Below are 72,089 nucleotides of genomic sequence, written 5' to 3'. Positions count from 1 at the left end.
AACCCTGAACAGGATTGGCCGAACCTCTGTCTATTCTTCAGCCTGTCCCATTCAGCCAGCCTGATGGAGTTGGGGACTTGAGCTACCTGCTTTCTCTGCATGAGAATGAGCAACAGTGAATCCTCTATTCATCCAGGTTGCAGTGTCTCCCTGGCCCCTTGGCCCCTGACGCCCACCCAATCGGCCCCAGTAGCGGAGCACCTATTTGCTGCCTCTCCACCTCTATTCTTGTGGTCTAAATTGGTCAGCGCTGGCTGGACAGACGTGTGACCCAGAGGGGGTGGACGGGGTGGTTGAAAGTGTGTAGTCCCATTTCTCTGCTGTTACCTCGTTTCTAACCCCACTCACACACACATTCTGACACTCACACTTGTTCTGTCTTCACACAGACACACACGCGCGTACACACGCACACACAGGCACACATACAAACACTGGTGACCCACCCCAAGGCTTTGTGAGAAGTGTTTGGGGCCTATCTGTGCTGCCTGTCTCCTTCTCTGGTTTACTATAGGACTAATCTGCTTACTGCAGGAAGCAAAGGGGCTGATAACACTCCACTGTGTGTGTGTGTGTGTGTGTGTGTGTGTGTGTGTGTGTGTGTGTGTGTGTACTTATTTTCACATTCAAACATCTCTGTGTGAAGGTATTGGTTTGAGAGACACCCGTGTGATCTGACTTTGATAATCAAGGACATCATATTCCAGAAGAAATATATCCCTTTTGGTTTGGCTCTAGATGCAATAGATTGTTATCTATAAAATCCATTCCTCTAAGAGTTGTAACTCCTTCCCCCTAGATGCTCCCTCACAGTGAGTCATATCACAGTAAGAGTTGTAACTCCTTCCCCCTAGATGTTTCCTCACAGTGAGTCATATCACAGTAAGAGTTGTAACTCCTTCCCCCTAGATGCTCCCTCACAGTGGGTCATATCACAGTAAGTGGCGTTAGGCCATGTCAACTACCCCAACCATGACCTCCATCCACACCCAGGAGCCCTACACCCTTACCCGGTACCCTCTTACTCCCCACACCCTTCTCCACCCATCACCCACCACCCACAAGACACCAGCTCGCTGCCTGACACTGCCTCAGCAATACTCATTACTCCTAATGATGTGTTTCCATCCCCTGTCTGTTATTAAAACTAACCCCACTAATGACTGGTGTGCTGTTTCACAGCGCTCTTGTTTCCCTGCAACTCGGATTTGTCAGTGTCAATGAAAGACAAAAGTTTCAACGACTAAATGGTGTATAGACTGTGAAGATATTCTGTTCTGGTGAGTGCTGCTCTGGTACTATGCTTTAATAGTGATCCCTTCGCGCCAATCCCGTTAACGGGATTGATTTGACAATACCCAGTGAAATAGCAGAGCGCCAAATTCAAAAACAGAAATACTCATGATAATAATTCATAAATCATACAAGTGTTACACACCAGTTTAAAGATGAACTTCTTGTTAATCCAGCCAAAGTGTGAGATTTCAAAAAGGCTTTACCGTGAAAGCAAACCATGCTATTATCTGAGGACAGCACCCAATCAAACATACACATGAAAATCATAATTCAACCCGCCAGGCACAACACAAAAGTCAGAAATAACATATAATTCATGCCTTACCTTTGAAGATCTTCTTCTGTTGGTACTCCAATATGTCCATTAAACCTGTTGGGGCTAGGGGGCAGTATTTGCACGGCCGGATAAAAAACGTACCCGATTTAATCTGGTTACTACTCCTGCCCAGAAACTAGAATATGCATATAATTAGTAGATTTGGATAGAAAACACTCAAAAGTTTCTAAAACTGTTTGAATGGTGTCTCTGAGTATAACAGAACTCATATGGCAGGCCAAAACCTGAGAAGATTCCATGCAGGAAGTGGGAATCTGATTTGTGGAATCACCTTCAACACTTTGCCTATGAAACACACCGTGAGTTAGGATTCATTTAGCACTTCCTAAGGCTTCCACTAGATGTCAACAGTCTTTACAAAGTGGTTTGAGTCTTCTCCGGTAAAAACTGACCGAACGAGAGGCCTGGAAAGTTGGTCATAGGCGGAGGGCCATTACTACTATGACGCGTGCGCCCGTGGGTACCCTCTCGTTCCGAAACGTTTAGTAAGACAATGCAATCGTCCGCCTTGAATATTATTGAAGCTCTGATTGAAAAAGGCCCTAAAGATTTATGTTATACAACATTTGACATGTTTGAACGAACGTAAATATATATTTTTTGCACATTCGTGATGACAAGTCCCGCGCGCCTCGTACATTATGAGTAGCCTTCGGAACGCGCTAACAAGAAGGAGCTATTGGGACAAAAATTTACTTTTTCGAACAAAACTACATTTGTTGTGGACCTGGGATGCCTGGAAGTGCCTTCTGATGAAGATAATCAAAGGTAAGGGAATATTTACAATAGTATATTTGATTTTAGATGGTTCCAAGATGGCGCTAACCTGTATCGCCTAGCCTATTTTTCTGAGCATAGCACCTTGTTTATTGCAAAGTGTGATTTCCCAGTAAAGTTATTTTTAAATCTGACAATGCGGTTGGTTCACGAGATGTTAATCTATAATTCTTTGAATGACAATATTACATTTTAACAATGTTTTCGAATAGTAATTTTGTAAATTGTAGCGTTGATTCACCGGAAGCATTTGAGGGAAAATATTTTATGAATGTCATGCGCCAATGTAAAATGCTGTTTTTATATATAAATATGAACTTTATCGAACAAAAAATCCATGTATTGTGTAACATGATGTCCTAGGAGTGTCATCTGATGAAGATTGTCAAAGGTTAGTGCTGCATTTAGCTGTGTTTTGGGTATTTGTGATGCATGCTAGTTGCTTTGAAAATGGCAGTGTGATTATTTTTGGCAGGGTACTCTCCTAACATAATCTAATTTTTTGTTTTTGCTGTAAAGCCTTTTTGAAATCGGACAACGTGGTTCGATTCAGGAGAGGTGTATCTATAAAATGGTGTAAAATAGTAATATGTTTGAGAAATTGAAGTTATAGCATTTATGAGGTATTTGTATTTCGCGCGACGCGATTCCACTGGCTGTTGACTAGGGTGGGACGCAAACGTCCCAGGTTCCCAGACAGGTTAAACATCACAAACGGTCCTTTTGTTCGATTAATTCTGTTGTTATATCCCCAAAATGTCCATTTATTTTGCGCGTTCGATTCTGAAAATACACCGGTTCCAACTCGCGCAACATGACTACAAAGTATCTAATAAGTTACCTGTAAACTTGATCCAGACATTTCAAACAACTTTCCTAATACAACTTTAGATATTTTTTTACGTAAATAATCGATACAATTTAAGACGGGATAAACTGTGTTCAATACAGGACGAAAACAAAGTGGAGCGTGCTTTCAGGTCACGTGCCTCTAACAAACAGTACACTTCACTCGACCCTCGTTCTGAACAGCAATACTTCTTCATTTCTCAAAGGAAAAACATCAACCAATGTCTATAGACTGTTGACATCCAGTTGAAGCGATAGGAACTGGATGGTTTGTCCTCGGGGTTTCGCCTGCCAAATATGTTATGTTATACTCACAGACATCATTCAAACAGTTTTAGAAACTTCAGAGTGTTTTCTATCCAAATCTACTAATAATATGCATATCCTAGCTTCTGGGCCTGAGTAGCAGGCAGTTTACTTTGGGCACACTTTTCATCCGGACGTGAAAATACCGCCCCCTAGCCCAAAGAAGTTTTAAGGTGCTCCAATTATGTCACACTTGTACAAGTTAACCTCTCTGGGCTAGGTGGGACGTTTGCGTCCCACCCTAGTCAACAGCCAGTGGAATCCCGTGGCGCGAAATACAAACGTTGACAAAAAACATAACAATTATTTTAAGAATTATAGATACAGAACTCCTGAATGCAATCGCGGTGTCCGATTTTAAAATAGCTTTTCGGTGCCTGGATCCTGTAGGTTCATGCTCTACAACATTCGCAGAGTACGACCCTGCCTCACACAGGAAGCGGCGCAGGTCCTAATCCAGGCACTTGTCATCTCCCGTCTAGATTACTGCAACTCGCTGTTGGCTGGGCTCCCTGCCTGTGCCATTAAACCCCTACAACTCATCCAGAACGCCGCAGCCCGTCTGGTATTCAACCTTCCCAAGTTCTCTCACGTCACCCCGCTCCTCCGCTCTCTCCACTGGCTTCCAGTTGAAGCTCGCATCCGCTACAAGACCATGGTGCTTGCCTACGGAGCCGTGAGGGGAACGGCACCTCCGTACCTTCAGGCTCTGATCAGTCCCTACACCCAAACGAGGGCACTGCGCTCATCCATCTGGCCTGCTGGCCCCCCTACCTCTGAGGAAGCACAGTTCCCGCTCAGCCCAGTCAAAACTGTTCGCTGCTCTGGCAACCCTATGGTGGAACAAGCTCCCTCACGACACCAGGACAGCGGAGTCAATCACCACCTTCCGGAGACACCTGAAACCCCACCTCTTTAAGGAATACCTGGGATAGGATAAAGTATTCCTTCTAACCCCCCCCCCCCCTAAAAAGATTTAGATGCGCTATTGTAAAGTGGTTGTTCCACTGGATATCATAAGGTGAATGCACCAATTTGTAAGTCGCTCTGGATAAGAGCGTCTGCTAAATGACTTAAATGTAAATGTTAAATGTAAATGTAGATAGCCCGGCCATCACAGGCTAGCTATTTTGACACCAACCAAGTTTGGTACTCACCAAACTCAGATTTACTATAAGAAAAATTGGATTACCTTTTCTGTTCTTCGTCAGAATGCACTCCCAGGACTTCTACTTCAACAACAAATGTTGGTTTGGTTCCAAATAATCCATAGTTATATCCAAATAGCGGCGTTTTGTTCGTGCGTTCAAGACACTATCCGAAGGGTGACGCGCCGGCGCATATCGTGACAATTTTTTTTCTTCATATTCCATTACCGTACTTCGAAGCATGTCAAACGCTGTTTAAAATCCATTTTTATGCGATTTTTCTCGGAAAATAGCGATAATATTCCGACCGGGAGTCGTTGTTTTCATTCAAAGACTCAAAATGTAAAATGGACTCTTCACGTGCACGCGCGCACCCGTCTCATTGTTCTCAGATCGACCACTTACCAAATGCGCTACTGTTTTTCAGCCAGTAACTGCAGTCATCATTCAACGTTCTGGCGCCTTCTGAGAGCCTATGGGAGCCTTAGAAAGTGTCCCGTTACAGCAGAGATCCTCTGTTTTGGATAGAGATGACAAAGAAGGCCAAGAAATGGTCAGAGAGGGCGCTTGCTGTTTGGAATCTTCTCAGGTTTTGGCATGCCATATGAGTTCTGTTATACTCAGACACCATTCAAACAGTTTTAGAAACTTTAGGGTGTTTTCTATCCAAATCAAACAATTATATGCATATTCTAGTTACTGGGCAGGAGTAGTAACCAGATTAAATTGGGTACGTTTTTTATCCGGCCGTGCAAATACTGCCCCTATCCCCAACAGGTTAAAGGTCAGGGGATATAGAGGTTATATATAGAAGTCTTGTAAAGTCATCAATCTGTTAGCTCCAGGGTAATGCTTCGAGGGGTAGTTGTCCCTTACAGTTTGAGAGGTTTTATTTTGTATTTATATCATCTTTATTTAACTAGGCAAGTCAGTTAAGGGGATAGGCGTCCCACTAGTGGGACACCAGCCGACAACATCCGGTGAAATTGGAGGGCGCGCAATTCAAGTAAATAATCATAATATTAAACATTCATGAACATACAAGTATTTTATATAATTTAACTGTGTTCACTGACCACAACCCACTTGTTTTCTGAAGTCCCTGCAAAATCCCACCCAGCGCCTGATGCGTTGGGCTTTGTTCCCGCAACCATTCAACCTCTGATATTAGACACATTAGCGGTAAGGATAATATCATTGCTGATGCTCTGTCCAATGCTCCTTTAGCCTAGTTTGTATTTTCTCTCTGCTGACGTCTGCGCCTCTTTTCTCTTAAATTGCTCCCCAGGTACCAGGGCTGCTGAGTTTGAGGGGGGACAGTCAGCTAGGGGACACGGGGCTACTACTAGGAGCCGGGACTGGTATCCGTTTTGTTTTTTGGGGGAATTTTGGATTGTTTTGAATATGGTGGATCGCAATTTGGGTTGAGGGTGGGACCCTCATTTGAAGGAGGGGGGTGTCACGGCTCCTCTGCAGTGCAGGGGCGGTTCCTCCTGTAGGTAGAGGAGGGTTGTTAGTGATTGGAGCTGGCGTGATTGGAGCCACCTGGGCTCAGGGTATAAACTGCTTCACTAACCACTCTTCTCTCTCTCTCTCTGCTCCTCCAGGTATGATCCTGTTTTGTTTGTTCCTTTGTAGTTTTATGTAGTTTCCACTCAGTCATGTTCACACACATATTCACGCATCCATGCACCTCACATACACCCTACATTATGACATGTCCACACCTCATTCCTTTTTCCTTTGTTTAAAGTTAATAGTTTTGTTTACAATAAAGAACCTTTTGAATTTGCCTATACTTGTTGATGTCCCCGCATCTGTACAGCCCCGCGACTTCCTCTGTACAGAGAGAAAGCAGATAGGAGGAGAGAAATAGGTAATCAAAGGAGGATGACAAGAAGAGCGGACCGGAGGTGAGTGCGTTTGGGAGGAGGTGGGGTTGGGGGGGACTATAATTGAAACAATGGACGATTGGCATCTCTATCTCCATGCCCCCCCTCCCCCTCCAACCCCCTCATTCACAATCCCCCTCTCCTCTTTCCCTGACCCCTACACCCTATTCCTCACAGAAACTGACAAGTTAAATAAAGTCCTGAGAAGAAAATAGGGAGAAATTAGACCCAATTAAATGTCAATTTATTGTTTCTGTTCCTTTCCTTTTTTGGTACTGTGAATATTTTAGAGTGAGAGACAGAGAGAAGGCTTGTCCGAGGATTTGGAGATGGCATGTGGCAACAGTCTTTTCCTGGCCTGAATTGCCGATGAACGTAGGTGACTGAAGTTGGAACATGTGCCTTTGCTGTGGGCCTTGGACACGATGTAAAGGGGATTCAGATAGTAGGCAGTATGCACTCTGAATGGCACGTGGATCAGAAGAGAAGGTTGCCTTTGTATGAAGCATATTATGATCAAATTTAGGAGTGCGAGTGTGTTTTTATGTCTAGGTTGGTGGTCTTGTCTTATGATGACATACCGTCCCTATTTGTTAGTGTTCTCTGAGGGAGGGGTGTGAGGTGTGAGTCAATCAGCATACAGAGATGTGTGTGTATATAGAGAGGCTTTCAGGGACATGGATGGATAGAGGAGGGGTGCTCTGAGGTTTTTGACACGTGGGTTGAAAGGTCCCTCTCCTGTTTGTTTTTAATACTCGCCCGCCTGGTGAGTAATTCCATTGCAGTGTGTTAGGAGGATGGAAAAAGGGAGTTCTGTGGAGACAATTGAGTGAAGAACTGAGTGAGGCAATTGCAACTGTATCAATAATGCTGCGGTTGCCTTTGTACTCGTGTTTTAAAGGAGGGTTTTTAAATTACATTATTCATGTGTATCAATATATTTTATTTGCATAATGTATGCGAGTCTGTCTTTTAAATAAATGTGGGTATTTATGAACATACACTACAAAAGTATGTGGACACCCCTTCAAATTAGTGGATTCACTATTTTAGCCACACCCGTTGCTGACTGGTGTATAAAATCGAGCACACAGCCATGCAATCTCCATAGACAAACATTGGCAGTCAAATTGCCTTACCGAAAAGCTCAGTGACTTTCAATGTGGCACCGTCATTGGATGCCACCTTTCTAACAAGTCAGTTCGTCAAATTTCTGCCCTGCTAGAGCTGCCTCAGTCAACATTAAGCTCTGTTATTGTGAAATGGAAATGTCTAGGAGCAACAACGGCTCAGCTACGAAGGGGTAGGCCACACAAGCTCACAGAACGTGATCACTGTGTGCTGAAGTGTGTAGCGCTTAAAAATTGTCTGTCCTCAGTTACAACACTCACTACTGAGTTCCAAACTGCCTTTGGAAGCAACGTCAGCACAATAACTGTTCGTTGGGAGCTTCATGAAATGGATTTCCATGGCAGGAGAACACTACCTGCCGCAATGCATAGTGCTAATTGTAAAGTTTGGTGAAGGAGGAATAATGGTCTTGGGCTGTTTTTCATGGTTCGGGCTAGGCCCGTTAGTTCCAGTGAAGGGAAATCTTAATGCTACAGCATACAATGACATTCTAGACGATGCTTTGCTTCCAACTTTGTGGCAACAATTTGGGGAAGGCCCTTTCCTGTTTCAGCATGACAATACCCCTGATGCACAAAGTGAGGTTCATACAGAAACGGTTTTTCGAGATCTGTGTGGAAGAAATTGACTGGCCTGTACATAGCCCTGACCTCAACCCCATCGAACACCTTTGGGACGACTTGGAACGCAGGCTGCGAGCCAGTCCTAATCACCCAACATCAGTGCCTAACCTCACTAATGCTCTTGTGGCTGGCTGAATGGAAGCAAGTCCCCGCAGAAATGTTTCAACATCTAGTGGAAAGCCTTGCCAGAAGAGTGGAGACTGTTATAGCAGCAAAGGGGGGACCAACTCCGTATTATTGCCCATGATTTTGGAATGATGTTTGACGAGCAGGTGTCCACATACTTTTGTCCAAGTGCATTTCTTCCCAAGTGTGTTGGTGTGAGCAGGTATGAACATTCCTAGTGTTTTCTTTCTCATTCTGACTCAAATTTGCAGAAATCTGTCAATTAATTCATGATTGCGTATGGAACTAAATCCCTTAGTGTGTGTGTATGTATATATATATATACGAATCCATGCTAATCTTTCTAAGTGTGTGCGTGTCTGTATGCGCACGCGTGTGTGTTTGTGTGGGATTAGCCACCCTGCTATTCTGTGCTCAGTGCTGATGCAGCCCCTTGTCTATCTTATCTTAATGCCTTTCGGAGTGTTACTGCGGCTGCAGCAGGATGGAACTGTCGCTCTGCTCTTTCCCGGCCCACTGCTGGCTTGTTGGCACAGTCTCAATTGTTGGTCAGATTAGGCCAAGAGGTTGTGTTCTCAAGATATATAATAATGTCGAATCAGGCCCTATTCTTATTCAGGGGAGGAGGACTAGGTTATACAAATGTCAGCAGTCTTTCTCCCTTGTCCGCTCTCTTTCCCTCGCCCTCTCTCTCTCTCCTCTCTCTTCCTCCTCTCTCTCGTTCTTTCTTTCTCATTGATGTGTCAGGTCTTTTGAGATGGACAGCTGAATGGCACACAATCCCTCCGGTTGCCATGGAGAGTGGGTGGCTACCCTGATAGCAGTGCATTAACATGGAAATAACACATTAACTGGGCCTGTGTTTGTATTTTATGGTGTGTGCCTGAAAATTCTGTGACTTGAGTGTTCATCTCAGCATGTGGATTGTTCAGTGTGTGTGTGTGTGTGTGTGTGTGTGTGTGTGTGTGTGTGTGTGTGTGTGTGTGTGGTGTGTGTGTGTGTGTGTGTGGCTATAGAGGTGGGTAGCTGTCTGTATCAGAGGACTAGTAGATAAGCTGAGGGCTGTCTGTCAGTCCCTCTCCTCCGATTGGTACTGTGAGCCCCTCTCCTCTGATTGGCTGTCTGTCACTTCCTCTCCTCTGATCGGTACTGTCAGTCCCTTTCTTCTGATTGGCTGTCTGTCACTCCTTGTCCTCTGATTGGTACTGTCAGTCCCTCTCCTCTGGACTGGATGTCTGTCAGTCCCTCTCCTCTGGACTGGATGTCTGTCAGTCCCTCTCCTCTGGACTGGATGTCTGTCAGTCCCTCTCCTCTGGACTGGCTGTCTGTCAGTCCCTCTCCTCTGGACTGGCTGTCTGTCAGTCCCACTCCTCTGGACTGGCTGGCTGTCAGTTCCACTCCTCTGGACTGGCTGGCTGTCAGTCCCTCTCCTCTGGACTGGATGTCTGTCAGTCCCTCTCCTCTGGACTGGCTGGCTGTCAGTCCCACTCTTCTTTATTGGCTGGCTGTCAGTCCCTCTCCTCTGGATTGGCAGTAATATCATTTTCACATGACTGACTTGATGCCCTCTGACTTTACAGAAGCACTCTGAGATGTCATATGACCCTCTGCAGTCAATCTCTAATATTGTAACAATGATGATAGATTATTTGCTTGTTTCCCATCCAATGATCCTAAAGAGTTTGATATGGTGAGGCACCTTAAAAGGAATACATTTTATTATTTAGCTACTAGGCTGTGATGATTATATGGCCTAGATTAGATTTATAGCTGAGGTGGAGTCAGTGTCCTCTATGGGTCTATTGATACCAGTCATTGATACCAGAAATACTAAGCAACAGTTATTACTTTATGAATGCCACAACACTCTGTCAGTACTCATTAGAGAGTAGTGACATGTGGATTAGTAAATGACCTGGCTAACAGAGATACAACTTCTATAGAGTGGAGTCTGGTCATAACTGCCCTACCTGTCTCTCCATCTCCGTCCTGCCTACTCAGTGTTGCTGCCCACAACTAGACCTCCTGGAGACCAGCCGCTATCCCAGCATCCTTTGCTCCAGCAGCCAGCCATTTAACATTAGCCCAAGGGTGTGTCCTGTCAGTTAGAGAGGGAGGGGATTTAATGAGGGGTGCAGAGGTGCGTTATCAGTTAGAGAGGGAGGGGGTTTAAAGAGGGGGTGCAGAGGTGCGTTGTCAGCTAGAGAGGGATGGGGTTTAAAGAGGGGGTGCAGAGGTGCGTTGTCAGCTAGAGAGGGATGGGGTTTAATGAGGGGGTGCAGAGGTGCGTTGTCAGTTAGAGAGGGAGGGGGTTTAATGAGGGGTGCAGAGGTGCGTTGTCAGCTAGAGAGGGATGGGTTTAAAGAGGGGGTGCAGAGGTGCGTTGTCAGGAAGCGATGGGGTTGATAATTGGACACGTTCCTGCTCTATAAAAATGTAAATGAGAACGGCCGGCAGTCTGCGCTGACAACGCAATTCACTGGGAGAATGGGAGAGCATTTAGCCATCTTTAGAAGATCGCCACAGATCTTGGGAAGAGAGAAGTTGAAGGTACTCTGCTTTGGTGTTAGGGGTTTGGAGTGGCCAGAGCCCTAAGTTAGTTACATTTTTCCATTTCCATTTTTTCCATTTAGCAGACGCTCTTATCCAGAGTGACTTACAGTTAGTGCATTCATCTTAAGATGGCTAGGTGGGACAACCACATATCACAGGCATAGTGAGTACATTTTTCCTCTATAAAGTAGATATCTGCAGTCAGAGCTGGTAAGTGCAGGTGTTACTTCTCCCCAAACCTCTGTCTCCCCCAATACTTCCAGCATATTTCTCTATAACACCAGTGATCTCTCTCCATAACCATGTACAATCTCTTCAATACCCCTTGGTTTACTGGCCTTTATTATCCCTCTCTCATCTATTCATCTATACATCAATCCATCAATCCATCATCCAGGCTGTTTCTTTCACTCACACACTGGGGCTTTCTCCAAACCCAAAGCATAATAGCATGTAATAAAAGGCTGTTGTAAACACTAGCAGTGATATGCCAATGTGTTGACGCCGGCAGAGAAAAGGCCTCAATCAGTATCCATAGAGCACCTCCAATTGTGTCATCGGGAGGGCGACAGAAAAGGTCATTTGAGCAAAAGAAAATGACACCAAAAGAAAAAAAAATATGGTGATTTACGCAAAGTCAAATCATCCGATTCGACAGACACATGACTGTGTTATTATCTCTCGAGCAGGGACAGCCAAGTTCCTCCAGGAGCAGAGACAGCCGACTTCCTCCTGGAGCGATAGCAAGGGAGGAGAAAATAATGAATGAAGATCTACCGACACAAACAGAAAAGTAACCAGAAAGCCTTTCTTTACCGCAGACCTGTCTATCAATGCTACCACCTCCGGTTTTAAAATTGATGTCTCGCAGGCTCAATTGTTTGCGTTTTTTGTTCTGGGCAGGCCAGGCGTAGTCAGGGAAGAGGGTATCAGAAGAAAAGGACCAATTTTCTTCGATGTTTGTTGATATGTAGACCACTATAGCTTGATTGCCTAACATTAAACCACCAATAACAGCCCCAATCATCGGACTTACACCTCCAGATGTGAAACAACTGAATTGGATCAAACTGACTCTCTCCCCCTCTGCCAATATATCTATGTATCTATCTCTTTTTCTCTGTCAATCTCTCTGTATCTCTCGCTCCCTCCCTCTCTTTCACTGTCGCTATTTTCTTCTCCTTCATGACATGCTAATTAGCTGGCATTGATCTGGCCTGGTTAATTGTCAGCTGTTCTCATTCGCAGAGTATTGATAGAATTATCAGTGACGGCAGACAGATGAAATGTGCTATCGGTGGGTAAATGATTGGCTGCTGCCTTGTTGACCCAGGGTGGACAACTCACATATCCCGGATAAACAAACACACACACACACACACACACACACACACACTCACAGATGAACACACAAATGCACACACTCTCCAATGATTTTTCTATTCCTGCCCCCAGCCTTGAGGTTCTCCATTGAGATTACTGACAAGCTGCACATCATTCCATTCACAGTCTGATAAAGGAAGCAAAACAATTAACAAGATCTGACTAAGAATCAGACAGAGAAATTGTTTTCTTCCATAGATCTTCTGGAAATACTCTTCCATCTCCATCAACTCATTTCAGTGAATGATAGATTCTCTATCTAAATAATAATATTAGATTTTGTTCACTGAGATGCGTCAATGGAGATGGAGTATTTCCAGGAAGGTGGCTTTGAAGAAAATTGGTCCTTTTCTTCTGATACCTTTTTCGCTGACTCAAACTGAAATTAAACAACAGAGGCTGCAAGACATCACTTTTAAAACCGGAGGTGGCAGAATTGATAGCCAGGGCCATGGTAAAGAGGGAGAGGAGGAGGGGGAGGAGGCAGCGAGGGAGGCAGAGGATAACTGAATGCGTTAGTCAGAATGAGGCTTTCTTCTCAACCAGCTCAATACAAGTGTTCAATGGTATATCACCACAAGGACATTTGGCCTTGGTCATTTCTAATTAAATATAGTTATACTGTATATGTTAAATACACTTTTCTGATGAATTATTGTAGAATCTTCATTTTTTTCTCTTAGATTTGAGTTGGTCTGAATTGCGCTGTACACAGAACACACAGGCCTCCTGCTGAGGACTGTTATGGAGGGGGAAGTGGCACATCACTAGTGACATGGCTTGTCTTTGCTATACAGGAGGCCCCTGTTCCCTGCTGCAGTGCCCAGCTCCAGGGGACTCTCAGTGGGGAGAGGAGCATCTGGCAGGGCCCTCCTCTTGCTGGAGGCTGGTGCCCACCTCGCCCTTCATGCCTCTTCAGCTGATTAACTTTTAATCAGGCACTTAGCTGGGCATCTGTTTCAGTCACATTCGCTCTGCACACAGATGACCTGTCGCCAAGGGAACCGTGCCAAACGGTTCCGGTGGTGATACATGGTGAGCTGTCCCACTTGGAGTCAGTTTGAGGCTGTGTCCCAAATGGCACCTTATTGGAAAAGGGCACTATATGGAACAGGGTGCCATTTAAGATTTTCCCAGTCTAAAGAGGTTAACAGGACCATAAGATAGGCCAGGAGTACAAGTCCAAGGTCAAAGGAAGGAGAACAGTTTGAGAAGTATAGAACATGTATAAAGGTGGAAACAGTATGTTCCCAGCGGGTGGCAATATGAAAACATGAATATAACCTAAACATTTGTTTTGTTTACTGAAGAGTAAAGTGGTAGAGAGGAAAGATGGAGGAGAGGGTGCTGATATAGCAGTGGGCCAGATTGGAGGAGAGGGAGCTGATATAGCAGTGGGCCAGATTGGAGGAGAGGGAGCTGATATAGCAGTGGGCCAGATTGGAGGAGAGGGTGCTGAAATAGCAGTGGGCCAGATTGGAGGAGAAGGTGCTGAAATAGCAGTGGGCCAGATTGGAGGAGAGGGAGCTGAAATAGCAGTGGGCCAGATTGGAGGAGAGGGTGCTGAAATAGCAGTGGGCCAGATTGGAGGAGAGGGTGCTGAAATAGCAGTGGGCCAGATTGGAGGAGAAGGTGCTGAAATAGCAGTGGGCCAGATTGGAGAAGAGGGAGCTGAAATAGCAGTGGGCCAGATTGGAGGAAAGGGTGTTGAAATAGCAGTGGGCCAGATTGGAGGAGAGGTTACTGAAATAGCTGTGGGCCAGATTGGAAGCCATTCTGCAGCTGTATACAGTAGGCATTCTGGAAGCAGCGGCCCAGACTTCGTCAATATAGCTTAATTTAACCAGGTTTGCCTGATAAGATCTTGAGAGGAAGCATTCCCTCCCAGCCACTCAGGTCCATCACTGTGAGGTGGAAAAGACCTTGAGAGGAAGCATTCCCTCCCAGCCACTCAGGTCCATCACTGTGAGGTGGAAAAGACCTTGAGAGGAAGCATTCCCTCCCAGCCACTCAGGTCCATCACTGTGTGGTGGAAAAGACCTTGAGAGGAAGCATTCCCTCCCAGCCACTCAGGTCCATCACTGTGAGGTGGAAAAGACCTTGAGAGGAATCATTCCCTCCCAGCCACTCAGGTCCATCAGTGTTTGGTGAGCTTTTAAGTGAAGCTCAATGCATACAGAAAAGTGTGTGTGTCTGTGTGTCTGTGTGTCTGTGTGTCTGTGTGTGTGTGTGTGTGTGTGTGTGTGTGTGTGTGTGTGTGTGTGTGTGTGTGTGTGTGTATTCATCCTCTCTGTTTCCACCTCCCACGGAGCCTCTGCTCTGTCCCCATACATTCACACACACTACAGTTCTTCAATAATCCCTCTCCTATCAGATCTCTTCCCTAGGAAAATAATGCTGCTGCTTCATCCACTAAGTTCTGTTGTGTCTATGTGAAATATGCAGGTATAAAGCCACACCTTTGAAATTTACCAATATAGCAAGCAAATGGCACTCCTGATTCAAGGTTACCAACTCCGAGAAGTAAAGTGAGCTTACATGGAGATCTGATTTAGTGTGTATTCGGTGTAAATGCAGAGTGCATTAGGCCTCTGTGCTATATCTGTGTCTTCTCATAGGCTCCTTCCATTTGCTGTGAGTGAGTGAGACTGAGACAGATAGAGAGAAAGAAAGAGAGAATGAGAGAACGAGAGATGGTGCTTTAAGGAGACGGTGCATGTCCTAATCACAACAGTGGTCAGGTCACCGTCACTGTGCTCCATCCACCAAAGTTAACAAGCATCTCCTCTGATCCTCTGGTGTGTACACACACACTCATCCTATTGAGTGAGAAACTATTGGAATTGACAGGTGGACGTTGGCGAGCAGAGCGTTTGGGATAGTGTGTGTGTGTGTGTCTGTGCATTTGGGGTCCTCTGGTATAAGGTAGATGGGCAGTAACCATCTCTTCTCTCCTTCCCCTCACACACACACACCCTCCCTCCCCTCTTCCCCAGCCTGCCTACCTGCCCTCTCCACCCTGGCAGTGAAGTGACGGTGACACGTTGCTCATCGGCTCTTTTTTAAAGACAAGTTAAATTAGCAGTCTGGCAGCGATTCCCACTGTCTGCAGACTTCCCTCTGTTGCCACAGCGCACCGCTCCTGTCAGCAGCCTGCCTGACGACTTAATAGTCCCTCCTGAGTGGATTTGAGCACTTTGCCTGCTTCTGTTTACATGCGTTTGTCATGCATAAAATATTCATATGGAGATGTGAAATGTTCATTTCCCGGGCTCTGTCAGTGGGCGCCGGAGAGGAGAGACCGCCCCACTCCCTCCCAGTGTCTCTGCCCCGAACTGTCACTCAGGAACCTCTTGTACCCTGCTGTGCTCTGGGGCCCAACCAGGCCAGAACCAGGGACAGAACCAGACTGAAACCAGGCTAGATCCAAGTCAAGCCCAGTCTAGAGTCAGGGACAAAACAGAACAAAACCCAACAGACAGAGAAGTATACAGGGGTGAGGGAGGGTTCAGGTCTGTACTGTAGAGACACTGGTGAGGACAATAAGCATCTCAACAATGTCTGCACTGTGCATTTCTCAACTCTCTAGCTAGCACAGATATACAGATATACCCCACCCATATTGTAGTTGTTAGTTTTCCACTCCCATACTGTAGTTGTTAGTTTTCCACTCCCATACTGTAGTTGTTAGTTTTTCACTCCCATATTGTAGTCGTTAGTTTTCCACTCCCATACTGTAGTTGTTAGTTTTCCACTCCCATACTGTAGTTGTTAGTTTTCCACTCCCATACTGTAGTTGTTAGTTTTCCACTCCCATACTGTAGTTGTTAGTTTTCCACTCCCATACTGTAGTTGTTAGTTTTCCACTCCCATACTGTAGTTGTTAGTTTTCCACTCCCATACCGTAGTTGTTAGTTAACCCCACCCATACCGTAGTTGTTAGTTAACCCCACCCATACCGTAGTTGTTAGTTAACCCCACCCATACCGTAGTTGTTAGTTAACCCCACCCATACCGTAGTTGTTAGTTAACCACACCCATACCGTAGTTGTTAGTTAACCCCACCCATACCGTAGTTGTTAGTTAACCCCACCCATACCGTAGTTGTTAGTTAACCCCACCCATACCGTAGTTGTTAGTTAACCCCACCCATACCGTAGTTGTTAGTTAACCACACCCATAGTGTAGTTATTAGTTAACCCCACCCATGCCGTAGTTGTTAGTTATAACCCCTCCCATACCGTAGTTGTATGGGTGGTGAAAACCCCACCTGCCTTGTGTCCAGACTTATCTTGGGGGAAAGATTGATCAGTATTTATTTTGTGTCAGTGGTGTGGTCAGGGATGGAATACCTAGGAAAAAGACTGAGCAGTATTTATGGGTGTGGTCAGGGAAGGAATACAAACAGAGGTATGGTTTGGGAAGCGAGGGTCGTCTCCCCTCGCAGGCTTCACCTCTTTCAATCATCCTGTTTGAAATGACTATGTGATATCATGACCTTCACTCACTCTGCCCCACAGTTATCTCCCTTTGGTTGATATGAAAGCAGCAACCGCATTGCCCTTATTATTTCTGTCTTATATATCCTTCAAGTGTTTTTTGTATATCAGTGCATTATCAAAACGTGGGTGAGCTCGTTATGCATGTGGCAGTGTGTGTGTGTGTCAGTGTGTGTGTGTGTCAGTGTGTGTGTGTGTATCAGTGTGTGTGTATCAGTGTGTGTGTGTATCAGTGTGTGTGTATGGAGAGTACTGTATGGAGGGTACAGTGGAGGGTACAGTGGAGGGTACAGTATGGAGATTACAGTATGAGTACCGTATGGAGGGTACAGTATGGAGAGTACAGTATGGAGTACAGTATGTGTACCGTATGGAGAGTACAGTATGGTGAGTACAGTATGGAGTACCATATGGAGTGAACAGTATGTAGAGAACAGTATGGAGAACAGTATGGAGAACAGTATGGAGTACCGTATGGAGTACAGTATGGAGTACAGTATGGTGAGTACAGTATGGAGCACAGTATTGAGTACAGTATGGCCAGTACAGTATGGAGAATAGTACGGTCAGTACAGTATGGAGAGAGCAGTATGGAGATCTGTATGGCGAGTACAGTATGTGTTCAGTATGGAGAGTACAGTATGGAGAGTACAGTATGGAGTACAGTGTGGAGTACAGTATGAATACCATATGGAGGGTACAGTATGGAGGGTACAGTATGGAGGGTACAGTATGGAGAGCACAAAATGGAGTACAGTATGGAGAACAGTATGAATTACAGTATGGTGAGTACAGTACTGAGTAAAGTATGGGGAGTACAGTATGGAGAGTACAGTATGGAGTACAGCATGGAGTACAGTATGAATTACAGTATGGTGACTACAGTATGAAGTACAGTATGGGGAGTACAGTATGGGGTACAGTATGGAGTACAGTATGGTGAATACATATGAATTACAGTATGGATACAGTATGAAATACAATATGGAATACTGTGTTGAGTACCCATACTGTAGTTGTCAGTTAACCCAACCCATACCGTAGATGTTCATTTTCTACTTCAACACTGTAGTTGTTAGTTTTCCACTCCCATACTGTAGTTGTTAATTCACCCCACCCATACTTTTGTTGTCAGTTAACCCCACCAATAATGTAGTTGTTAGTTTTCCCCATCCATACTGTAGTTGTTATTAAATCCTACCCATACTGTAGTTGTTAGTTTACCCCAACCATACTGGGGTTGTTAGTATTCCACACCCATACTGTAGTTGTTAGTTAACCCCACCTATACCGTAGTTGTTAGTTAACCCTTCACATGCTGTAGATGTTAGTTTTCCACTCCCATACTGTAGTTATTAATTAACTCCACCCATACTGTAGTTGTTCGTTAACTCCACCCATAATGTAGTTGTTCGTTAACTCCACCCATACTGTAGTTGTTCGTTAACCCCACCCATACTGTAGTTGTTCGTTAACTCCACCCATACTGTAGTTGTTCGTTAACTCCACCCATACTGTAGTTGTTCGTTAACTCCACCCATACCGTAGTTGTTAGTTAACCCCACCCATACTGTAGTTGTTCGTTAACTCCACCCATACTGTAGTTGTTCGTTAACTCCACCCATACCGTAGTTGTTCGTTAACCCCACCCATACTGTAGTTGTTCGTTAACTCCACCCATACCGTAGTTGTTAGTTAACCCCACCCATACTGTAGTTGTTAGTTAACCCCATCCATACTGTAGTTGTTAGTTAACCCCACCCATACTGTAGTTGTTAGTTAACCCACCCATACTGTAGTTGTTAGTTAACCCCACCCATACTGTAGTTGTTTGTTAACCCCACCCATACTGTAGCTGTTAGTTAACCACACCCATAGTGTAGTTGTTAGTTAACCCCACACATGCTGTAGTTGTTAGTTAACCACACCCATAGCGTAGTTGTTAGTTAACCACACCCATAGTGTAGTTTGTAGTTTTCCACTCCCATACTGTAGTTGTTAGTTAACCCAACACATGCTGTATTTGTTAGTTACCCCCACCCATACTGTAGTTGTTAGTTTTCCACTCCCATAGTGTAGTTTTTACTTTTCCCATCCATACTGTATTTGCACCCATGGTGTACTTTGTAGTTTTCCACTCCCATACTGTAGTTGTTAGTTAACCCAACCAATACTGTAGTTGTTAGTTTACCTCAACCATACTAGACTTGTTAGTTAACCACACCCATACTGTAGTTGTTAGTTAACCCGTTCCATAATGTAGTTGTTAGTTAACCCCTCCCATACTGTAGTTGTTAGTTAACCCCTCCCATACTGTAGTTGTTAGTTAACCCCTCCCATACTGTAGTTGTTAGTTAACCCCTCCCATACTGTAGTTAACCCCTCCCATACTGTAGTTAACCCCTCCCATACTGTAGTTAACCCCTCCCATACTGTAGTTGTTAGTTTTCCACTCACATACTGTAGCTTGTGAATACAAATGTGTGACGACAAATAGTAGTCAGCTGCGTCCAGGTTCCACTAGGTCAGGTACCACTAGGTCTGGTTCCACTAGGTCAGGCTCCAGTAGGTCAGGTTCCACTAGGCCAGGTACCACTAGGTCAGGTTCCGGTAGGTCAGTTCTTGATTGAGTTTGTAGTGTGTGTTTCTAGTTTGTGAGTTTTTTGTGTGTGCATATGTGCGCACACACACATTCACACTTGTGTCTGTCTATGTGTGTGTGTGCCAGTGTGTGGTGTTCCCTGAAAGTGCTGATGGCTGAGCAGACCCTTCTAAATGGCGTGCTAGCTAGCTAGTTTATAAGTGACGTTAATGATAGAGCCCAGCAGACAATGGCAAGCTGTCAGGGTCAGTAATTGAGTGGGAGGGATGAGCTCTCTTCATTTCAGTCCTTCTGTGTCACCGCGACAAGAGCACCTAGGCAACTCGTCGCCCAGAGATACGGGCTGGCCTGAACAATGGTGGCTGTCCGTCAGAGCAGCGCAGCGGTCTCGTAGCTCTCTCACCCGGGCCCAGCGTTACTGTGATTAGTGAGACGATGTCCTGCCCTCACAAACTACTGAGACATCATTAGCGTTCACAACGCTTTATGCACCAAATCAAATCAAATCAAAGTTTATTTGTGCGCCGAAAACAACAGGTGTAGACCTTACAGTGAAATGCTTACTTACAGGCTCTAACCAATAGTGCAAAAAAGGTATTAGGTGAACAATAGGTAAATAAAAACAACAGTAAAAAGACAGTGAAAAACAGTAGCGAGGCTATATACAGTAGCGAGATTTTACAAGTAGCGAGGCTACATACAGACACCGGTTAGTCAGGCTGATTGAGGGAGTATGTACATGTAGATATGGTTAAAGTGACTATGCATATATGATGAACAGAGAGTAGCAGTAGCGTAAAGAGGGGTTGGCGGGTGGCGGGACACAATGCAGATAGCCCGGTTAGCCAATGTGCGGGAGCACTGGTTGGTCTAGCCAATTGAGGTAGTATGTACATATGTACATGAATGTATAGTTAGTGACTGTGCCTATATGAAAACAGAGAGTACTTGCTCTGTGGAAAAAAACACACAGATTGTATATACTGTACACTGAACAAAAATATAAAAACAATATGTAAAGCGTTGTTCCCATGTTTCATTAGCTGAATAAAATAATTGCAGAAATTTGTTTACATCCCTGTTAGTGAGCATTTCTCCTTTGCCAAGATAATCCATCCACCTAACAGGTGTGGCATTTTAAGAAGCTTATTAAACAGCATGCTCATTACATCCTTGTGCTCGGGACAATAAAAGGCCACTCTAAAATGTGCCACACATCACAACACAATGCCACAATGCCAACACAATGCCACAAGAAGCGTGCAATTGGCATGCTGACTGCAGGAATGTCCACCAGAGCTGTTGCCACCTCCAACGTTGTTTTGGAGAATTTGGCAGTACGTCCAACCGGCCTCACAACCGCAGACCACGTGTATGGCGTTCTGTAGGCGAGCGGTTTGCTGATGTCAATGTTTTGAACAGCGTGCCCCATGGAGGCGGTGGGGTTATGGTATGGGTAGGCATAAGCTACGGACAACAAACACAATTGCATTTTATCGTTGGCAATTTGAAGTCATAGAGATACCGAGACAAGATCTTGAGGCCCATTGTGGCATCATCACCTCATGTTTTAGCATGCTAATGCATGGCCACATGTCGCAAGATCTGTACACAATTCCTGGAATCTGAAAATGTCCCAGCTCTTCCATTGCCTGCATACTCACCAGACATGTTACCCATTGAGCATGTTATGGATGTTCTGGCTCGATGTGTATGACAGCGTGTTCCAGTTCCCATCAATATCCAGCAACTTCGCACAGACATTGAAGAGGAGTGGAACAATATTCCACAGGCCAAAATCAACAGCCTGATCAGCACTATGCAAAGGACATGTTTCGGGCTGCATAGTGGTCACACTGACTGGTTATCTGATCCACGCCCTTACATATATTTAAATGTGTCTTCAGAAAGTATTCAGACTCTTTAACTTTTTTGATATTTTGTTAAGTTACAGCCTTATTCTAAAATTGATTAAATCGTTTTTTTCTCCCTCATCAATCTACACACAATACCCCATAATGACAAAGCAAATATGTTTTTAGTCATTTTTGCAGATTTACAATATAAAAAAAAACGAAAGTTTCACATTTACATAAGTATTCAGACCCTTTACTCAGTACTTTGTTGAAACACTTTTGGCAGCGATTACAGCCTGGAGTCTTCTTGGGTATGACGCTACAAGCTTGGAACGCATGTTTTGGGGGATTTCGCTCATTCTTCTCTGCAGATCCTCTTAAGCTCTGTCAGGTTGGATGGTGAGCGTTTCTGCACAGCTATTTTCAGGTCTCTCCAGATATGTTTGATCGGATTCAAGTCCGGGCTCTGGTTGGGTCACTCAAGGACATTCAGTGACTTGTTCCCCGAAGCCACTCATGTGTTGTCTTGGCTGTGTGCTTAGAGTTGTTGTCCTGTTGGAAGGGGAACCTTTGCCCCAGTCTGAGGACCTGAGTGCTCTGGAGCAGGTTTTCATCAATTTTAGAATAAGGCTGTAATGTAACAAAATGTGGAAAAAGTCAAGGGCTCTGAATACGTTCCAATATGTTGTCTCACAGAGGGGAGCTGGACAAATATTGATATCAATGCAAACAAATGCTATTGGTCTATGTTGGCTATACTGTATGTTAAGTAGACAGCAGTGGATTTTGAATGTTGTTTGGGCAGGGGGGAGGATATCGGGGGAACATAGGCTACAGTATGTGCACCTTAGCTGTGGCCTTCACTGTAAGGTGATGATATATGAGCAGACACAGCTTTGAGAGTTAGCCGTGTCTACACTCTACAGCTTAGCATTTATCACTTGACTTAGCCTTGTCTCTCTAGTCTCTACACCTTGCCTGCTATTGTGTGTGGAAGTTAGCCATGTTAGCATTTAGCGGATTTTAGCCTGGTGTCAGAGACAGCTGTGTGTGTGTGTGAGAGAGAGAGAGAGAGTGGCATCTCCAGAAGGCTGCCACATCTACAGGGAACTAACACAATACTGAGAGTCCCCCGGGAGCCATTTTGAAAAATGGCTTCTTCTAGCAGATGAAATATTTAGAAAAGTCTTATATTCCCAATTTGGGCTCATGTTATCTGTACGCTGTGTTTACTGTGACAGCAACAGTAAGCCTGGTGCTGGCTTGTTGTGAAAGGGGTGCGTGTTGGAGTGCAGCGCTCCATAGCCTAATCCACAGGAGGGGAAACATGATGTGGGTGTCACAGAGCTCCCCTGGCATTTTACAATTTTCTCTTTTTTTATCGTTGCACTAGGTTTTGACTTTGTCTCTTTTTTTTCTATTTTATTTTTGTAGTCTTTTGATCTGTTTCCTTTTCTTGCAGCATTTAGCATGTTGGTTTAAAGGTAGATGTTGCCACAAGCAGCACTGCAGATTTTGATGCAAGATGCAAGAATTCGCTCTCACACGGTAACACACAGTATCTGTGCACAAGTTCGCTTCAAACTGCTACAGCGTGGTAGCCAGGGCACCAAAACAGCGGAGAAGTTGAGCCTCACACTTGGCTCTTAGTTGTTACGAATATTGACCTGCTATACTTTCTTCATCTAAGTCATATCGCTGAGTCTACCTTTAAATGAGGTGAATGTGTGTAGGTTTAAACATGAGGTAAACGTTTGTGGGTTTAAACATGAGATGAATGTGTGTGGGTTTAAACATGAGGTGAATGTGTGAGGGTTTAAACATAAGGTAAAGGTGTGTCGGTTTAAACATGAGGTAAATATTTGGATAAAAAAATGTTTGGACATTTTTATTTAACCTTTATTTAATCAGGTAGGCCAGTTGAGAACAAGTTCTCATTTACAACTGCGGCCTTGCCAAGACAAAGCAAAGCAGTGCGACAAAAACAGCAACACAGTTACACATAAACAAACGGATAGTCAATAACACAATAGATATGTACAGCATGTGCAAATGTAGAAGATTAGGGAGGTAAGGCAATAAATAGGCCATTGAGGCTAAATAATTATAATTTAGCATTAACACTGGAATGAGATGTGCAGATGATGATGTGCAAGTAGAGACACTGGGGTGCAAAAGAGCAAAAAGATAAATAACAATATGGGGATGAGGTAGTTGGGTGGGCTATTTACAGATGGGTTGTGTACAGGTACAGTGATAGGTAAGCTGCTCTGATAGCTGATGCTTAAAGTTAGAGAGGGAGATATAAGTCTACAGCTTCAGTTATTTTTGCAATTCGTTCCAGTCATTGGCAGCAGAGAACTGGAAGTAAAGGCAGCCAAAGAATGTTTTGGCTTTGGGGATGACCAGTGAAATATACCTGCTGGAGCGCGTGCTATGGGTGGGTGTTGCTATGGTGACCAGTGAGCTGAGAAAAGGTGGGGCTTTACCTAGCAAAGACATATAGATGACCTGCAGCCAGTGGATTTGGCGACGAATATGTAGCGAGGGCCAGCCAACGAGAGCATACAGGTCGCAGTGGTGGGTAGTATATGGGGCTTTGGTGACAAAACAAATGGCACTGTGATAGACTATATCCAGTTTGCTGAGTAGAGTGTTGGAGGATATTTTGTAATTGACATCACCAAAGTCAAGGATTGGTAGGATAGTCAGTTTCACAAGGGTATGTTTGGCAGTATGAGTGAAAGAGGCTTTGTTGTGAAATAGGAAGCCGATTCTAGATTTAATTTTGGATTGGAGAGGCTTAACGTGAGTCTGGAAGGAGAGTTTACAGTCTAACCAGACACCGAGGTATTTGTAGTTTTCCGAATATTCTGAGTCAGAACCGTCCAGAGCCGTGATGCTATTCGGGCGGATGCGGGCAGCAATCGATTCAGGAGCCTGCATTTAGGTTTAATAACAATTAAAAGTTGCTGGAGGCTACGGAAGGATGGTTGTCTGGCATTGAAACTTGTTTGGAAGATTGTTAACACAGTGTCTAAAGAAGGGCCAGATGTACACAGAATGTTGTCGACATCATTAATATATACAGAGAAAAGAGTCGGTCCGAGAATTGAACCCTGGGGCATCCCCATAGACTGCCAGAGGTCCGGACAACAGGCCCTCCGATTTGACACACTGAACTCTGTCTGCGAAGTAGTTGGTGAAACAGGCGAGGCAGTCATTTGAGAAACCAAGGCTATTGAGTCTGCAGATGAGAATGTGGTGATTAACAGAGTCAAAAGCCTTGGCCAGGTTGATGAAGATGGCTGCACAGTATTGTCTTTTAACGATTGCAGTTATGATATTGTTTAGGACCTTGAGCGTGGCTGAGGTGCACCCATGACCAGCTCGGAAACCAGATTGCATAGTGGAGAAGGTACGGTGGAATTCCGAATGGTCGATGATCTGTTTGTTAACCTCTCTTTGGTAGGGGGCAGTATTTTCACGTCCGGATGAAAAGTGTGCCCAAAGTAAACTGTCTGTTCCTCAGGCTCAGAAACTACGATATGCATATAATTGGTAGATTCGGATAGTGAAAATTAAAACTTTTAAAATTATGTCTGTGAGTATGACGGAACTGATATGGCAGGCGAAACCCCGAGGACAAACCATCCCCCAAAAAATAAAAAATTCAGCCTACCACTGTTTTCAATGACTGTCACTTTTATTAGAAGTCAAAATCCTCACAGATTGCAGTTCCTAGGGCTTCCACTAGATGTCAACAGTCTTTAGAAAGAGTTTCATGCTTGTTTTTAGAAAAATTTGCCAGAAATTATAGTTTTTCTAGGTGGCTCCCATTTTGGCTGTAGTGTTTCCAAGTGCGTGGAAGAGAACGCGTTCTTTGGTATTTTTCTCCGGTAAAGACAATAATGATTCTCCGTCTTAAATTGTATCATTTATTTACGTATTGGCAAAGTTGCTGTGGGGGGTGCAGAGCTGTTGGCCGGGGTAGGGGTGGCCAGATGGAAAGCATGTCCAGCCGTAGAAAAATGCTGAAATTATCGATTATCGTAGATTTATTGGTGGTGACAGTGTTTCCTAGCCTCAGTGCAGTGGGCAGCTGGGAGGAGGTGCTCTTATTCTTCATGGACTTTACAGTGTCCCAAAACTTTTGGGAATTAGCTCTACAGGATCCAAATTTCAGTTTGAAAAAGCTAGCCTTAGCTTTCTTAACTGACTATATATATTGGTTCCTGACTTCCCTGAAAAGTTGAATATCGTGGGGATATCTGTTCTTAGTTCTACATTTTTTAAATGGGGCATGCTTATTTAAGATGGTGATGAAAGCACTTTTAAAGAGAAACCAGGCACCTCTACTGATGGGATGAGGTCAAAATCCTTCCAGGATACCCGGGCCAGGTTGATTAGAAAGGCCTGCTTGCTGTAGTGATTTTGGGAGCGTTTGACAGTGATGAGGGGTGGTCGTTTGACAGTGGACCCATTACGGACGTAGGCAGTGATCGCTGAGATCCTGGTTGAAGACAGCAGAGGTGTATTTAGAGGGCAAGTTGGTCAGGATGTTATCTAAGAGGGTGCCCATGGTTACGGATTTATGGTTGTACCTGGTAGGTTCCTTAATAATTTGTGTGAGATTTAGGGCATCTAGTTTAGATTGTAGGACGGCTGGCGTGTTTAAGCATATCCTAGTTTAGGTCACCTAACAGTATGAACTCTGACGATAGATGGGGGGCAATCAATTCACATATGGTGTCCAGGGCACAGCTGGGGGCTGAGGGGGATCTATAACAATGGTGAGAGACATGTTTCTGGAAAGGTGGATTTTTAAAAGTAGAAGCTCGAATTGTTTTGGCACAGACCTGGATCGTATGACAGAACTCTGCAGGCTATCTATGCGGTAGATTGCAACTCCGCCTCCTTTGGCAGTTCTATCTTGTTGAAAAATGTTTTGGTGGCCTTCCTAAGCCAGGATTCAGACACGGCTTGGACGTCAGGGTTGGCGGAGTGTGCTAAAGCATTGAGTAAAACAAGCTTAGGGAGGAGGCTTCTGATGTTAACATGCATGAAACCAAGGCTTTGCAGTTACAGAAGTCAACAAATGAGAGCGCCTGGGGAATAGTAGTGGTCCTGGGGGCTGCAGGGCCTGGGTTAACCTCTACATCACCAGAGAAACAGAGGAGGAGTAGGATAAGGGTACGGCTAAAGGCTATAAGAACTGGTCGTCTAATGTGTTCGGAACAGAGAGTATAAGGAGCAGATTTCTGGGCGTGGAAGAATAGATTCAAGGCATAATGTACCGACAAGTGTATGGTAGGACGTGTGTACAGTGGAGGGGAATGTGTGTGGGTTTAAACACAAGGTGAATGTGTGAGGGTTTAAACATGAGGTAAAGGTGTGTGGGTTTAAACATGAGGTAATTGTGTAATGGTTTAAACATGGGGTAAATGTGTAATGGTTTAAACACGAGGTAAACGTTTGTGGGCTTAAACATGAGGTAAAGGTGTGTGGGTTTATGTTTGTGGGTTTAAACATGAGCTAAATGTTTGTGGGTTTAAACACCAGGTAAATGTTTCTGTGTCTAACCCGGCTGTGCATGATTTCTCTCCAGGAGACCAGTCGGGTAACAACCTCACAATATCTTCAGCCACTGTGTTATCAGGTTAACGAGGCTCCCCAGGCAGGCTATGTGTGTGGTCACTCGGACTCCACTGCCTCCCCAGGCTAACGGCCATGTCTCTGGCCACCGGTCGATCTGGACCTGCTCATTTCTCCTGTGGCTCCAGTCGATCAGCCCTTGGCCTTGGGCAGCACTCACAATGGGCAGCCCCACACACATTCTCAGTCACACTGTCTCCTCTTAAATTAGTGTAATTACCATAATAAAGCAACTTCAACACCTTCACAAAGACTCTGTCGACCCCTCATCCCAACATGCAGAGGAAGACCCATGGACACACACAGAGCTTACTACACAACACATAGTTATTCATACATTTTGAAGCTGCTTGCAGCACCAGAGTTGTGCGTTCGATTCCAGGATGGACCACATATACTATACAGTGCCTTCAGAAAGTATTCACACCCCTTGACTTTTACCACATTGTGTTGTGTTACAGCCTGATTTTTCAAATGGACTGAATTAGCCTACACACAATACCCCATAATGTTAAAGTGGAATTATGTTTATTGAGATTTTTTGCAGATGAACAGAAAATGCTGAAATGTCTTGAGTCAGTAAGTATTCAAGCCCTTTGTTATGAGCCTAAATAAGTTCAGGAGCAAAAATTTGCTTAAAAATAATTCTTAACCTCTCTTGCGTCCCACCTACTCAACAGCCAGTGTAATCCCGTGGCGCGATATTCAAATACCTTAGAAATGCTATTACTTCAATTTCTCAAACATATGACTATTTTACACCATTTTAAAGATAAGACTCTCGTTAATCTAACCACACTGTCCGATTTCAAAAAGGCTTTACAACGAAAGCAAAACATTAGATTATGTCAGCAGAGTACCCAGCCAGAAATAATCAGACACCCATTTTTCAAGCTAGCATATAATGTCACATAAACCCAAACCACAGCTAAATGCAGCACTAACCTTTGATGATCTTCATCAAATGACAATCCTAGGACATTATGTTATACAATACATGCATGTTTTGTTCAATCAAGTTCATATTTATATCAAAAACCAGCTTTTTACATTAGCATGTGACTAGCATGTGACTAGCATTCCCACCGAACACTTCCGGTGAATTTACTAAATTACTCACGATAAACGTTCACAAAAAACATAACAATTATTTTAAGAATTATAGATACAGAACTCCTTTATGCACTCGCTATGTCCGATTTTAAAATAGCTTTTCGGTGAAAGCACATTTTGCAATATTCTGAGTAGATAACCCAGCCATCACGGGCTAGCTATTTAGACACCCACCAAGTTTAGCCCTCACCAAAGTCAGATTTACTATAAGAAAAATGTTTTTACCTTTGCTGGTCTTCGTCAGAATGCACTCCCAGGACTTCTACTTCAATAACAAATGTTGGTTTGGTTCAAAATAATCCATAGTTATGTTCAAATATCCTCTGTTTTGTTTGTGCGTTCAAGACACTATCCGAAGGGTAAATAAGGGTGACGCACACGACGCGTTTCGTGACAAAGAATTTCTAAATATTCCATTACCGTACTTCGAAGCATGTCAACCGCTGTTTAAAATCCATTTTTATGCCATTTTTCTCGTAAAAAAGCGCTAATATTCCGACCGGGAGTCGTTGTTTTAGTTCAAAGACAGAGAAAATAAAAACATGGGGTCGCCTCGTACACGCGCCTCAGTCTCATTGTACTCTGATCAACCACCATCCAAATGCGCTAATGTTTTTCAGCCAGGGGCTGCAAAGACATCATTCAGCTTTTTCCCGGGTTCTGAGAGCCTATGGGAGCCGTAGGAAGTGTCACGTTACAGCAAAGATCCTCAGTTTTCAATAAAGAGAGTGTAGAAGCCCAAGAAATGGTCAGAGAGGGCACTTCCTGTAAGGAATCTTCTCAGGTTTTTGCCTGCCATATGAGTTCTGTTATACTCACAGACACCATTCAAACAGTTTTAGAAACTTTAGGGTGTTTTCTATCCAAAGCCAATAATTATGTGCATATTCTAGTTTCTGGGCAGTAGTAATAACCAGATTAAATCGGGTACGTTTTTTATCCGGCCGTGTAAATACTGCCCCCTATCCCTAACAGGATAAGGTAGTTGTTGTGAAATTGTTAGGTTAGATTTGTTTGTATTAGGTAGTTGTTGGTGAATTGTTAGATTACTTGTTAGATATTACTGCATGGTCGGAACTAGAAGCACAAGCATTTCGCTAGACTCGCATTAACATCTGCTAACCATGTGTATGTGACAATTACAATTTGATTTGATTTGTACTGACATCACCTTCTGGATGGTAACGGGGTGAACAGGCCGTGGCTCGCGTAGTTGATCTTTTTGGCCTTCCTGTGACATTGGGTGCAGTAGGTGTCCTGGAGGACAGGCAGTGGGTCGCTGGTGATGCGTTGGGCAGACCTCACCACTTCTGGAGAGCCCTGCGGTTGCGGGTGGTGGAGTTGCCAAACCAGGAGGTGATACAGCACGTCAGGATGCTCTCGATTATACATCTGTAATAGTTTGTGAGAGTCTTAGGGGCCAAGCCACATTTTTTTACCCTCGAGGTTGAAGAGGCGCTGTTGCGCCTTCTTCACCACACTGTCTGTGTGGGGGAACTTGCAGCTTTTCACTTTCTCCACTGTGATCCTGTCAATGTGGATAGGGAAGTGCTCCCTCTGCTGTTTCCAGAATTCCATGTTCAGCTCCTTTGTTTCAATGAAATTTAGGGAGCGGTTATTTTCCCGGACACTACACTGCCAGCGCTCTCACCTCCTCTGCCAGGGCTCTCTTGTCATTGTTGCTAATCAGTTCTACTACTGTTGCGTCCCTCTGCAAACTTGATGATTGAGTTGGAGGCGTGCGTGGCCAAGCTGTCATGGGTGACCAGAGAGTACAGGCGGGGGTTGAGCACGCCCCCTTGTGGGGCCCCTGTGTTGAAGATCAGCGACCACCTGGGGGCGGCCTATCAGGAAGTCCAGCACCCAGTTGCACAGGGCGAGTTCAAGGTTAATGATGAGCTTGGAGGGTACTATGGTGTTGAAGGCTGAGCTATAGTCAATGAACAGCATTCTTACATAGGTATTCCTCTTGTCCAGATGGGATAGGGCAGTGCGATGGCGATTGCATCGTCTGTGGATCTATTGGTGCGGTATTGAAATTTAAGTGGGACTGGGATGTCAGCTAAAGTAGAGGGGAAATAATCTAGCCTCTCAATGCACTTCATGAAGACAGAATTGAATGCTACGGGGTGAAAGTCATTGAGTTCACTTACCTTTGCTTTCTTGGATACAGGAACAAAGGTGGACATCTTGAAGCAAGTGGGGACAGCAGACTGGGATAGGGAGAGATTCAATATGTCTGTAACCACTCCAGCTAGCTGGTCTGCGCATGCTCTGAGGACACAACTAGGGATGCCATCTGGGACAGCAGCCTTGCAAGGGTAAACACGCTTAAATGTCTTACTCACATCTGCCATGGAGAAGGAGAGCACACAGTCCATGGGAGGCTAGCTACAGTTTTGACTTAAATCTGCTTGAAATTCTTTGGCAAGACTTCAAAATAGCTGTCTAGCAACGATCAACAACCAACTTCACAGAGCATTGAATAATTTTTTTAAAAGAATAATGTGCAAATATTGTGCAATCTGGGTGTGTAAAGCTCTTAAAAACTTACCCAGAAAGACTCACAGCTGTAGTCACAGCCAAAGGCGATCTCTAACATATATTGACTCAGGGGTGTGAATACCTATTTATATTAGACATTTCTATATTTCATTGTCAATACATTTGCAAAAACATCTTTTCACTTTGTCATTATGGGGTATTGTGTTTTTTTTAATTTAAATAAATGTTTCATTCAGGCTATAACACAACAAAATGCGATTAAGTCAAAGGGTATGAATACTTTCTAAAGGCACACATAACACTGTCCTCTCCTAGATATAACAGGGTCCTCTCCTGGATATAGCACAGTACTTTCCTGGATGTAGAAGGGTCATCTACTGGATATAACAGGGTCCTCTCCTGGATATAGCATGGTCCTGGGTGGGGCTGTCTTGTTCGACTTCATTGCAGCTTTTGACATTTTTGATCATAGTCTACTGCTGGAAAAACGTATGTGTTATGGCTTTAAACCTCCTGCTATAATGTGGATAAACAGTTGCTTGTCTAACATAGGGTGTTCTTTAATGGAAGCCTATCAAATATAATCCAGTTAGAATCAGGAATTCTCCAGGGTAGCTGTTTAGGCCCCTTGCTTTTTTAACTTTTAGTAACGACATAGAGTTTCTATGTATGCGGATGACTCAACACTATATATGTCAGCTACTACAGCGACTGAAATGACTGCAACACTCAACAAAGAGCTGCAGTTAGTTTCAGAGTGGGTGGCCAGGAATAAGTTAGCCCTAAATATTTCTAAAACTAAAAGCATTGTATTTGGAACAAAACACTCACTAAACCCTAAATCTCAACTAAGTCTTGTAATAAATAATGTGGAAATTGAGCAAGTTGAGATGACTAAACTGCTTGGAGTAACACTAGATTGTAAATTGTCATGGTCAATACATATTGATGCAATAGTAGTTAAGATGGGAAGAAGTCTGTCTATAATAAGGCTGCTCTGCCGCCTTAACAACATTATCAACAAGGCAGGTCCTACAGGCCTAGTTTTGTTGCACCTTGAATACTGTTCAGTCGTGTGGTCAGGTGCCACAGAAAAGGACTTAGGAAAATTGCAATTGGCTCAGAACAGAGCAGCACGGCTGGCCCTTGGAGGTACACAGAGAGACAATATTAACAATATGTATGTCAATCTCTCCTGGCTGAAAGTGGAGGAGAGATTTACCTTATCACTATTTTTATTTGTGAGAGGTATTGACATGTTGAATGCACCGAGCTGTCTGTCTAAACTACTGGCACACAGCTCGAACACCCATGCACACCCCATAAGACATGCCAAAAGAGGTATCTTCACAGTCCCCAAGTCCAGAACAGACTATGGGAGGCACACAGTACTACTGTTAGGTTCGTTGTTGGAAGGATTGGACCAAGGTGCGGCGTGGTAGGAGTACATCTTTCTTTTATTGATGACACCGAAAAAAAACAAATACAAAAACAAAATGCACAGTTCTGTAGGGCTAGAAAGCAACAGTACAAAAACAAGATCCCACACTCTAAGGTGGGAAAAAGGCTGCCTGAGTATGATCCCCAATCAGAGACAACGATAGATAGCTGCCTCTGATTGGGAACCATACCCGGCAAACAAAGAAATAGAAAAACTAGAATGCCCACCCAAATCACACCCTGACCTAACCAGATAGAGAAATAAAAAGGTTCTCTAAGGTCAGGGCGTGACAGTACCCCCCCAAAGGTGCGGACTCCGGCCGCAAAACCTGACTCTATAGGGGGGGGTCCGGGTGGGCATCTAGCCTCGGTGGCGGCTCCGGTGTGGGACGTAGACCCCGCTCCGCTCGCGGATCCGCCATCTTCGGTGGTGACTCTGATGCGGGACGTAGACCCCGCTCCGCTTGCGGATCCCATCTTCGGTGGCAACTCTGGTGTGGTGATCATCGCCGGAAGCTCTGGGCCGGGGATCGTCGCCGGAAGCTCTGGACCGGGGATCGTCGCCGGAAGCTCTGGACCGGGATCGTCGCCGGAAGCTCTGGACCGGGGATCGTCGCCGGAAGCTCTGGACCGGGAATCCGTCGCCGAGGCCGCGGCTCGGAGCCTCCGTCACTGGAGGCTCCGGGCCATGGATCGTCAATGGGTATGATCCCCAATCAGAGACAACAATAGACAGCTGCCTCTGATTGGGAACCATACCCGGCAAACAAAGAAATAGAAAAACTAGAATGCCCACCCAAATCACACCCTGACCTAACCAAATAGAGAAGTAAAAAGGCTCTCTAAGGTCAGGGCGTGACAACTACATAGAGCCATGACAACATGGAAATCTATTCCACATCAAGTAACTAACTTAAGCAGTAATATTACATTTAAAAAACAGATAAAAAACACCTTATGGAACAGCCGGGACTGTGAAGCAACACAAACATTGGTACAGACAGATGCATACACACACACACACATACGATAACATGCACACTATACATACATGGATTTAGTAATGTAGATACGTGGTAGAGGCGGAGTAGGGGCCTGAGGGCACACAGTGTGTTGTGAAATCTGTGAATGTATTGTAATGTTTTAAAATTGAATAAACTGCCATCATTTTGCTGGACCCCAGGAAGAGTAGCTGTTGCTGCTTTGGCAAATATAGCAGGGTCCTCTCCTGACAGTACCACGGTCCTCTTTTAGATATAGCACAGTCCTCTACTGGATATAGCAGGGTCATCTCCTGACTGTAGCATGGTCCTCTCCTGGAAATAGCAGGGTCCTCTCCTGGATTTATCAGAGTCCACTCCTGGATATAGCAGGGTCCTCGCTTGAAAAAAGCAGGGTCATCTCCTGGATATAGCAGGGTCCTCTCTTGAAAAAAAGCAGGGTGCTTTCCTGGATATAGCAGGGTTCTCTCCCAGATTATGACGTGTCCTCTCCTGGATATAGCAGCATCCTCTCCTTGATATAGCAGTACCGTAGCATTAAATGTGAAGTGTTCATTTATCAAATTTACCAAATTTCCTGCCTGGTTTGCCCTTTTCGGGGGTATTGTCAGACGGGGCCACATCGTCTCCTGACCCCTCCTATCTCAGCCTCCAGTATTTTTGCTGCAATAGTTTGTGTCGGGGGCTAGGATCAGTCTGTTATATCTGGAGTGTTTCTCCTTTCTTATCCATGGTCCTGTGTGAATTTAAGTATGCTCCCTCTAACTCTCTATCTCTTTTCTCTCTTCTCTCGGAATACCTGAGCCCTAGGACCATGCCTGGCCTGATGACTCCTTGCTGTCCCCAGTCCACATGGTCGTGCTGCTGCTCCAGTTTCAGCTGTTCTCCCTGTGGCTATGGAACCCTGACCTGTTCACCGGACGTGCTACCTGACCCGGACCTGCTGTTTCGAATCCATCTCTCTACCGTACATGCTGTCTCTAATTCTGAATGAACGGCTATGAAAAGCCAACTGACATTTACTCCTGAGGTGCTGACCTGTTGCACCCTCTACAACCACTATGATTATTATTATTTGACCTTGCTGGTCATCTATGAATGTTCGAACATCTTGGCCATGTACTGTTATAATCTCCACCCAGCACAGCCAGAAGAGGACTGACCACCCCTCAGAGCCTGGTTCCTCTCTAGGTTTCTTCCTAGGTTAAGGCCTTTCTAGGGAGTTTTTCCTAGCCACCATGCTTCTACATCTGCATTGCTTGCTGTTTGGGGTTTTAGTTTGGGTTTCGGTGTAGCACTTTGTGACATTGGCTGATGTAAAAAGGGCGTCATAAATACATTTGATTGATTGATTGATCAACTCAATTCTCTATCTGTAATTTAATTATGCGATTTAACAAATCATGTAACTTTAACTAGGAAGTCGGGCACCACGGGAAAATGTTTAAGGAGTTTCCATTTCCAGAATACCTGAAGAGTTACAAATATTCTTCAGATATTTTTATATCTGTGATCACCCGGCTACCCAGCCGATGCCTCCCGGACACGGCTAGAATCCACAACTCCACCGGATACTTGCCGTAAGCTCTGGACTGTTGCAGCGGATCATCGCTGCTAGCTAGCTGCTATCGAGTGGCTATAGTGGCTAATGCCCCTGCCCCGAAGCTAGCACCAGTTAGCCGCGAGCCAGTCGCATCTCCCGGCTAGCAAACAAAATTACTACAACCACAATACCTCTTCGCCATCTGGCCCGGACCCTTTGTCGACACGACGCCCCGCTGTACCACCATGACTGGTCCGCAGACGTAATTCCATCCGCTGTGCCCTCAACCGGCAGTTGCCGGACGTCGGAGCAGATGCTTCTCCTTACCCCGGCCTGCTAACTTTAAATGCTGTGTCTCCCGCGTGCTACGCAGTAACAACTACCCTGTGGCTTCCCTGTTCCATCTGTTGCTGTTCACTGGACCCTATGATCACTTGGCTACATAGCTGATGCCTGCTGGACTGTTCCTGTATCACGGAACTACTTTTTGTTAATTTTTTTTCTTTATCTGTCGGCCCTAGCCCCGAACTCAGGCCCTGTGTGTAGTTAACCGACCCTCTCTGCCCATTCATCGCCATTTTACCTGTTGTTGTTGTCTTAGTTGATTAGCTGTTGTTGTCTTACCCATTGTTGTCTTAGCTAGCTCTCCCAATCAACACCTGTGATTGCTTTATGCCTCGCTTTGTCTTTCTCAAATGTCAATATGCCTTGTATACTGTTGTTTAGGATAGTTATCATTCCTTTAGTTTACAGTAGAGCCCCTAGTCCCACTCTACATGCCTCAAATTCCTCCTTTGTCCCACCCCACACACATACGGTGACCTCACCCAGTATAACCTGCACATCCAGAGATGCAACCTCCCTTATCACTCAGTGCCTGGGCTTACCTCCACTGTACCCGCACCACACCATACCCCTGTCTGCACATTATGCCCTGAATCTATTCTACCACGCCCAGAAATCTGCTCCTTTTATTCTCTGTCCCCAACGCACTAGACAACCAGTTTTGATATCCTTTAGCCATACCCTCAACTTACTCTTCCTCTGTTCCTCAGGTGATGTAGAGGTTAACCCAGGCCTTGCGTGTCCCCAGGTGCTGTCATTTGTTGACTTCTGTAATTGAAAAAGCCTTGGTTTCATGCATGTCAACATCAGAAGCCTCCTACCTAAGTTGTTTTTACTCAATGCTTTAGCACACTCTGCAAACCCTGATTTCCTTGCCGTGTCTGAATCCTGGATTAGGAAGGCCACCAAATATTCGGAGATTTCCATACCCAACTAAAACATTTTCCGTCAAGACAGAACTGCAAAAGGGGGAGAAGTTACAATCTACTGCAGAGATAGCTTGCAAAGTTCTGTCATACTCTCCAGGTCTATGCCCAAACAGTTCGAGCTTCTAATTTTAATAATTAATCTCTCCAGAAACAAGTCTCTCACTGTTGCCGCCTGTTATAGACCCCCCTCAGCTCCCAGCTGTGCCCTGGACACCATTTGTGAATTGATTGCCACTCATCTATCTTCAGAGTTCGTTCTAATAGGTAACCTAAACTGGGATATGCTTAACACCCCGGCAGTCCTACAATCTAAGATAGATGCCCTCAATCTCACACAAATCATCAAGGAACCCACCAGGTACAACCCTAAATCCGTAAACATGGTCACCCTCATAGATACTATCCTGACCAAGTTGCCCTCCAAATACACCTCTGCTGTTTTCAATCAGGATCTCAGCGATCACTGCCTCATTGCCTGCATCCGCTATGGGTCCGTGGTCAAACGACCACCCCTCATCACTGTCAAACGCTCCCTAAAACACTTCTGCGAGCAGGCCTTTCTAATCAACCTGGCCCGGGTATCCTGGAAGGATATTGATCTCATCCCGTCAGTCGAGGATGCCTGGTCATTCTTTAAAAGTAATTTCCTCACCATCTTAAATGAGCATGCCCCTTTCAAAAAATGTAGAACTAATAACAGATATAGCCCTTGGTTCACTCCAGATCTGACTGCACTTGACCACCACAAAAACATCCTGTGGCGGACTGCAATAACATCAAATAGTCCCCGCGATATGCAACTGTTCAGGGAAGTCAGGAACCAATACACAGAGTCAGTCAGGGAAGCAAAGGCTAGCTTTTTCAAACAGAAATTTGCATCCTGTAGCTCTAACTTCAAAATGTTTTGGGACACTGTAAAGTCCATGGAGAACAAGAGCACCTCCTCCCAGCTGCCCACTGCACTGAGGCTAGGTAACACGGTCACCACCGATAAATCCATGATAATCAAACATTTCAAAAAGCATTTCTCTACGGCTGGCCATGCTTTCCTCCTGGCTACCAACAGCTCCCGCAGCTACTTGCCCAAGCCTCTCCAGCTTCTCCTTCACCCAAATCCAGAAAGCAGATGTTCTGAAAGAGCTGCAAAACCTGGAGCCGTACAAATCAGCTGGGCTAGACTATCTGGACCCTCTCTTTCTAAAACTATCCGCCGCCATTGTTGCAACCCCTATTACCAGTCTGTTCAACCTCTCTTTTGTATCATCCGAGATCCCTAAAGATTGGAAAGCTGCCACGGTCATCCCCCTCTTCAAAGAGGGTGACACTCTGGACCCAAATTGTTATAGAACTATATCCATCCTGCCCTGCCTCTCCAAAGTCAAGTTAACAAATAGATCACTGACCATTTAGAATCCCACCTTCTCCGCTGTGCAATCCGGTTTCTGAGCTGGTCACGGTTGCACCTCAGCCACGCTCAAGGTACTAAACGACATCATAACCGCCATCGATAAAAGACAGTACTGTGCCGCCGTCTTCATCGACCTGGCCAAGGCTTTCGACTCTGTCAATCACCACATTCTTATTGGCAGACTCAATAGCCTTGGTTTCTCAATTGACTGCCTCGCCTGGTTCACCAACTACTTCGCAGACAGTGTTCAGTGTGTCAAATCGGATGGCCTGTTGTCCGTACCTCTGGCAGTCTCTATGGGGGTACCACAGGGTTCAATTCTCGGGCCGACTCTTTTCTCTGTATATATCAATGATGTCGCTCTTGCTGCGGGTGATTCCCTGATCCACCTCTACGCAGGCGACAACATTCTGTATACATCTGGCCCTTCTTTGGACACTGTGTTAACTAACCTCAAAACGAGCTTCAATGCCATTCAACACTCCTTCCATGGCCTCCAACTGCTTATAAACGCTAGTAAAACCAAATGCATGCTTTTCAACCGTTCGCTGCCCGCACCTGCCCGCCCGACTAGCATCACTACCCTGGATGGTTCTAACCTAGAATATGTGGACAACTACAAATACCTAGTTGTCTGGCTAGACTGTAAACTCTCCTTCCAGACTCGTATTAAACATCTCCAAACCAAAATCAAATCTAGAATCGGCTTCCTACTTCGCAACAAAGCCTCCTTCACTCACGCCGCCAAACTTACCCTCGTAAAACTGATTATCCTACCGATCCTCGACTTCGGCAATGTCATCTACAAAATAGCTTCCAATACTCTACTCAGCAAACTGGATGCATTCTATCACAGTGCCATCCGTTTTGTCACCAAAGCCCCATATACTACCAACCACTGCGACTTGTATGCTCTAGTCGACTGGCCCTCACTACATATTCGTCGCCAGACCCACTGGCTCCAGGTCATCTATTTGTCTATGCTAGGTAATGCTCCGCCTTATCTCAGCTCAATGGTCACGATAACAACACCCACCCATAGCACGCGCTCCAGCAGGTGTATCTCACTGGTCATCCCCAAAGCCAACACCTACTTTGGCTGCCTTTCCTTCCAGTTCTCTGCTGCCAGTGACTGGAACGAATTGCAAAAATTGCTGAAACTGGAGACTTATATTTCCCTCACTAACTTTAAACATCAGCTATCTGAGCAGCTAACCGATCGCTGCAGCTGTACATAGTCCATCTGTAAATAGCCCACCCAATCTACCTACCTCATCCCCATATTGTTTTTATTTACTTTTCTGCTCTTTTGCACACCAGGACAAAAAGGCTTCTCAACAGCTTTTACCCCCAAGCCATAAGACTCCTAAACAGGTAATCAAATGGCTACCCGGACTATTTGCATTTGTGTGCATCTCCAAACCCTCTTTTTACGCTGCTGCTACTCTCTGTTTATCATATATGCATAGTCACTTTAACTATACATTCATGTACATACTAACTCAATTGGGCCGACCAACCAGTGCTCCCGCACATTGCCTAACCGGGCTATCTGCATTGTGTCCCGCCACCCACCACCTGCCAACCCCTCTTCTACACTACTGCTACTCTCTGTTCATCATATATGCATAGTCCCTTTAACCATATCTACATGTACATACTTCCTCAATCACCCTGACTAACTGGTGTCTGTATGTAGCCTCGCTACTGTATATCAAATCAAATGTATTTATATAGCCCTTCGTATATCAGCTGAAATCTCAAAGTGCTGTACAGAAACCCAGCCTAAAACCCCAAACAGCAAGCAATGCATGTGAAAGAGGCACAGTGGCTAGGAAAAACTCCCTAGGAAAAACTCCCTAGAAAGGCCAAAAACCTAGGAAGAAACCTAGAGAGGAACCAGGCTATGAGGGGTGGCCAGTCCTCTTCTGGCTGTGCCGGGTGGATATTATAACAGAACATGGTCAAGATGTTAAAATGTTCATAAATGACCAGCATGGTCAAATAATAATAATCATTGTAGTTGTCGAGGGTGCAACAAGCACCCTATTTAGCACCTCTACTATATAGCCTGTCTTTTTTACTGTTGTTTTATTTCTTTACTTACCTATTGTTCACCTAACACCTTTTTTGCACTATTGGTTAGAGCCTGCAAGTAAGCATTTCACTGTAAGGTCTACACCTGTTGTATTCGGCGCACGTAACAAATAAACTTTGATTTGAGTTTCTCTACTTGCACATCATCATCTGCTTATTTATCACCCCAGTGTTAATCTGCTAAATTGTAATTACATCGCTACTATGGCCTATTTATTGCCTACCTCCTCACGTCGTTTGCACACACTGTATACAGACTTTCTTTTTTTTTTCTTCTATTGTGTTATTGAATGTATGCTTGTTTATTCCATGTGTAACTCTGTGTTGTTGTTTGTATCGCATTGCTTTGCTTTATCTTGGGCAGGTCGCAGTTGGAAATGAGAACTTGTTCTCAACTAGCCTACCTGGTTAAATAAATGTGAAATAAATAAAAAATCTTATCGATTACAGTCACTTATTAATGTATTATTACCTCATCAGTCATATTCTGAATGTCACAAACCATTGGATATCTGCACAAACCCTAACATAGATCATGAATCAGTGATATACAAATTGGCAAAAACATTTTTTTACTAACTAACTTAATCAATCACAGAATTACATAAACACACACACACAAAATAGGTTGTACATTGGTTACTGACTTGATAGAAAGGCTAATGGCTAAGCCAATATGACAGCCTGGTAGACAAAGGAAATGGGTGGGGACAGTTCAAAAGCGGGAAACTCAGAGAGGATTCACTGTAATACAGTTGATAACTACATTCATGAAATGCTAATACTTTTAACATGAACGGTCACTCGTTCGAAAATAAATAGCAATTTACACATTATAGCAGGGTCCTCTCCTGGATATAGCTAGCAGGGTCCTCTCCAGGATGTAGCAAAGTCCTCCACTGGTCATACAAACACAATTAAACTTGTTTCTGCAGGTACATTGTTTCTTAAACACTAGTATATGACAGCAGATTGTTGGGTGGTTTGTTGGGTGGGTGACTGTGTGTGTCTGTGTTCCATCTGCCTTGGTTGCATGTATTTGTGTGTGTACATGTGAATATCTCTGCATTCATGTATTTTGTGCCGAAATAGTAGCAGAAATGACAGTTTGTGTGTAGTGCTGTCACCTCGTAGTGAATAGTCCACTACTGGGCCTCTCGCTGGCCCTTCCTAACACTCTGAAAGGAGACGCGGGGGGAAATTACCCTACTTAGGTAGGCAACACGACAGTGGCGCTCACACAATCAGCATATCAGAGTGGGCCGTTTAGTGACCAAACACCTCTTTGTTCTGAATAGAGCCGTTATGGTCACTCTGCTCCGGGGAGCACTGAGGTGCAGTGGGCTTTGTGGAAACTGGGGCCCCTGGGGTGCTCCAGAGGTAATGAAGGAAACAGACTCAACTCTCCTGCTGCCCTGCCCAATTCTCACCTGATCCCCCATCCAGGCGCTGTCCATCTCTCTTTCTCTCTCCCTTCCACTTTTCTTCCCCCTCTATCCTTCCATGCTCTTTGCTGCCTATCTGTCTCTCCTTCATTTTCTCTCCTTCAGTCTGTCTCTCCAGCATTCTGTCTCTCCTGCATTCTGTCTCCCCTGCATTCTGTTTCTCCTTCATTCTGTCTCTCCTGCATTCCCCTCCTGGCTCCTGCTAGTGCTGTCCTTACTGTGGATACATAAAGTACATGAAGTCGAAGGTTTTTGTCTCAAGCAATGTGATTGATTCTGTCTTAGACCTCTGCTTCTTCACTGCAAAGTAGTCTTAAAGAAAATGTAGGCACAGCTCTAAAGTGTAAGACACTAGCTAGTGTCTCTAAGTGTCTAACAGCGTGCGCCGCAGGGCCCAGCCATGATGATCACTTGTTTCATTAGAAGCCTTATGGTAAGCCTTTAGAGAGGTAGGCAGACAAGCTAGAAAATGGGAATCAGGTTCCAAGCTCTTTCCTGGTTCCTCCCCATGTTAGCACAACAAAAATTATATAAGTCGGATGTCTCGAGCCCAGAGCCTGGTGCCTGGACCTGGCTAGGAGAGAGTTGACTGTGCTGTCCCTGAACAGGAGAAGGCTAGTAGAGAGAGGTGACTGGGCTGTCCCTGAACAAGAGCTGGCTAGTAGAGAGAGGTAACTGGGCAGTCCCTGAACAGGAGCTGGCTAGTAGAGAGAGAGGTGACTGGGCTGTCCCTGAACAGGAGCTGGCTAGTAGAGAGAGGAGACTGGGTTGTCCCTGAACAGGAGCTGGCTAGTAGAGAGAGGTAACTGGGCAGTCCCTGAACAGGAGCTGGCTAGTAGAGAGAGAGGTGATTGGGCTGTCCCTGAACAGGAGCTGGCTAGTAGAGAGAGGTGACTGGGATGTCCCTGAACAGGAGCTGGCTAGTAGAGAGAGGAGACTGGGTTGTCCCTGAACAGGAGCTGGCTAGTAGAGAGAGGTGACTGGGCTGTCCCTGAACAGGAGCTGGCTAGTAGAGAGAGAGGTGATTGGGCTGTCCCTCAACAGGAGCTAGCTAGTAGAGAGAGAAGACTGGGTTGTCCCTGAACAGGAGCTGGCTAGTAGAGAGAGGTGACTGGGCTGTCCCTGAACAGGAGCTGGCTAGTAGAGAGAGGTGATTGGGCTGTCCCTGAACAGGAGCTGGCTAGTAGAGAGAGGTGACTGGGCTGTCCCTGAACAGGAGCTGGCTAGTAGAGAGAGATGATTGGGCTGTCCCTGAACAGGAGCTGGCTAAGTAGAGAGAGAGGTGATTGGGCTGTCCCTGAACAGGAGCTGGCTAGTAGAGAGAGTGGACTGGGCAGTCCCTGAACAGGAGCTGGCTAGTAGAGAGAGGTGACTGGGCTGTCCTTGAACAGGAGCTGGCTAGTAGAGAGAGGTGACTGGGCTGTCCCTGAACAGGAGCTGGCTAGTAAAGAGAGGTGACTGGGCTGTCCCTGAACAGGAGCTGGCTAGTAGAGAGAGAGATGACTGGGCTGTCCCTGAACAGGAGCTGGCTAGTAGAGAGAGGTGACTGGGCTGTCCCTGAACAGGAGCTGGCCAGTAGAGAGAGGTGATTGGGCTGTCCCTGAACAGGAGCTGGCAAGTAGAGAGAGAGGTGATTGGGCTGTCCCTGAACAGGAGCTGGCTAGTAGAGAGAGGTGACTGGGCAGTCCCTGAAAAGGAGCTGGCTAGTAGAGAGAGAGGTGATTGGGCTGTCCCTGAACAGGAGCTGGCTAGTAGAGAGAGGTGACTGGGCTGTCCCTGAACAGGAGCTGGCTAGTAGCGAGAGGTGACTGGGCTGTCCCTGAACAGGAGCTGGCTAGTAGAGAGAGTGGTGATTGGGCTGTCCCTGAACAGGAGCTGGCTAGTAGAGAGAGGTGACTGGGCAGTCCCTGAACAGGAGCTGGCTAGTAGAGAGAGATGACTGGGCTGTCCCTGAACAGGAGCTGGCTAGTAAAGAGAGGTGACTGGGCTGTCCCTGAACAGGAGCTGGCTAGTAGAGAGAGAGGTGATTGGGCTGTCCCTGAACAGGAGCTGGCTAGTAGAGAGATGACTGGGCTTTCCCTGAACAGGAGCTGGCTAGTAGAGAGAGAGGTGATTGGGCTGTCCCTGAACAGGAGCTGGCTAGTAGAGAGAGGTGACTGGGCAGTCCCTGAACAGGAGCTTGCTAGTAGAGAGAGATGACTGGGCTGTCCCTGAACAGGAGCTGGCTAGTAAAGAGAGGTGACTGGGCTGTCCCTGAACAGGAGCTGGCTAGTAGAGAGAGAGGTGACTGGGCTGTCCCTGAACAGGAGCTGGCTAGTAGAGAGAGGTGACTGGGACGTCCCTGAACAGGAGCTGGCTAGTAGAGAGAGGTGACTGGGCTTTCCCTGACCAGGAGCTGGCTAGTAAAGAGAGGTGACTGGGCTGTCCCTGAACAGGAGCTGGCTAGTAGAGAGAGGTGACTGGGCTGTCCCTGAACAGGAGCTGGCTAGTAGAGGGAGGAGACTGGGCTGTCGCTGAACAGGAGCTGGCTAGTAGAGAGAGTGGTGATTGGGCTGTCCCTGAACAGGAGCTGGCTAGTAGAGAAAGGTGACTGGGCAGTCCCTGAACAGGAGCTGGCTAGTAGAGAGAGGTGACTGGGCTGTCCCTGAACAGGAGCTGGCTAGTAAAGAGAGGTGACTGGGCTGTCCCTGAACAGGAGCTGGCTAGTAGAGAGAGAGGTGATTGGGCTGTCCCTGAACAGGAGCTGGCTAGTAGAGATAGGTGACTGGGCTTTCCCTGAACAGGAGCTGGCTAGTAGAGAGAGAGATGATTGGGCTGTCCCTGAACAGGAGCTGGCTAGTAGAGAGAGGTGACTGGGCAGTCCCTGAACAGGAGCTTGCTAGTAGAGAGAGGTGACTGGGCTGTCCCTGAACAGGAGCTGGCTAGTAAAGAGAGGTGACTGGGCTGTCCCTGAACAGGAGCTGGTTAGTAGAGAGAGGTGACTGGGCTGTCCCTGAACACTAGCTGGCTAGTAGAGAGAGAGGTGATTGGGCTGTCCCTGAACAGGAGCTGGCTAGTAGAGAGAGGTGACTGGGCAGTCCCTGAACAGGAGCTGGCTAGTAGAGAGAGAGGTGATTGGGCTGTCCCTGAACAGGAGCTGGCTAGTAGAGAGAGGTGACTGGGCTGTCCCTGAACAGGAGCTGGCTAGTAGAGAGAGGTGACTGGGCTGTCCCTGAACAGGAGCTGGCTAGTAGAGAGAGTGGTGATTGGGCTGTCCCTGAACAGGAGCTGGCTAGTAGAGAGAGGTGACTGGGCAGTCCCTGAACAGGAGCTGGCTAGTAGAGAGAGGTGACTGGGCTGTCCCTGAACAGGAGCTGGCTAGTAAAGAGAGGTGACTGGGCTGTCCCTGAACAGGAGCTGGCTAGTAGAGAGAGAGGTGACTGGGCTGTCCCTGAACAGGAGCTGGCTAGTAGAGAGAGGTGACTGGGCTTTCCCTGAACAGGAGCTGGCTAGTAGAGAGAGAGGTGACTGGGCTGTCCCTGAACAGGAGCTGGCTAGTAGAGAGAGTGGTGATTGGGCTGTCCCTGAACAGGAGCTGGCTAGTAGAGAAAGGTGACTGGGCAGTCCCTGAACAGGAGCTGGCTAGTAGAGAGAGGTGACTGGGCTGTCCCTGAACAGGAGCTGGCTAGTAAAGAGAGGTGACTGGGCTGTCCCTGAACAGGAGCTGGCTAGTAGAGAGAGAGGTGATTGGGCTGTCCCTGAACAGGAGCTGGCTAGTAGAGATAGGTGACTGGGCTTTCCCTGAACAGGAGCTGGCTAGTAGAGAGAGAGATGATTGGGCTGTCCCTGAACAGGAGCTGGCTAGTAGAGAGAGGTGACTGGGCAGTCCCTGAACAGGAGCTTGCTAGTAGAGAGAGGTGACTGGGCTGTCCCTGAACAGGAGCTGGCTAGTAAAGAGAGGTGACTGGGCTGTCCCTGAACAGGAGCTGGCTAGTAGAGAGAGGTGACTGGGCTGTCCCTGAACAGGAGCTGGCTAGTAGAGAGAGAGGTGATTGGGCTGTCCCTGAACAGGAGCTGGCTAGTAGAGAGAGGTGATTGGGCAGTCCCTGAACAGGAGCTGGCTAGTAGAGAGAGAGGTGATTGGGCTGTCCCTGAACAGGAGCTGGCTAGTAGAGAGAGGTGACTGGGCTGTCCCTGAACAGGAGCTGGCTAGTAGAGAGAGGTGACTGGGCTGTCACTGAACAGGAGCTGGCTAGTAGAGAGAGGTGACTGGGCAGTCCCTGAACAGGAGCTTGCTAGTAGAGAGAGGTGACTGGGCTGTCCCTGAACAGGAGCTGGCTAGTAAAGAGAGATGACTGGGCTGTCCCTGAACAGGAGATGGCTAGTAGAGAGAGAGGTGATTGGGCTGTCCCTGAACAGGAGCTGGCTAGTAGAGAGAGAGGTGACTCGGCTGTCCCTGAACAAGAGCTGGCTAGTAGAGAGAGGTGACTGGGCTGTCCCTGAACAGGAGCTGGCTAGTAGAGAGAGGTGACTGGGCTGTCCCTGAACAGGAGCTGGCTAGTAGAGAGAGGTGACTGGGCTGTCACTGAACAGGAGCTGTCTAGTAGAGAGAGGTGACTGGGCAGTCCCTGAACAGGAGCTTGCTAGTAGAGAGAGGTGACTGGGCTGTCCCTGAACAGGAGCTGGCTAGTAAAGAGAGATGACTGGGCTGTCCCTGAACAGGAGATGGCTAGTAGAGAGAGAGGTGATTGGGCTGTCCCTGAACAGGAGCTGGCTAGTAGAGAGAGAGGTGACTGGGCTGTCCCTGAACAAGAGCTGGCTAGTAGAGAGAGGTGACTGGGCTGTCCCTGAACAGGAGCTGGCTAGTAGAGAGAGGTGACTGGGCTGTCACTGAACAGGAGCTGGCTAGTAGAGAGAGGTGACTGGGCAGTCCCTGAACAGGAGCTTGCTAGTAGAGAGAGGTGACTGGGCTGTCCCTGAACAGGAGCTGGCTAGTAAAGAGAGATGACTGAGCTGTCCCTGAACAGGAGATGGCTAGTAGAGAGAGAGGTGATTGGGCTGTCCCTGAACAGGAGCTGGCTAGTAGAGACAGAGGTGACTGGGCTGTCCCTGAACAGGAGCTGGCTAGTAGAGAGAGGTGACTGGGCTGTCCCTGAACAGGAGCTGGCTAGTAGAGAGAGGTGACTGGGCTGTCCCTGAACAGGAGCTGGCTAGTAAAGAGAGATGACTGGGCTGTCCCTGAACAGGAGATGGCTAGTAGAGAGAGAGGTGATTGGGCTGTCCCTGAACAGGAGCTGGCTAGTAGAGAGAGAGGTGACTGGGCTGTCCCTGAACAGGAGCTGGCTAGTAGAGAGAGGTGACTGGGCTGTCCCTGAACAGGAGCTGGCTAGTAGAGAGAGAGGTGATTGGGCTGTCCCTGAACAGGAGCTGGCTAGTAGAGAGAGGTGACTGGGCTTTCCCTGAACAGGAGCTGGCTAGTAGAGAGAGAGGTGACTGGGCTGTCCCTGATCAGGAGCTGGCTAGTAGAGAGAGGTGACTGGGCTGTCCCTGAACAGGAGCTGGCTAGTAGAGAGAGGTGACTGGGCTTTCCCTGACCAGGAGCTGGCTAGTAAAGAGAGGTGACTGGGCTGTCCCTGAACAGGAGCTGGCTAGTAGAGAGAGGTGACTGGGCTGTCCCTGAACAGGAGCTGGCTAGTAGAGGGAGGAGACTGGGCTGTCCCTGAACAGGAGCTGGCTAGTAAAGAGAGGTGACTGGGCTGTCCCTGAACAGGAGCTGGCTAGTAGAGAGAGTGGTGATTGGGCTGTCCCTGAACAGGAGCTGGCTAGTAGAGAAAGGTGACTGGGCAGTCCCTGAACAGGAGCTGGCTAGTAGAGAGAGGTGACTGGGCTGTCCCTGAACAGGAGCTGGCTAGTAAAGAGAGGTGACTGGGCTGTCCCTGAACAGGAGCTGGCTAGTAGAGAGAGTGGTGATTGGGCTGTCCCTGAACAGGAGCTGGCTAGTAGAGAAAGGTGACTGGGCAGTCCCTGAACAGGAGCTGGCTAGTAGAGAGAGATGACTGGGCTGTCCCTGAACAGGAGCTGGCTAGTAAAGAGAGGTGACTGGGCTGTCCCTGAACAGGAGCTGGCTAGTAGAGAGAGAGATGATTGGGCTGTCCCTGAACAGGAGCTGGCTAGTAGAGAGAGGTGACTGGGCAGTCCCTGAACAGGAGCTTGCTAGTAGAGAGAGGTGACTGGGATGTCCCCGAACAGGAGCTGGCTAGTAAAGAGAGGTGACTGGGCTGTCCCTGAACAGGAGCTGGCTAGTAGAGAGAGGTGACTGGGCTGTCCCTGAACAGGAGCTGGCTAGTAGAGAGAGAGGTGATTGGGCTGTCCCTGAACAGGAGCTGGCTAGTAGAGAGAGGTGACTGGGCAGTCCCTGAACAGGAGCTGGCTAGTAGAGAGAGAGGTGATTGGGCTGTCCCTGAACAGGAGCTGGCTAGTAGAGAGAGGTGACTGGGCTGTCCCTGAACAGGAGCTGGCTAGTAGAGAGAGGTGACTGGGCTGTCACTGAACAGGAGCTGGCTAGTAGAGAGAGGTGACTGGGCAGTCCCTGAACAGGAGCTTGCTAGTAGAGAGAGGTGACTGGGCTGTCCCTGAACAGGAGCTTGCTAGTAGAGAGAGGTGACTGGGCTGTCCCTGAACAGGAGCTGGCTAGTAGAGAGAGGTGACTGGGCTGTCCCTGACCAGGAGCTGGCTAGTAAAGAGAGGTGACTGGGCTGTCCCTGAACAGGAGCTGGCTAGTAGAGAGAGGTGACTGGGCTGTCCCTGAACAGGAGCTGGCTAGAAGAGGGAGGAGACTGGGCTGTCCCTGAACAGGAGCTGGCTAGTAAAGAGAGGTGACTGGGCTGTCCCTGAACAGGAGCTGGCTAGTAGAGAGAGTGGTGATTGGGCTGTCCCTGAACAGGAGCTGGCTAGTAGAGAAAGGTGACTGGGCAGTCCCTGAACAGGAGCTGGCTAGTAAAGAGAGGTGACTGGGCTGTCCCTGAACAGGAGCTGGCTAGTAAAGAGAGGTGACTGGGCTGTCCCTGAACAGGATCTGGCTAGTAGAGAGAGTGGTGATTGGGCTGTCCCTGAACAGGAGCTGGCTAGTAGAGAAAGGTGACTGGGCAGTCCCTGAACAGGTGCTGGCTAGTAGAGAGAGGTGACTGGGCTGTCCCTGAACAGGAGCTGGCTAGTAAAGAGAGGTGACTGGGCTGTCCCTGAACAGGAGCTGGCTAGTAGAGAGAGTGGTGATTGGGCTGTCCCTGAACAGGAGCTGGCTAGTAGAGAAAGGTGACTGGGCAGTCCCTGAACAGGAGCTGGCTAGTAGAGAGAGGTGACTGGGCTGTCCCTGAACAGGAGCTGGCTAGTAAAGAGAGGTGACTGGGCTGTCCCTGAACAGGAGCTGGCTAGTAGAGAGAGAGGTGATTGGGCTGTCCCTGAACAGGAGCTGGCTAGTAGAGATAGGTGACTGGGCTTTCCCTGAACAGGAGCTGGCTAGTAGAGAGAGAGATGATTGGGCTGTCCCTGAACAGGAGCTGGCTAGTAGAGAGAGGTGACTGGGCAGTCCCTGAACAGGAGCTTGCTAGTAGAGAGAGGTGACTGGGCTGTCCCCGAACAGGAGCTGGCTAGTAAAGAGAGGTGACTGGGCTGTCCCTGAACAGGAGCTGGCTAGTAGAGAGAGGTGACTGGGCTGTCCCTGAACAGGAGCTGGCTAGTAGAGAGAGAGGTGATTGGGCTGTCCCTGAACAGGAGCTGGCTAGTAGAGAGAGGTGACTGGGCAGTCCCTGAACAGGAGCTGGCTAGTAGAGAGAGAGGTGATTGGGCTGTCCCTGAACAGGAGCTGGCTAGTAGAGAGAGGTGACTGGGCTGTCCCTGAACAGGAGCTGGCTAGTAGAGAGAGGTGACTGGGCTGTCACTGAACAGGAGCTGGCTAGTAGAGAGAGGTGACTGGGCAGTCCCTGAACAGGAGCTTGCTAGTAGAGAGAGGTGACTGGGCTGTCCCTGAACAGGAGCTGGCTAGTAGAGAGAGGTGACTGGGCTGTCCCTGAACAGGAGCTGGCTAGTAGAGAGAGGTGACTGGGCTTTCCCTGACCAGGAGCTGGCTAGTAAAGAGAGGTGACTGGGCTGTCCCTGAACAGGAGCTGGCTAGTAGAGAGAGGTGACTGGGCTGTCCCTGAACAGGAGCTGGCTAGTAGAGGGAGGAGACTGGGCTGTCCCTGAACAGGAGCTGGCTAGTAAAGACAGGTGACTGGGCTGTCCCTGAACAGGAGCTGGCTAGTAGAGAGAGTGGTGATTGGGCTGTCCCTGAACAGGAGCTGGCTAGTAGAGAAAGGTGACTGGGCAGTCCCTGAACAGGTGCTGGCTAGTAGAGAGAGGTGACTGGGCTGTCCCTGAACAGGAGCTGGCTAGTAAAGAGAGGTGACTGGGCTGTCCCTGAACAGGAGCTGGCTAGTAAAGACAGGTGACTGGGCTGTCCCTGAACAGGAGCTGGCTAGTAGAGAGAGTGGTGATTGGGCTGTCCCTGAACAGGAGCTGGCTAGTAGAGAAAGGTGACTGGGCAGTCCCTGAACAGGTGCTGGCTAGTAGAGAGAGGTGACTGGGCTGTCCCTGAACAGGAGCTGGCTAGTAAAGAGAGGTGACTGGGCTGTCCCTGAACAGGAGCTGGCTAGTAGAGAGAGAGGTGATTGGGCTGTCCCTGAACAGGAGCTGGCTAGTAGAGATAGGTGACTGGGCTTTCCCTGAACAGGAGCTGGCTAGTAGAGAGAGAGATGATTGGGCTGTCCCTGAACAGGAGCTGGCTAGTAGAGAGAGGTGACTGGGCAGTCCCTGAACAGGAGCTTACTAGTAGAGAGAGGTGACTGGGCTGTCCCCGAACAGGAGCTGGCTAGTAAAGAGAGGTGACTGGGCTGTCCCTGAACAGGAGCTGGCTAGTAGAGAGAGGTGACTGGGCTGTCCCTGAACAGGAGCTGGCTAGTAGAGAGAGAGGTGATTGGGCTGTCCCTGAACAGGAGCTGGCTAGTAGAGAGAGGTGACTGGGCAGTCCCTGAAAAGGAGCTGGCTAGTAGAGAGAGAGGTGATTGGGCTGTCCCTGAACAGGAGCTGGCTAGTAGAGAGAGGTGACTGGGCTGTCCCTGAACAGGAGCTGGCTAGTAGAGAGAGGTGACTGGGCTGTCACTGAACAGGAGCTGGCTAGTAGAGAGAGGTGACTGGGCAGTCCCTGAACAGGAGCTTGCTAGTAGAGAGAGGTGACTGGGCTGTCCCTGAACAGGAGCTGGCTAGTAAAGAGAGATGACTGGGCTGTCCCTGAACAGGAGATGGCTAGTAGAGAGAGAGGTGATTGGGCTGTCCCTGAACAGGAGCTGGCTAGTAGAGAGAGAGGTGACTGGGCTGTCCCTGAACAGGAGCTGGCTAGTAGAGAGAGGTGACTGGGCTGTCCCTGAACAGGAGCTGGCTAGTAGAGAGAGGTGACTGGGCTGTCACTGAACAGGAGCTGGCTAGTAGAGAGAGGTGACTGGGCAGTCCCTGAACAGGAGCTTGCTAGTAGAGAGAGGTGACTGGGCTGTCCCTGAACAGGAGCTGGCTAGTAAAGAGAGATGACTGGGCTGTCCCTGAACAGGAGATGGCTAGTAGAGAGAGAGGTGATTGGGCTGTCCCTGAACAGGAGCTGGCTAGTAGAGAGAGAGGTGACTGGGCTGTCCCTGAACAGGAGCTGGCTAGTAGAGAGAGGTGACTGGGCTGTCCCTGAACAGGAGCTGGCTAGTAGAGAGAGGTGACTGGGCTTTCCCTGACCAGGAGCTGGCTAGTAGAGAGAGGTGACTGGGCTGTCCCTGAACAGGAGCTGGCTAGTAGAGAGAGGTGACTGGGCTTTCCCTGAACTGGAGCTGGCTGGGAGAGAGAGGTGAGTGGGCTTTCCCTGACCAGGAGCTGGCTAGTAGAGAGAGGTGACTGGGCTGTCCCTGAACTGGAGCTGGCTGGGAGAGAGAGGTGAGTGGGCTGTCCCTGAACTGGAGCTGGCTGGGAGAGAAAGCTGAGTGGGCTGTCCCTGAACAGGAGCTGACTGGGAGAGAAAGGTGAGTGGGCTGTCCCTGAAAAGGAGCCGTCCCCCTTAGCATTAGGACCATGGCTAACATCTCTCTCCCCAGCTCTGTGTATTTCTGTCTGTCTGCAGCATATCAGGCCTGATGTTTGCTATGGCACTTTAACTCTCTGGTGCCTTTCTGGGAGATGAAGTGGCCTGTCACACACACATGCACTGTTGTGTTAGAGGGATTGTTTTACACGTCATTGTGTCTACTTGAGTTGCCGTCTGTTTGTAGAAGAAGTGTGTTAGAGTCGGTGGCAGGTGAACAGTTATCTGCCTCTTTTGTCAGTTGATGATCTGAAAGATATGGATGGGAGCATGGAGGGGTCATAGTGAAGAGGTCAAGAAGGCATGAATCATGGATAGAAGATAAAAACTCATTTTAATGTGTGTGGTTGATACTTATCCTAGTGCAGAGAGTCTGAGAGAGACACACACTGACCCTGCTGTTTCCTAAAAGCTCTCCTTCTCTCTCTTTTCCTCTTCCTCTACCTCTTCCTCTCCATCTCTCTCTCTCTCCCTCTCTTCCTATCCATCTCCCTCTCTCTCTCTCCCTCTTCCCCTCCTTCTCTCTCCATCTCTCTTTCTTCCTCTCTCCCTCTTCCTCTTTTTGTCTCTATCATCTCTCTCTCTCCCTCTTCCTCTCCTTCTCTCTCTCTCTCTCCCTCTTCCTCTTTCTCTCTCCCCCTTTCTCTCCATCTTTCTTTTGCTCTTCCGCTCCTTCTCTCTCTTCCTCTCCTCTCCTCTCTCTCCCTCTTCCTCTCCTCTCTCTCCCTCTCCTTCTCGCTCTCCTCTCGCTCCCTCTTCCTCTCCTTCCCCCTCTCTCTCTATTCCTCCCCCTCTCTATTCCTCTCCTCCTCCCTCTCTCTCTATTCCTCTCCTCCCTCTCTCTCCCTCTCTCTCTCTTTCTCTCTCTTTCTCGCTCTCCTTCCCTCTTCCTATTTTCTCTCCTCAAGTAGGATATGTTATTTTGAAGCAGCTCTAGCAGAATAATCCCCTGGGATACTTGACCTTTAGAGAGAGAGAGAAAGAAAGAGACCGAAAGAGGGAGAGAGAACCATGAGGCTAAATGGTCCAAGCCTCCCTGGGGGGGCTGCATTTGTGGTGTCCAGTGCAAGCTTTGTAAAGGGCTTTCACTTTGATTAGAGACGTTTGGGAGGAGAATTCACTTAAAGGCTGAGAGATGGAGAACGCTACTTGCTTTGTCCATGCTGTTCAGACCACAAGAGGTTTCGCTGTAATGCCACTTCATTCTGTGAGATATGGTGAAGGTAAATGCGTGACCAATCAAAAAGGGTGTAATGCATCTGGACCTACCATCACCCTGGGGGGATAATGGTTGTTATTGCTGTTGATTCCCGTCTCGCCCCAAAGTAGCTAATGTATAGAGAGGACATGGGGGAGAGAGAGAGAGGAGAAAAGGAAGAGGTAAGGACAGAAAGTCCCTGGTTTGTCTCTCTCTCCCTTTCTCTCTCTCTTTTCCTCTGGCCTGAAGACAATGAAGGGGAAACCCCCCTGATAAGTCCTTGTGTCACAGCAGACCCAAGTAGCTCAGCTTTAACTTCTTCCTTTTCGCTAGTTCTTTTTTCCTCCCTCTTTCTCTGCATTACACACTCAATCCCTCCCTGGCAGTAAAACAGAGGAGGCAAGGCAGCGGCTTGACATTGCTTCTGGGAAGTGCTCCAAACCGAGTGTTAAAATCATTTCAGGTTAGATAAAGCTCGGTGTGAGCCTGGAGCGAGCCCGGGGACATCACAGCGTTCATCTTCGTTTAGAATAAAGCGGCCACGCAGAGAGGGGGCCTGCAGGCACCCAGGGCCATGGCACACACACACACACACACACACACACACACACACACACACACACACACACACACACACACACACACAAACAGAGGGAGGACCTGGGTTTGTGTTTGTTGGCCTCTCTGACAGTACAGAGGAGAGACAGTTATGGGTGTAGCTAGCATACTCTATAGTTTACCCCACGTTTTAACCCTCACTAAGAATCTTGAGAGACACGAGCACAGTGAAGACACATTATTGCACCAGGCATACATATCCACACTGTAATGAATACTCAGGGAGAATAAGGTGTAGATTCACACGCAGAGCGCAGCAGGTGTTTATTTATTTCGCCTTCACAGAAGGCAGGAACCGTGGTCACAGGCAGGTGAATCAAAACTAGGACGGAAGGTTATAACTGGTTCTCACAAACGAGCTAGGAAAAGGCTTAGTAGAGTCAAAACGAACAATACCTCACATAGGCACAAACAGAATGAATTGAACTAAATAAGGAGCTGATGAGACCAGGTGTGTCAGAAGGTGAGTGTAGCTGGTGCATGAAGTCAGGCGCAGGAGAGCAGAATGAGTGAGCAACGTACTTTACTCAAAATAAAGGCACAAGGTAACAATACACTTGACCAACAATAAATGGTAATCAATTACACACGGGTGAAAACCGCACCCGTCGAAAACCAGCCATAACGTACCGAATGAACATAGAAACAATCACGCACAAAAACATGGGGGAAACAGAGGGTTAAATACATGAACATGGAGTTGGGGAATGGAACCAGGTGTGTAGAAAACAAAGACAAAACAAATGGAAAATGAAAGATGGATTGGCGATGGCCAGAAGACCGGTGACGTCGACCACCGAACGCCGCCCGAACAAGGAGAGGGACCGACTTCGGCGGAAGTCGTGACAAGGTGAGTAACTAACACAAGTGAAAACAATGAAAGACATTGTTACGTACAAGAACGCAATGAAACAGAACACAAGGTTGACTAAGAAAATAAATACAGAATCTTTAACATACACACATCTGTTTTGATTGACAAAATCAGTAGGATATTGCTCCTCTGAAAAATGTTCAGTGAATTTGAATATTTGCATGGTTTTCAATTCCTTCCAAAGTAATGTTGAGATGGGTCGCTGGGTTTAACTTGATCTAGTGGCCAGGCTGCAGCCTATAGTCAGAGAGGAGAAAATAGGTGTCCATGTGGTCCGAACGCATCATCCACAAGTTTAAGTCCAGGCCAATGACATTCCCTCTTCAAAAACCCTGCATAAGCTGGTTTTAAGACCTGAAGACGTAAATCCAGGGCAACATGTTGAGACTGACACAATCAACACAGAGACACAGACTGACGCATTCCTGCACTTGGTAGAATATGCATGGATAAAACCACACTCTCAGATAGCACAGTACACACTAAGAAATACACTGAGTGTAAAAAACATTAAGAACACCTCTTTCAAATCAAATTTCTATTGGTCACATACACGTGTTTAGCATATTTTGTTGCGGATGTAGTGAAATGCTTGTGCTTCCAGCTCAAACAGTGCAGTAAGACATAGAATGACCAGGTGAATCCAGGTGAGAGCTATGATCCCTTATTGATGTCACTTGTTAAATCCACATCAATCAGTGTAGATAAAGGGGAGGAGACAGTGTAAAGAAAGATTTTTAAGCCTTGAGACAATTGAGACATGGATTGTGTATGTGTTCCATTCAGAGGGTGAATGGGCAAGACAAAATATTTAAGTGCCTTTGAACGGGGCATGGTAGTAGGTGCCAGGCGCATTGGTTTGTGTCAAGAACTGCAATGCTGCTCGGTGTCATGCTCAAAACATTTATCAAGAATGGTCCAATACCCAAATGACATCCATCCAACTTGACACAGCTGTGGGAAGCATTGGAGTCAGCATGGGTCAGCATCCCTGTGGAACGCTTTCAACACCATGTAGAGTCCATGCCCCGATGAATTGAGATTGTTCTGAGGGCAAAAGGGGGTGTGACTAGTTCTTTGTCCACTCAGTGTATAGGCCTTTATACATATTCTCTGACAACCTGCCAAAGTAGACTGAAACAACAGAGATACAAAATAAATGCAAAAACAATGTTTTTGTAACAATAATAACCTTTAATCTTACTGACCTACCGGCAGTATCCCAGTAGGAGAGGAAGACAAGTGTGCAAAACAGGTACCAGTAAGCTGTCAGATTCTGTGTCTAGTTGTTACTGGTTACAGTGGACACCATAGCAACATACTCAGGACAAGACTAGCATATTTATATTCCGGACTCTGGTCCGGAAGCAAATTTCCTGTAATTCTATCCATTTTGCCATGGGGTTTTGATCTGTGTATTTAAATATTGGATTCAACATAGCTCATTCTGAAATTTCAACTAATCTACATTTTGTCATGGTCAATTCCATGTATGTAACAGAGCCTCTCGATGGAGGGGGTGTGTGGAATCAGGAGCAGGAGAGCAGAAGGGTTCCAGGAAAATCCACCGTTTATTTTGGCAGATCCGAAAAAGCACAACGACACATACAGGGGAGAAATCTCAACTCCGTTATGCCACAAGCAAAATGTCCACAGTAAACACATACCGCACAAACAACAAACAACGCCCGTGGTACAGGTACGCACCCCTTACATGTTGCGACCAGCAAAATAATCCCGCACACAGCCTAACCTGCTGCGGGGAAATATAAACCCACCGAAAAAAAAAAACAAGACACAGGTGTGTAAAACCAGACAGAAATAAATGAAAAGGAAAAGGGAATCGGTCGCAGCTAGTAGGCCGGCGACGATGACCGCCGAGCACCGCCCGAACAGGGGGAGGAGCCACCTTCGGTGGAAGTCGTGACAGTACCCCCCCCCCCGACGCACGGCTCCTGCAGCGCGCCGATGCCGGCCTCGAGGACGAGGTGCAGGGCAATCTGGATGGAGGCGGTGAAACTCACTCAGCAGAGAAAGATCCAAGACGTCCCCCACCGGCACCTAGCATCTCTCCTCCGGACCGTACCCCTCCCAAACCATGAGGTACTGCAGGCCCCTCACCTGGAATCCAGTATGGATCGTACCGTGTACGCTGGAGCCCCCTCAATGTCCAAGGGGGGGGGGTGGAGGGACCTCCAGCACCTCAGCGTCTTGAAGCGGACCAGCAACCACCGGCCTGAGGAGAGACACATGAAACGAGGGGTTAATACGGTAATAACGGGGGAGCTGTAACCTATAACACACCTCATTTATCCTCCTCAGGACTTTAAATGGCCCCACAAACCGCAGGCCCAGCTTCCGGCAGGGCAGGCGGAGGGGCAGGTTTCGGGTCGAGAGCCAGACCCAATCCCCAGGCGTGAACACTGGGGCCTCACTGCGGCGGCGGTCAGCGCTCGTCTTCTGCCGGGCCTCGGCCCGGTTGAGGTGATCCTGGATGGCCTCCCAGGTCTCCCTCGAGCGCTGTACCCAATCCTCCACCACAGGAGCCTCGGTCTGACTCTGATGCCATGGTACCAGAACCCGCTGTTACCCCAACACGCACTGAAAAGGCGAAATGTTAGTTGAGGAGTGGCGGAGCGAGTTCTGGGCCATTTCTGCCCATGGGATATACCTCACCCACTCCCCTGGCAATACGACCGCAGAAACCTACCCACATCCTGCTTCACTCTCTCCACCTGCCAACTACTCTCGGGGTGAAAACCTGAGGTCAGGCTGACCGAGACCCCTAGACGCTCCATGAACGCCTTCCACACCCGGGACGTGAACTGGGGACCCCGATCAGAAACTATGTCTTCAGGCACCCCGTAGTGCCGGAAGATGTGAGTAAATAAGGCCTCCGCCATCTGTAGGGCCATAGGGAGACCGGGCAAAGGGATGAGACGACAGGACTTAGAAAACCAATCTACAATGACCAGGACCGTGGTGTTCCCCTGGGAAAGAGGGAGATCGGTTAGGAAGTCTACTGATAGGTGTGACCAAGGCCACTGTGGAACAGGGAGGGGATGTAACTTTCCTCTAGGCAGGTGTCTAGGAGCCTTGCTCTGAGCGCTCACCGAACAGGAGGAGACGTAAAACCTCACGTCCTTAGCTAACGTGGACCACCAGTACTTCCCCCTAAGGCTTCGCACCGTCCTCTCTATGCCTGGGTGGCCAGAGGAAGGTAACGTATGCGCCCACCGAATCAACCTATCGCGGACACCAAGCGGGACATACCTCCGTCCCGCAGGACACTGAGGCAGAGTAGGCTCTGAACGACATGCCCGCTCGATGTCCGCATCCACCTCCCACACCACCGGTGCCACCAGATATGAGGCCGGAAGTATGGGGGTGGGATCGATGGGCCGTTCCTCCGTATCATAGAGACAGGACAGTGCGTCTGCCTTAGTGTTCTGGGAACCTGGTCTATACGAGACAATAAATCTAAATCTAGTGAAATACATGGCCCACCTTGCCTGACAAGGGTTCAGCCTCCTCGCCGCTCGGATGTACTCCAGATTCCGGTGGTCGGTTCAGATGAGGAAAGGGTGTTTAGCCCCCTCGAGCAAAAGTCTCCACACTTTCAGCGCTTTCACCACCGCTAGCAGCTCCCGGTCCCCTACGTCATAATTTTGCTCTGCCGGGCTGAGCTTCTTCGAAAAGAAAGCACAGGGGCGGAGCTTCAGTGGCGTGCCCGAGCGCTGTGAGAGCACGGCTCCTGCCCCAGCCTCGGACGTGTCCACCTCCACCATGAATGCCAAAGAGGGATCCGGATGAGCCAATACGGGAGCCTCGGTGAACAGCGACTTCAGGCGATCAAAAGCTCTGTCCGCCTCAGCCGACCACCGCAGACGCACCGGACCTCCCTTCAGCAGTGAGGTAATGGGAGCAGTCACCTGCCCAAAGCCACAGATAAATCTCCGGTAATAATTGGCAAACTCTAAAAACCGCTGCACTTCCTTCACCATGGTGGGAGTCGGCCAATTACGCACGGCCGAAATGTGGTCACACTCCATCTCCACCCCTGATGTGGAAATGCGATACCCCAGGAAAGAGACGGACTGTTTGATGAACACACATTTCTCAGCCTTAACGTTTAGGTCATGTACCAACAGTCGCCCAAGCACTTTGCGCACCAAAGACACATGCGGAATATATCAAGATGTCATCGATATAAGCCACCACACTCTGCCCGTGCAGGTCCGTGAGAATCTCGTCGATAACCCATACGGCATGACGAGGTACTCATAATGGCCAGATGTGGTACTAAATGCTGTCTTCCACTCATCTCCCGCCCGAATACGCACCAAGTTATGTGCGCTCCAGAGATCCAATTTTGTGAAGAAGCGTGCTCCGTGGAATGACTCCGTTGCCGTAGCAACGAGAGGTAGCGGGTAACTGTACCCCACCGTGATTGAATTTAGACCTCTATAGTCAATGCAACCCTCCTCCTTTCTTCTTCACAAAAAAGAAGCTTGCGGAGGCGGGGGACATGGAGGGCCGAATGTACCCCTGCCTCAGAGATTCAGAGACATATGTTTCCATAGCCACTGTCTCCTCCTGGGACAGGGGATACACGTGACTCTGGGGGGGGGGGTACGGCGTCTACCTGGAGGTTTATCACACAATCCCCTCGTCGATGAGGTGGGAATTTAGTCGCACTCTTCTTACAGAAGGCGATAGCATACTCGGGGGAATGTGCACTGTGGGGACTTGGTCTGGACTCTCCACCGTCGTTGCACCGATGGAAACTCCCACACACCTGCCTGAGCACTCCTCTGACCACCACTTTAGAGCCCTCTGTTGGCACGAAATAGTAGGGTTGTGAAAGGCCAACCAAGGAATCCCCAGCACCACTGGAAACGCAGGAGAATCAATGAGGAAAAAACTAAATTTCTCCTCATGATCCCCCCGCGTAACCATGTCCAGTGGCGCCGTGGACTCCCTGACCACCCCTGACCCTAGTGGTCTCCTGTCTAAGAAGTGCACCTGAAAGGGTTTATCCAGCGGAACCTGGGGGATCCCTAACCTCTGTGCGAAACCACGATCCATGAAATTCCCTGCTGCACCTGAATCGACTAGCGCCTTATGCTGGGAATGAGGGAAAAACTCAGGGAAAGAAATCAAAAGAAACCTGTGATCAACAGGGGGCTCTGGGTGAGCCTGGTGCTGACTCACCTGAGGTATCCGAACAGTGCTCTGCCTGCCATCTTGACTCCCAGACGAGCCCCTCCAACACCGGTCGGTAGTGTGCCCTCTCCGACCACTTCCAGTGTGGGAGGAGGCTCTTCCTCCGGTCGCCCTCGCTGCAGCACCTCCTAACTCCATGGGGTTTGGAGCAAAGATGCTGCGGGGTGGAACCAACAGGACCCCGTCCGAACGCCCGCGGGTAGCCAGCATGTTATCCAGCCTGATGGACATGTCCCTTAGCTGGTCCAGGGGGAGGGTAGCATCTCTACAGGCTAGCTCTCTGTGGACGTCCTCACGTAGGCCACACCGATAGTGGTCTATCAAGGCCCTGTTGTTCCACCCCGAGCCAGCGGCCAAGATCCGGAACTCCAGCATGAAGTCTTGAGCGCTCCTCGTCTCCTGCCGCAGAAGGAACAGACGCTCACCCGCCGCTCGCCCCTCCGGGGGATGGTCGAACACGGCCCGGAAACGGCTGGTGAACTCTGTGAAGTTGTCCCTCGCTGAGTCTGGTCCCTCCCAGACCGTGTTGGCCCACTCCAGAGCTCTAGAGGAGACAAGGGCACTCACGCTCTCTCCTCCGGAAGGAGCCAGGTGAACGGTTGCCAGGTACAACTCCAGCTGGAGCAGAAAACCCTTGCACCCAGCAGCCGTCCCATCGTACTACCTCGGGAGCGTGAGCCGAACACCGCTGGGCCCGGATGGTGATGGCACTGGTGATGGTGCAGGTGGGTACACGTTGGGCGTAGGGGTAGGCCGACCATATCACAACAAAATGTGTAACATGTAAAGGTGTGTGAGTATTTTCTGAAGGCACTGTATCTGTCCACTGTTGTGACTGAGGCAAGGGACAGACAGACTATCAGACCGACGCAGGAGAAGCCATCTTGGATTGTGTTTGCATTATCATACTGACTAGCAGTCAAGTGATGTGTCCATTGTTTCTCTTTCTCTCCCTTCTTATCTATATATCTATCTCTCCTTCTCTCATTTTCACTCCATCTCTTCCTCTCCTCCAGCCTCCCTCTCTCCTCCTCAATTGTTTATATACATTAACATTCTCCAAATTGACAGCATTTGGTCCAGGTGACAGGCCTGTAATTTGAAAGTTCAGCCTTCCTTTGCCAGAGGAGTAAGCAATTTAAGCACTGTGCTGAGCCCTAATGTTGGGTTGTCAAAAGTTGCCCGGCCATTCTCCCTATGCTAATCAATCAATGACGCCCTGCAACCTTTTCATCTGTTCAGCTCAGCCTCCAGACCCCAGCTCTGATATATCTATTAACTTACTGTCAGGGGCCGGGCGAAGGGCGCAGCTAGGTGAGATTCCTCCAGCCCTGGCATTTGAGGCAGATAAGTAAGCTATCAGGGTGGCGGATAAATAGCAGAGTAAAGATTTGGTCCTGCCCTGAGAGTGAGGCGACAATGCAGCCGTGGCGAGCCAGATAGCCTCCCTCATTATCCTGCCACACGCCCCTAATCCAAAAAGTTGTTTACCGAGAGAGGAGGCTAGTGTTATCTGCCACCGCCACCGTGTTTTCTGTGTGTGTATTGGGGGGAGGTTTAAAAACGCCCTCATATGCGCAGTTGGCCGAGACTGATTTATTTTTTAAGACACTGTCAGAGAGGCCTTCCCTTTTGCAGGGGGTTCTGTGTGCCTGAGTGTTTACTTGGAAGTTTTAAAATGACCTTATTCCAATGTAAAATAGAGGATGAATGTTTTCTCGGTCTCTCTATCCTCCCATGTTGTCTTTGGTCAGTCCAGATAAAGAGCTCCTGTCTCCGCCAGACAGAATGATCCTAGACAGTCATTGATTATGGCTGTGTGCTATAGCAGCTTGCTGGATTTGTATAATTTTTAGCACATTTCAGGTAAGACCCAAATGCAGACTGTGTTGAAGTAACAATGTTTATTACATCAACAGGGGCAGGCAAATGACATGTCAAGGCAGGCAATCCAGAGTAGTGGCATCGACAATCCAGAGTAGTGGCAAAGGCACAGGACGGCAGGCAGGCTCAGGGTCAGGTCAGGCAGAGGTCAGTAAACCAGAGGAGGGGCAAAGGCACAGGACGGCAGGCAGGCCCAGGACAGGCAAAGGTCAAAACCAGGAGATCAAGAAAAAGAGAGACTGGGGAAAAGCAGGACAAAACACTGGTTGACTTGACAAACAAGATGAACTGGCAACAGACAAACAGAGAACACAGGTATAAGTACCCAGGGGAAAATGGGGAAGATGGGCGACACCTGGAGGGGGGTGGAGACAAGCACAAGGACAGGTGAAACAGATCAGGGCGTGAGTATTTTTGTTTATTACATATTGTAAAAGATATTACGAGTTCTATGTTGATTGGTACTATTACTCCTTTATCCATCACTCCCTGTCAAAAATAAAGGTAAAATAAAACATTTCTTCCCTCTGGCCTGACAAACTCAGTGGTGCTGGCAGGTGGACTCCCCCCCCCCCCCCCACACACACACACACACAGACACTCTCTCCACCCTTGTGAAGTCTTTAGAAACCCATCCTCTCCCCCACTGCAGTAATCCTGAGAAGCAGTAAACTAGAGGTGTGCGGGGACTGATTGCCAGTTGATCATGCTGAAATACACTCTTATCCGTTATTGGATCTGAAATAGAGGAGGCTTAAGAATTATCTGAGTCCTCAGTTATGTGGAGATCATCTGGAGAAAGCTCCGCAAGAAAGGGTTGGGCTGGCCAGATGGCTAGCTGGATGCTATGGTTACCAACGGTCGGCTGGGAGGTGGGAGGGGGGATGTTGTAAGGTGGGGCAATGCTATGTGTCACTCTACCCGTCTCATTGACATCTTCTCCTCTATCGTCTACCTCCTCCTCCCCTCCTTATAACCTCCTCTCCCTCCTCCTCTCCTCCTGCTTAACCCTCTTCTCCCTCTCCTCTTCCTTAAACCCTCCTCTCCCTCATCCTCTCTTCCTCCTTACACCCTCCTCTCCCTTCTCCACTCCTCTTTACACCCTCCTCTCCTCCTCCTTACACCCTCCTCTTCTTCCTCCTCTCCTTAACCCTCTTCTCTCTCCTCCTCTCCTCCTCCTTAACCCTCCTCTCCTTACACCCTCTCCTCCCTCCTCCTTACTCCCTCATCTCCCTGCTCCTCTCCTCCTCCTTACACCCTCCTCTCTCCTCCTCTCCTCCTCCTTACACCCTCCTCTCTCTCCTCTATCACCCCCCTCTCCTCCTCTTCTCCCTCCTCCATACACCCTCCTCTCCTCCTCTTCTCCCTCCTCCTTACACCCTCCTCTCCCTCCTCTCCTCCTCCTTACACCCTCCTCTCCCTCCTCTCCTCCTCCTTACACCCTCCTCTCTCTCCTCCTCTCCTCCTCCTTACACCCTCCTCTCTCTTCTCTATCTACCCTCCTCTCCTCTTCTTCTCCCTCCTCCTTACACCCTCCTCTCCCTCCTCTCCTCCTCCTTACACCCTCCTCTCCCTCCTCTCCTCCTCCTTACACCCTCCTCTCCCTCCTCTCCTCCTCCTTACACCCTCATCTCCCTCCTCTCCTCCTCCTTACACCCTCCTCTCTCTCCTCATCTCCTCCTCCTTACACCCTCCTCCCCCTCATCTCCTCCTCCTTACACCCTCCTCTCCCTCCTCTCCTCCTCCTTACACCCTCCTCTCCCTCCTCTCCTCCTCCTTACACCCTCCTCTCTCCTCCTCTCCTCCTCCTTACACCCTCCTCTCTCTTCTCTATCTACCCTCCTCTCCTCCTCTTCTCCCTCCTCCTTACACCCTCCTCTCCCTCCTCTCCTCCTCCTTACACCCTCCTCTCCCTCCTCTCCTCCTCCTTACACCCTCCTCTCCCTCCTCTCCTCCTCCTTACACCCTCCTCTCCCTCCTCTCCTCCTCCTTACACCCTCCTCTCTCTCCTCCTTACACCTTCCTCTCCCTCCTCATGTCCTCCTCCTTATCAAAACATATAGGCTTATGGGCTAGGCTACATGAGGTGTGTGACTAAATTTGAAAAAGTTGCAAAAACAAACGTCAACATTGAAGAGGCGACTCCGGGAAGCTGGCCGTCTAGGCAGAGTTCCTCGGTCCGTGTCTGTGTTATTTTTCCCATCTTAATCTTTTCTTTTAATTGGCCAGTCTGATATTTGGCTTTTTCTTTGCTACTCTGCCAAGAAGGCCAGCATCCCGGATTCACCTCTTCACTGTTCACGTTGAGACTGGTGTTTTGCAGGTACTATTTAATGAAGCTGTCAGTTGAGGACTTGTGAGGCATCTGTTTCTCAAACTAGACACTCTAATGTACCTGTCCTCTTGCCCAGCTGTGCACTGGGGCCTCCCACTCATCTTTCTATTCTGGTTAGAGCCCGTTTGTGCTGTTCTATGAAGGGAGTAGTACACAGAGTTGTATCAGATCTTCAGTTTCGTGGCAATTTCTCGCATGAAATAGCATAATTTCTCAGAACAAGAATAGACTGACGAGTTTCAGAAGACAATTCTTTGTTTCTGGCCATTTTGAGCCTGTAATCAAACCCACAAATGCTGATGCTCGAGATACTGATGCTCCAGATACTCAACAAGTCTAAAGAAGGCCAGTTTTATTGCTTCTTTAACCTCTTACATCTAGGCGTTCCGCTAGCGGAACCCCATTCCGCCAGCGGAACCCCTAGCCAACTGCCAATGGGATCGCATGGCGCGAAATACAAAAACAACTAAAATACCACAATTCAATTTCTCAAACATACAACTTTTTACACCATTTTAAAGATAAACCTCTCCTGAATCAAACCACATTGTCTGATTTCAAAAAGGCTTTACAGCGAAAGCAAAACATTAGATTATGTTAGGATACAACCACAGCAAAAAAACAACACAGCCATTTTCCTAGCAAGGACAGCCATTTTCTAAGCAAGGGTAGCCGTCCAAAAGCACAAAACCAGCTAAAATGATGCACTAACCTTTGATGATCTTCATCAAACACTCCTAGGACATTATGTTAGACAATACATGCCTTTTTTGTTCCATCAAGTTCATATTTATATATAAAAAAAACATTTTACATTGGCGCGTGACATTCAGAAACTGTATTCCCACCAAAAACTTCCGGTGAATTTACAAAAATACTCATCATAAACGTTGACGAAATACATAAATTATTTTAAGAATTATAGATGCAGTACTCTTTTATGCACCCGCTGGGCCAGATTTCAAAATAACTTTACGTAGAAAGCACATTGTTCAATATTCTTAGTACTGAGCCCCAAGCTATTCAGTTAGCCGTCCAGCCACGGCATCCACAAAATGCTGAAAAATTTTAAAAATGTTATCTTACCTTTGCTGATCTTCAGCTGAATGCACTCGGAAGGTCTCGCACTTCCACAAGAAATGTTCATTTGTTCGATAAAGTCCATAATTTGTTCGATAAAGTCGAAATAATTCCGTTTTGATGGCGCGTCCAGATCACCATTCCAAAATGCATCTATCCACCGTCGACGAAAAGTTATAAAGTTCACTCAGCTTTTGTAGAAACATGTCAAACCATGTTCACAATCAATCTTTAGGGTGTTACTATCGTAGACTTTCGATAATATTCCAACCGGACAATAGCAGATTCATTACAGAAGAAAAATAAAAATTGCTAGCCCTGCGTGAGTGCGCACGAGATAAGTCAATGACACCAGGTCGACCACATACTCTTCCGGGTATTATTCAATCAAATTGCATTGTAGAATCCTCCAAGAAGGTTCTAATGACTGTTGACATCTAGTGGAAGCCTTAGGCAGTGCAATATGACATCACAGACACTGTAGTTTAGAGAGAACATCCTTTGAAATGACTACAACCATGTGAGGTCAAACTTCCTGGTTGGATTTTTCTCAGGTTTTGCCTCCCATATGAGTTCTGTTATACTCACAGACATCATTCAAACAGTTTTAGAAACTTCAGAGTGTTTCCTATCCAAATCTACTAATAATATGCATATCCCACCTTCTGAGTCTGAGTAGGAGGCAGTTTAATTTGGGTATGTTTTTCATCCGGCCGTGAAAATACTGCCCCCTATAGTGAAGTTAATCTGCGCAACAGTTTTCACTTGTGTAAATATAATTGCACAAGGGTTTTCTAATGATCAATTAGCCTTTTAAAGTTATATACTTGGATTACCTAACACAACATGCCATTGGAAAACAGGAGTGATGGTTGCTGATAATGGGCCTCTGTATGCCTATGTAGATATTCCATAAAAAATCTGCCGTTTCCAGCTACAATAGTCATTTACATCATTAACAATGTCAACACTTTATATCTGATCAATTTGATGTTATTTTAATGGACAAAAAAATTGCTTTTCTTTCAAAAACAAGGAAAGTTCTAAGTGACCCCAAACTTTTGAGAGGTAGTGTATACTAAATAATATATGTGTGAAATTTGTTTTGATTAGAATGGACCATTATCATGCACCTGTATTGAAACAGGGACAGCGGGAAAATTACATGTCATCTATGCACTTAAATAGCAAATGGAGGACACTTTTCCCATGGTTCATTTTCGTGTCAGTCAGGTAGGCTATACTCCTGTTGTAAAGATAATTAATGTGCTTAATATTAGGAAAGTTGAGAAATAAATATAGTAGGCCTAGCCTATAGAAAGCTGATGGGATCCTCCTCTTTTGAATCACTCAATTGCATAGCCTATAGAAATGTTGTGTAACTTTCGCTTATGGGCACTCATGAAATGTTTGATTCGATTTTCAATCACATTTGCATTGATGTCAGAATGATTAGAGGGACAATAGAGTGCTGAGTACCAGGTGGTTAGCAAGTGTGGGGTAGGCTACTAATGACCATCAGCATCATCAGAGCTTGGAGATGCCTAATTACCTGGTCACGTGGAATTTGACTGCAATCATGACTCGTGACCGCTGGTGTGGTGGTAATATGGTCACCTGAACAGCCCTAGGCATAAGTAAAGGCTTTGATTTCTGGTCAAACAGATGTAAATGGAAAACATCACCAGGAAAAGTATTGAAAGGTTTTAGTAATACATAAAGAAATGTGTCATCTGGTGGTCAAAGCAAGAGTCTGGATAACAACTCCCTCCCTCTCTTGCTCTCTCGCTCTCTCTCTCTCTCTCTCTCTCTCTCTCTCTCTCTCTATCCCCTCTTTCTCTCTATCTTTCTCTTTTCTTCTCTCTTTCCCTCTCTATTCTCTCTCTCTCCCCCTTTCTCTCTCCCTCGCTCTCTCCCTCTCCGTCTCCATATGTCTTTCTCTCTCCCTCTCTCTCTTCTCTCCAGTTGATGTTTCCTCTCCCAGGTCTTACTGAAACCTACCCATGAGCCCCCTCTTTCCATTTAATGTAACCAGCAATCACCCCCACTGAGCACCAATCAACACTGGACGTTGTTTTTAGTGCAGGTCCGGATAGGTCTTGATTTCAACGTCCACAGACATAGATTTTTGGTCTGGTCCGGCTTTGATTTCAACGTCCACAGAGGTTTATTTTTGGTCTGGTCCGGCCTTTATTTGGCCCAAACGTAGACATCCATGATCATAGGTTCAGATTTTGTATGGACCAACTAAATTCTCTCTCTCTCTGTGTCTCTGTGTCTCTGTCTCTCTCTGTCTCTCTCTCTCTCTGTGTGTGCTGGGAATTGTTTGAGCAAGGGAGTGCGTGTGTTGTGTAGAGTTAGATATTCAGAACTTTCTTTAGGTTCTCTCTTTCTGGTTGGCATTCTTTGTTTTGTTCTGTGCATGATTAAGGTTATTATTTTTATTTTTTTGTTGTCGTAGAATTAAGTATTTTGTTTTCGTATCGAAATTACCCTGCTTTTTGCGGGGATGGCAGCCCGAATTGGGATGCCGTCCCTGTCACTTCGGCATTGTCACGGTGGAGGAGTTTCTGGTCGTCGTAGGAGAATAGGTAGGATATGAGAATGTTGCTTATGCGTCACGGATGAATAAAGAGGTGGTGTTTTTTCTTAAAGAAGAGCGCCTTGTTGATCGTATGGCTGAGCAAGGCATACTTCTTAAAGGAATGTTTATTCAAGTTACGCTGCTTTTTTCTCCGTCAACAAGGGTAACGATTTCAAATGTACCGCCGTTTATTCCAAATGAGCTATTGGAGCGCGAGTTATTGCTCTTTGGGAAGTTTGCAAGTTCAATTAAGGTTGTCCCGTTGGGTTGCAAACACCCGGCGTTGAAACAGGTTATATTGTTTCGGCGACAGGTATTTATGTTTTTGGACTCACCGGAGCAGACTTTGGAGTTAGCGTTTAAAGTCAAGTATAACAATAGATTGTATATGGCTTATGCTAGTACGGGTAGTCAACGGTGTTTTGAGTGTGGGGATGTTGGTCATAAGCGACATGCTTGCCCGAAAAGGGAGAAGGCAGAGGGAGGGGCTGAGGTGGTCCTCGTAACGCCTGGGCCCACTGATGTAGGGAGAGGTGGGCCGACAGTGGTTGAGCAGCCACAAGGACCTGCTGCTGAGGAACAAGTTATCCGTGTTGAGGGCACGGAGTTGCAACTTGTGTTAGAGGGAAATGTTATGCAGCAGAATTATTTTGTTGTAGAAGGTAAGGATGGATCTGAAGAGCCAGTTCCTCAGACTGGTGAGGAGGTGCCCAGTACGAGTGCTGGGGTACAGGAGGGGGTTCATGTGGAGCTAATCTCCCAGGTAGTGGAGGAGATGCCCACTATGAGTAACGGAGTACATGAGGGGGTTCATGTGGAGCTAGGCTTCCAGGTAGTGGAGGAGATGCCTACTACGAGTAATAGGGTACAGGAGGGGGTTCATGTGGAGCTAGGCTCCCAGGTAGTGGAAGAGATGCCCACTACGAGTAATAGGGTTAAGGTGGGGCTAGTTTCCCAGGTAGTGGAGGAAATGCCCACTATGAGTAATAGGGTTCAGGTGGGGCTAGTCTCCCAGGTAGTGGAGGAGATGCCCACTACGAGTAATAGGGTTCAAGTGGGGTGTCATGACTGTCCTGATCAGGTCAGGGTACAGGAGACCACCACCCTACAGATTATCTCCCAAACCCCCAACAGAGGAGGAGAGATCTAGGGGTCTGAAGATGTGGGGGTTTTATGACACCTCATGCCCATAATACAGAGAAATTCCTTTGTCCTAACAATGGAGAACTGGCCTCAGAACCTTAAACATGCAATAAAGGAACTTTGGAACAATGGTTTCCGTCAGCCACAATGGTGGTTATGACGAAAAGTGGAATATTAAAATGTATGTAACTTTTGTATTTGTTTTTAAAGGTTAAGAGATGACGTTATTATGAAAACATTGTACCTTTAAGAGTTTTCCCAGTATATGCCTGATGTTTATACATTGTACGCTGTTTGGAAAATATCCAAATCAAACAGAATGTTTTGGCAAAGATGAAATGTGAAGTTAGTGTCTAAAATCAGATTTTTAGCCAAATCTAAGCCTTGCCCCCTGTACTTGGTCCGCCCAGAGAATCGCCCTAAAGGCTGTTACGCCCACTTCTGACCCGAGGGTATAAGACAGGAGATTGGAGAATTAACATAGGAGACTATTGACCCCAAGCTGCAGCGAAGGTCTAACAAAGTCGACGAACCCCAAAACGAAACACAAGGTTGAAGACAAAGAAATATTTTTCTACACGAGCTACGGACGAGTAGCTGTGTCTAAGCGGGTGAATTCAAGCCGAACCACCCAGCCTCCACTCTCCATTGAATCGTGGTATCGACACCATTCGAGCCGAAGCTGTGAGCTCTGAGCTACAGAGCTGTCTGTCCTCAGAAGACCCCTTTCCGATCAAGGGTGAGGATCAGACCACTTAGCCAAGAAGGACACTGACATCGTGAGGACAACCAGAGAGTTGCGCCGGAGAACTTCGTCATTTAGAAGCCTAAACGACCCACGCGGAGCTTCCCACCTGAGAACTCCAACACGTAATTACATCATTATATTCTGACCCATAAGAGCGGCAGTTCGGGGCAAGGCTAATTTTAAATAAGCATGGCTGACAAATGAACCCAAATGTATATTTCTCTCGTGTACTTCCTTTCTTTCTCTCTCTTTAAAATCCCCATTTTGGGTAACAAGCGCCATAGTGTGGTGGCCCGTTATACTAAGTCCTAATCAATAGCTAGACTGTGTTTTGTGTATGTGCATTTTTATCATCATTTTAGCTTGCTAGTAAATAAATAATCAACTAAGATTGGTGTGGTAAATTCAGTGGTAAAGCCCGGGTCCGTGCAGATTCCCGATTATACGACTTTCAGATTATGAGACTGTAGAGGAAATTGATTAATTTAGCGACTGTTGTAATCGATATTCTGATATCCTTTGAGTTAATTTGGGAAATAGAAACTCAATCAAAACAATGTTCCCATGGTGCCCCAGGTTAATGAGTTAATAATTGCTTGATTCATTGCTTAATTCATTTAATCACGTAATTATAAACCGTTAATCATTCGATGAGCAACAGTCATCACATTAACTAATACAACGTCACGACATATGGCGCCCCCTGTGAGGAATCTAAGATAGGACTAGGCCGCACTGTTGTGTTATTCCATATCAATTGTGTAGCAATATATATACATTCCATTAATAGCTATAGGCAGGACTAGTGCGGGAGAGAAGTGTGTGGGTGTCGTTCCATTTGACCCAGATACTGGTCGGGAGAGAACGACCCCTGTTGTATATCTGACCAAAGCCAGTGTGAAGGGGGTCTACTGAATGCTACGAGCTAGGGCATATGTACCAGCCGATGCAGGCATTCTGAGAAATAATACTAGTTGGGCCTAACGTAGTGTTATTTCTGTCAATCGCTTTCAGGAGTGATCTGACTCGGTCATAAGTAATTCCTAGAGCAGAGGACATATGAGCCAGCCATTACGGAAATTAGAGTAGATATATTCGTTTGACCGAAGCGAAGTTATTATCTCTCTACCTCTCGCGTTGGGTAACGGGGAGAGGTTAAGGGTTGAACGTGAGACGTCACCAAGTAAACCCGTTCCCTTGTTGGAGGGAACATCCCTTGTGCGGCGAGGGGGAAACCCCGCGCAAGGAAAGCTAAGCATTGCGCCAGATGCTACGCTAACAAAGGGGAGCAGCCATTTTTGTTTTCCTCTTTGTTCATAGTGAATTCCCGCGTTAGACGGGAATCCTGTGTGTTGACAGCTTGGGCTATCCGTAACCTCTGGCGAAGAATCGCCAGTCATTTTTCGTGAAATAAGTCAGGTTACGCTGTACGATATCTAACCAGTCTCAACGGATTGGATATCACTGTCTCATTCAATTTAATATACATTAAATTGCTACACTACCTGTGCAGGTTGGTTAGGGGAATAATACACACACGAATGTGCCATAACCAATGAGACATTGTTAAACTGTTCCACGTTAACTTAGATATAGCAACTATTTCAGGTTAATTAAAGCTAATTCCTTTAGCCTATACAGGGTTGACTAATCATTCAAATTGATTAATAGATTAAAGCTGTTTTACCAGCTTAATGGTGTTTAGGTAGATTTTTTTTACAGTTTTGTAAAATTCTATTTTCACTGGTACCCTGTCGATTTTAGCTTGTGTTAACAGTGACCTCCGGTGGTGAAGAATCACCAGTAATTATTTTTAAATAATTCAGGGTATGCTGTACGATATGTAACCAGTCTCAACTGATTGGATATCATTGTCTCGTTCAATTTAATATACATTAAAATGCTACACTACCGTTCAGGTTGGTTATTGGTATAATACGCAAACTAATGTGTTCTAACCAATGAGACATAGTTAAACTTTTCAATGTTAACTTAGATATAGCAATTACTTCAGGTTAATTAAAGCTAATTCCTTTAGCCTATACGGGGTTGACTAATCATTCAAATTGATTAATAGATTAAAGCTGTTTTACCAGCTTAATGGTGTTTAGGTAGACTTTTTAACAGTTTTGTAAAATTCTATTTTTCACTGGTACCCTGTCGATTTTAGCTTGTGTTAACAGTGACCTCCGGTGGTGAAGAATCACCAGTAATTATTTGTAAATAATTCAGGTTATGCTGTACGATATCTAACCGGTCTCAACTGATTGGATATCATTGTCTCGTTCAATTTAATATACATTAAATTGCTACACTACCGTTCAGGTTGGTTATTGGTATAATACGCAAACTAATGTGTTCTAACCAATGAGACATAGTTAAACTTTTCAATGTTAACTTAGATATAGCAATTACTTCAGGTTAATTAAAGCTAATTCCTTTAGCCTATACGGGGTTGACTAATCATTCAAATTGATTAATAGATTAAAGCTGTTTTACCAGCTTAATGGTGTTTAGGTAGACTTTTTAACAGTATTGTAAAATTCTATTTTCACTGGTACCCTGTCGATTTTAGCTTGTGTTAACAGTGACCTCCGGTGGTGAAGAATCACCAATAATTATTTTTAAATAATTCATGTTATGCTGTACGATATCTAACCAGTCTCAACTGATTGGATATCATTGTCTCGTTCAATTTAATACACATTAAATTGCTACACTACCGTCCAGGTTGGTTATTGGAATAATACGCAAACTAATGTGTACTAACCAATGAGACATAGTTAAACTTTTCAACGTTAACTTAGAGATAGCAACTCTTTCAGGTGAATTAAAATTCCCAAATAGCCGATACAGGTTAGATTTATCATTAAAATCGATTTAATCAATTAAACCTGTTTTGGCAAGTTCAGTAATAACCAACTCACATTACTGACCCAGTCTTGATGATTCATTGACGTTTACAAACTGAGTTAAATCGTGTTTGCAGCCTCCAACTAAAAACCCCAAACATTACGTAAATTGAAATAACTGACAATCATAATAATGAGCAATCCATCAGATGGGTTTCCACCCATTTCCCCTCTAATCAGTGGACCTTCACCCACGGAAAGATTGATCGCGGACCTCAGCAACGATGCAAATCCTAACTATGCCGAGGGGCTGAAAATGTTAGATTTCAATGCCATAAGCGAGAAAAATGCAGACATTGCGACAGACGCTCTTCAAAATAGACCATCAGGCGGAGGCCTTGTGAAGGTTCTCTCCAGTTTAGCCCTCAACTATGCCCACCAGCAGAGATGGACAGTGCACCAGTACCTCAGTGCCCAGCAGAGGCACGAGCAGGAAGCTGGGGAGTTCAAGGTACAGGTGGAGAGAACCAGGGACCTGGCATCGAAAGCCGAAAAAGAT

Source organism: Salmo trutta, chromosome 18 (assembly GCF_901001165.1).
Source record: "Salmo trutta chromosome 18, fSalTru1.1, whole genome shotgun sequence".
Classification (NCBI taxonomy): Eukaryota; Metazoa; Chordata; class Actinopteri; order Salmoniformes; family Salmonidae; genus Salmo; species Salmo trutta.
This window is presented reverse-complemented; position numbering follows the sequence as displayed.